The 72,089-nt window shown below is 36.3% G+C and overlaps 2 protein-coding genes across 2 annotated transcripts; both read left to right on the top strand.

The window, feature by feature from the left end:
• Positions 1-19,561: 19,561 nt before the first annotated feature.
• On the top strand, positions 19,562-20,089 carry LOC145813242 (uncharacterized). The gene has a single exon (XM_082908526.1). It carries the CDS (start codon positions 19,562-19,564, stop codon positions 20,087-20,089), a length of 528 nt encoding a protein of 175 aa, XP_082764652.1.
• Positions 20,090-26,504: 6,415 nt separating this feature from the next.
• LOC114268418 (flavin-containing monooxygenase FMO GS-OX-like 9) lies at positions 26,505-33,121 on the top strand. The gene is made up of 7 exons (XM_028209593.2): positions 26,505-27,124; positions 27,429-27,499; positions 28,444-28,602; positions 29,360-29,442; positions 30,285-30,420; positions 31,716-31,889; positions 32,625-33,121. Exons 1-7 carry the CDS (start codon positions 26,569-26,571, stop codon positions 32,820-32,822), a joined length of 1,377 nt encoding a protein of 458 aa, XP_028065394.2. The 5' UTR covers positions 26,505-26,568; the 3' UTR covers positions 32,823-33,121.
• The last annotated feature ends 38,968 nt before the right edge of the window (positions 33,122-72,089 follow it).

The following is a 72,089-nucleotide window of genomic DNA, read 5'->3' as shown; positions in this document are numbered from 1 at the left end:
TAAAGTTTTAATGATTTATATAATCGTTCCAATTGAATTACATGAATTGAAATAAAAAAATTTAAAAATTAAATAGATGAAATTAATAGTTTAGAGTAACAAAAAAAGAAAATAAAAAAAATAAGGTAATAAAAGCGACATTAAGCCTTTTTTTTTTTTAATATTTAAAATTGCCCACTTTTTGATATTTGTACTTTTGTTATAATTACTCTCTGCCTCAAGTTGTTTTAGCTAAAAAAAATAAACACATCTCTTTGTGATTTGAATAACAATAATTCTAGTTACCATAAAAATTAATCAAAATTCTATCTAAAAAATGATGTATACATAAAGTTAAGGTATTACCAATCATATTAAGAATCAACCTTATTCATATATTTGAATTCTGAGTAAAATTTAATTTTTTTTGGGGTATGCACCAAGTTAGTTTTCACTCCAAATACTTTAATCATAGTGATTAAAAGATTAAAGTGAGTTAGTGTTTTTTTTCTTTTTTTCTTCGTCTTTATCAAATGCACTGCTTAAGAATTCTATATTTTAGAAGCTTCTAGCATTAGTAAATTAATATTACAATTGTAATTCCTTATGAAGTTGGACTGGGCTGCTTCAATAGGCCCAGTCTGTATGCAAGGTACTGGATTGAGCTAAAAAACATGCTAGATGTCTTCTAGCCCAACCCACATGCTAAAGACAAGACCACAAAAAAAAAAACTCTAAAACTGTATTTGGTTCATGGATTTAGAATGTGATTTGGAAATAAGAAGAAAAAAGGTGTGTCAAATGTAATTATATTTCATTCACACTTCACTTTTTTTTTTTTTTTTTTCAAATCTCTCTCCAAATTCATGAAAAGTGAAACTAAGAAAAAGAGAAACAACAATAATAGCATAAAAGTGGTGAAAAGTAAAATAAAGTTAATTTTCTTTTACAACCTGTAGTAGCATTATAACTAACTCTAATTTCTTACCAAAAAAAAAAAAAAAAAACAGTATGAAAATATTTGAATGTGTCTACATAAAGAGTTATCTATAACTAACATTTTAAATTTCTCCATCCTTTTAATGTGATCCGATCATATAATTACCGATATCTGATATATTATTATTATTATTATTTTTGTGTGCGTGCGCATGAATGACTTTCGTGATGACTCTTACAAAATAAACAAATTGGATAATCTAGATGGGCTCGGAGTGGACTCCATCAAAGGGCATAGTGGGCACCCCTAATCCAGTATTGGCAAAAAATTGAGTACTGCTATTAGTTTCTTATTAATTATTTTAGACCCCCATTTTTTTTGGACCCCTACTTATAAATTGTAAAACCTTTAAAAAAAAATTCTTCCCCCAAATAATACCAAAATTATCCTTGTAAAAACATTCCACCCATTCAAATACACACCCTTATATCCCAAAAAGCCTCTCTCTCAAAACCCTAACAAAATCCACGACGATAGAACCTTTCAAAACCAGTGGAAAAAAAATTGTGTGATTAAGAAATTTTTTCTTTACTTCATTACTAGGTTTGTCAATCTGTTTGGATTTTTTTATTTATTTTTTCTCTATTACCTCTTTTCACACAAACCACAATCCATTTTCATGCTTCTCTAGTTGATATTTTGTTATTCATCCATGGCCTGACTATATTTGTATGTTCTTTGTGTGAGCAAAACTGGGTAGGATTTCATCTTCCGATCGACCGGCTGGTCTACACCCAAGAGCAGTTCGACCTCCTTTGTTTGCTTGCTTCTGCTGTTGTTTCGGTTATTTGTTCTTGAACAAATAAGAAATGTTCAGTTACCTGTTCTTGAACAAATAAACATGTTTGGGCCTGTGTTCCCGAATTTTGGTCATATGTTCGAGAGTTTAGTCTCGAAAAAATAACGAAATTTTTTTTTAATTTTTTTTCAAGAAACTTACTCTTACAAAGCTAATCTGCTCTGAGTACCATCAAAGCTATGAATATCTTTTAAACTTTTATTGTTGTACTCCTCTTGTCTCATGGAGTTATGGTTGCCAAAAAAACTTCCACTTATTGTTATTGTCGGAGAAGTGTATGTAATCAAATAGTTGTTACCGTTGTTGCCAGAATATTACTGCCAAAAGGGTTTTCAAGGGTTTGAGGGTGGGTAGGTTTTAAAGGTGCGATTATGAGAAGATGGATCGTTGGTGATGGAGGTGGAAGTTCTCATAAATACTAACTCATAATGAAGTGGGTATCTAGGCTTAATTGTGAGATGATATGTCCTAAAATTATTGATGTTGATTTTAGTAATTTCACTTAAGGTTATTATTATAATAAAAAAAGCTAAAAAATTGAGTGTCCAAAATAATTGATGGGGTGCTAATAACTACCTTAAAAAAATTAAGGATTAAAAATTAATACCAATAAATAAAATAAAAAAAAAGAAAAGAAAAAAAAAAGAAAAAAGGATATTAGTAAATGATATGATATGAACAATTAATGCCAGTAAGAATATATATATATATATATATATATATATATTGTTAGACTTATTTATTTTGATGATTTATTTAATTATGTTTTATTTTATTTGAAAGAGAAAAATAGAATTCAAAATTTATTTTGATGATTTATTTGAAAGAGAAAAATAGAATCAAAATTTATTTTGTCCCATTATTTCTCACCTAAACCTTTATCCTAAATGTTGTTAGAATGTATTTAACATTTGATTAAATCAGGAGTTCAAACAGCTCAAAACAGAGGTTCGAACAGCCTAGCACAGCAGTAGGCTAAAAGGTTCAAGTGGAAAATATTCAAATTAGTAATGATGGAAGTACAACGACTATAAACGGCTATAAAGGTTCAAAAGGTTCAAGTGGAAGATATTCAAATTTGTAATGATGGAGTGGAAGATATTCAAATTGGTAATGATAGAAGTATAGCAGCTATAAACGACTATAAATTCAAATGACTACAACGGTTATAAACGGTTATAAATTCAAATGAATACAACCGCTATAAACGGCTATAATTTTTATTATATATACCAAAGCCTCTAATGTAAACAAATTACAAAAACCTAAAAATATTCTTTGATCTATAATCACTCACATCTATTCTCAGAAATTATACACTAAGCCTTATAGCTTTAAGCCCATCTTTTCCGTGTGAGATTTATAGAGAAATCAAAGTTTCATTTTATATATCTATCTTTGAGAGATATTTATTGTAACCTTTCTTTGAAAGCAAAAATATCATTTCATCTTGTAAAAGTGTTGCAAACACTGTATTCTTGAAATCTTAACAGTGATTGTGAATAACCTAAGATTTGCAAGGGTTTGGCCTTGTGAAGTCTATGTAAAATCTGTGGAGGATTGCTCCATTTGTAAAGAGGTTGCTAGCACCCCTGTGAAGCTAGAAGATAGTGGAAAATCTCAAGTGAAGTTTGAGGGGTGGACATAGGCCGAGTTGAAGTCGAACCACTATAAATTTGTTTGCCTTTCTCTCCTTTATCTCTTTATTTTATTTTAAATTGCCATAGCTATATTTCACATTTTTACTGTGCTAAAATCATTAACTGACATAGTTGTTAAGACACTTGTTTTAATTATTTTTATTTCATTAATTATATTTATCTATTGTGCTAGTCATAATTTTTATTAGGGTATTATTAATTTTAATTGTAAAAATCTAATTCACCCCTCCTCTTAGGTTGTCTTTTAGGTAACATATATATATATATATATATATATATATATATATATATATGTGTGTGTGTGTGTGTGTGATTTATTTGTTTATCAATAATTTCTCCATTTGGAAAATTAGCATCTTTGTAAGCTTTCATAGTCTACTTGTGCATGATGATTTCAATTTGATGATGCATAAAACACACTTGCCATATCATTTTTTGATCTTCCATCAACATCCTCTGTGTCATTCCCTTTCAAATCATATTTTTATCACACAAATAAAAGATTCATATACATTTATGATTCTTTTATTTTTTTAAATATAGATGTGACTAAAAAATATAGCTACTAATATTCGATTATTTCAATTTTTTTATGAATATTTTACTTAATGAATTTTAAAAAATGAACTGTTCGAATTACTAAAGTCGACTTTAAAATGGACTCATTAAATCCAAACTATTCTCACAAATTAGATGGCCAACTTGAAAAAATTCGAATCCTTTATCTAATACTTGTACATTATGATAGAAGTTTTGTACAAAAGAGTGTAATACGATATTTTAGTACTTGTAAATAGAATCACCCTTACTAATGTATTAGTATTAGTTAGTTGGGAGTAAATTTATGAAATTAAGTAAAAAATAATCACTATGCAAAATGTGGTTTTGTTATTTTTGTAAAGTGAGCAAACTATCACCTTGAATCTCATTGAATTGGATTAGCAATTCCAACTTTTCTCATGAAAAAGCTAATCTCATCATAATGTTTGGGGGGTGGGGGGTGGGGGTGGGAGTGGGAGGACGAGACTAATTAATTAAATTAAAAAATTGATAAGATTTTCTCAATCCATTCTCATAATCTTGAGATAATCCAAACATAGAACAAGATACACAATTTAAAGACTAACCATCCTAATAATACTAATCCTATCTACTTTAGTCTGTCTAAACAAATATTTAATCCCATATTATTTTTGTCAATTAAACATGATTTACGTGAGATGCACCAATTTTTTAAGGGGAAATTACAAAAAAGATCCCAAGATTTCGCGTATTTTTCAAATTAAACCCCACAGTTTCAATTTTGACAATTAAACCTTGGAATTTCTTCCGTGTTTCAATGTGAACCCTCTGTCTATATCCGTTTGATAACTAACGGAATTTGGGCAAAATTCTCAGATTCAAGCATACATGTTCAAACACTTGTATTTCCTTGGTCGTAACTCCGTTTCGTCTCATTTTTGCGTCATTGGATTCACCTCGTTGCCTAGTTTTCATTCCATCTCTCATACATCTTGTTTCACATCTTTTTGTGTGCCGTTGGAACTCCGAAAGTTAGAAAAAAATAAGATTTTTCTCTCTTAGGAAAATTTTCAGATTTAAACACACATGTTCAAGCACTTATATCTCCTTCGTCGTAACTCTGTTTTGCCTCATTTTTGCGTCTTTGGATTCACCTCATGGCTTAGTTTTCGTTCCACCCCTCATAATTCCACCTCTTTTTGCATACTTTTTGGAGCTCTGAAAGTTGGCCAAAAATAAGATTTTTTTTTCCCTTTCTTTCTTCGTCTATCTTATATCTCCGTACTTCTTCCTTCCTCCTTCCTTTCCACAATTATTCTCTCTTTTCCTCTTCCTTCATGGCCCTTCCCCTACTCTAATGTTTCTTTCCGTTCTTGTAAGTCATATACATTCATACTCGACGACACTGCCACCGTCGGAGGTTCGGTGGCCACCACGAGCTCTGTGGAAGGGCCATGAAGGAAAAAGAAAAAAAGAGAATAATTGTGGAAATAAAGTAGAAAGGAAGAAGCATGGAGATATAAAATAGAGGATGAAAAAAAAAGAAAAAGAAAAAGAAGAAGAAAATTTTTATTTTTTGCCAACTTTTGGAGCTTTGACGGCATACAAAAAGAGGTGGAATAAGGCACATGAGGGGTGAAATGAAAACTAGGCCATGAGGTGAATCCAACAAAGTAAAAATGAGGCAAAACGAAGTTACGATGGGGGAGATACAAGTGCTTGAATATGTGGGTTTGAATATGAAAATTTTGCCCAAAGAAAGAAAAATCTTATTTTTTTACCAACTTTCGGAGCTTCAACAGTATGCAAAAAGAGGTGGAACAAGGCTTATGAGGGGTGGAATGAAAACTAGGCCATGAGGTGAATCCAAGACGTAAAAATGAGGCCAAACGGAGTTACAACGAAGGAGATACAAGTGCTTAAACATGTGTGTTTAAATCTGAAAATTTTCTTTTGAGAGAAAAATCTTATTTTTTTCCAACTTTCGGAGTTCCAATGGCATACAAAAAGAGGTGGAACAAGGCCTATGATGGATGAAATGAAAATTAGGCAATAAGGTGAATCCAACGACGCAAAAATGAGTCGAAATGGAGTTACGACGAAGGAGATACAAGTGTTTGAACATGTGTGCTTGAATCTGATAATTTTGCCCAGATTCCATTAGTTCAATCAAACAGATATAGACGGAGGGTTCACATTGAAATACGGAAGAAACTCCAGGGTTTAATTTGTCAAAATTGAAACTAAGGGGTTTAATTTGAAAAACACGCGAAACCCTGGGATTTTTTTTTGTAATTTCCCCAATTTTTAATTTAGTCCTATTACGTATGAAACTAACCAAACATGGCTCAAGTGGTAGGCGAACCCCATGACCTGATCTTTATGGTCAATATAAAACTCAATTATTTTATATGAATGATGTTTTTATCGATTATGTGTTTATAAAATTATTAAGAGTAAATTATAAAATTTATTTAAAATATAAATTGCCCTTTATAGTTTGAAAAATTATAAATACTCCATTTTAAAAAAATTTATTTAATAGAATTAATTTAAAAAGTGAAATTTTTAACTACTCTCCTATGCAGTAATAAATTATATAAATTATTAATTGAAATATATTTATGACATTATTATATACTGTTAATTGACTTAATGATTTATTAATAAAAATATAACTGTTCTGGTTTAGACTCGACTCATTTAATACTCATACATACGGGGTTCTGTACTTTTAACTGTTGTTCATATCCTTTATTATCTTGTTAGTAGTTGAGTTAGGTTATTGGTTATGTTTAAAATAGGTTGGGAGTTAGTTTTTCAAAGAGTTGATGTCCAATTTTCTTCTTGTTCACTCGAGCAGTGTTTTGGCTCCTAAAGCGGTTTTTGAGATCTCCTAGCCTTTTTGTAGCTCTGTAAAACTTCTGGAAGTAAGGTGATCTTCGCTCGAGCAATCTTTTTCGCACTCGAGCAGTTTTCTATAGGTCTACAAAACTTCTAGGAAGGGGTCATTGTGCGCTCGAGCAGTGTTCTCGGTCGCTTGAGCGGTGTCACTTATTGTGTCTTACGCTGGAGCGGTGTTTTGGTCGCTTGAGCGGTCTGTACGTATATCAGTTCAGAAAAAGGGATTTTTGAATCACTTTTTCATTCCTCTCTCTCTCTCTAAAACATGCAAAAACCATAATTTCTTCACTTTCTTTTTCTAATTCTTGCTTAAAACCTCAAATACTTCATCATCCATTGATTTCTCCACTATTGCTCTTTAGAGAAAAATGTAGAGGTCATCGTAAGCTTCAATCTAATCGGAGAGAATCTCGTTTTCAACTCCACCAAAGTTTTACTCTTGCTCTCTTCCTCTTCTACTCTTAAAGTTGGGATTTCTTCAACCTCTCGTATGTTTTTTAACTTAGTTAGTTGCTCTTTGAAAAGTATTTGGTGATTTGGAATTTTGGGTTAAACCTAGGATTTGGTGTTGAAAAGTAAAATGGTTTTTCAAATAAATGATTAAGAATGGTTTTAAATGTGTATATATTGATGGATTATGTTGAAATATGGGAGGATCTTTATTTAAAAGTGATTTTTGGAAATAAAGGAAGTTTTATTTGAAATTTATTGATGTTTGTTTTATGAAAAGAAAATGAAAGATGTTGGAGTTTGAAAGATATGGACAAATGTATCTGTTGATGATGAGAGTGGAGTTTGATATGTATTATCGCTCCTATTTTGAAATTTATGAGATTTATTTGTTATTGAAAAATTATCTATTAAGTAGAAATATATGTTTTGACCTATCGGTGGAGGATAGTCTTGATTGTTATAGAAATGGCATGAGGATTAGGTTGGATTGAAACTACTTTCTCATATAGTGTGCATCGAGCATTATTTTATACTTAAACATTGAAAATCTATTGTTTTCGAGAAAAAAAGAGTGTATACCTTGATGAATCTGGTTAGAGGGTGTGGCTGTGGTTTATATTATTGGTATGTGTGTCATGGGTAAAAGTCTAGAAACCTGCGCGGTTAGGTGCCGATCCTTCCAGTTAGAATCGGTAAAATGGTTTTGGTAGTGCTTGTATAGCTTACTAACAAACATGTATCTAGAGATTCTTAGTATCACTACAACAAAAAAGACATTTGGTGACAGACTGATTTTATCTCCAAACATCAAATTTTCGTCACTAAAGTGATCTGTGACGAAAAAATTTTGTCACCACATTTGTCGTCTATACGTTGTCGTTGAAAGTACCTGGTGACGAAAAACAGTTTTGTCGCTTATTTTTCATTTTTGGCGACGAAATTTTTCGTCTCCAAATGTTACATTTTTCGTCCTCTATAACATCAATTTCATTACTAAAATTAGATAATATTTTATTTTAATTGTTTTTGGCGATGAAATATTTCGTCACCAAATAGATATTAGTGACGAAAGTTTTCCTCACCAATGATATAGTTTAAGGTGAAAAAAAATTTCGTCACTAAAATGAGCAGAAAAGAAAATTCTTCAACGACAAAAAACATTTTGTCACCAAATATTTCAATTTAGCGACGAAATATTGAGCAAATGTAACGAAATTATTTGTTTGGTACTATATCATTAGTGACAAAATTACTCGTCATGTTTTTTGAAAACTAATAGCGACATTTTTTGTTTCGTCGCTAATAATAATTAAATTTTTTTAAATGGGGGTACTATTTTCAAATTAAAATTTTTCTTTTCACTAAAAATTCCCTGTGCATTTCAATAACCTGTTCAATAAAATATATATTACAGATCAATAAAAAAATCTATTCATTTTTATAAACATCACAATCAAATTTCAGCACTATCCACAAAAATACAATATCAACTGCATGCATCCCCAAACATGTCTCCTAATATCCACAAAAATACAATATCAACCGCATGCAGATTACCAAACATATCTCCTAATATCTACAAAAAACATGTCTACTCATATCAACAAAAATATAATATCAAGCGCGGATTACCAAACATGTCATGTAATACCAACAAAAATATAAAATTTACAATGCAACCAAAATACATGTAAGGTAATATGAACAAAAACACAAAATGAGCTAGATTCTACTCTCCAAATTACCAAACATGTCCATATCAAATCTCGAATCTGCAAAAAAAAAAAAAGAAAAAAAAAAAAAGAATGCAAGTTAGACAATTGTTATCTTATCAATTAAATATACAATTTAACATTCATTTTTTGACTTAGTTTTCAAATCAGGATTCCCATGCTAGTTTCGTAAGTTTCCACAACTTACATTGGTCCCTCTCGAGGTGTTTGAGGTGTTCCCCGAGCCTTCCTGTGCCTGTTACACGATTTTGGCCTCCGATGGCCTACTTACAAGTTTAAGTGTTGGAAAAATTCATTTTTGGACTTAGTTTTCAAACCGAGAGTCCCGTGCTAGTTTCGTAAGTTTACGAAGTTATACTGGCTACTTCTGAGGTGATTGAGGTGTTCCCTGGGCCTTCTCATGGTTGTTTAATGATTTTGGCCCCCGATGGCCTATTTTCAAGCTTAAGAGTTGGAAAATGTGTATTTTTTGACTTAGTTTTCATACCGGGAGTCCATGCTAGTTCCGTAAGTTTTCATAACTTACATTGGTCCCTCTTGAGGTGTTTTAGGTGTTCCCAGGGCTGTCTCGTGGGTGTTAGACGATTTTGGCCTCCAATGGCCTATTTTCAAGCTTAAGTATGAAAAAGTGCATTTTTGGACTAAGTTTTCAAACCGGGAGTCCCGTGCTAGTTCTGTAAGTTTCCATAACTTATATTGGTCCCTCCTGAGGTGTTTGAGGTGTTCCTCGGGTCGTCTCATGGATGTTACACAATTTTGGCCTCCGATGGCCTATTTTCAACCTTATATATGAAAAAGTACATTTTTGGACTTACTTTTCAAACCGGGTGTCCCGTGCTAGTTCCATAAGTTTTTACAACTTACATTGGTTCCTCCAGAGGTGTTTGAGGTGTTTCCCGGGCCGTCTCGTGGCTGTTACACGATTTTGGCCTCTAATGGCCAATTTTCAAGCTTACGTGTGAAAAAGTATATTTTTGGACTTAGTTTTCAAACCGGAAGTCCCGTGCTAGTTCCGTAAGTTTTCACAACTTACATTGGTCCCTCCCGATGTGTTTAAGGTGTTTCTTGGGCCATCTCGTGGCTATTACACGATTTTGGCCTCCGATGGCCTATTTTCAAGCTTACGTGTGAAAAAGTGCATTTTTAGATTTAGTTTTGAAACCGAGAGCCCCGTACTAGTTCCGTAAGTTTCCACAACTTAAATTGGTCCTTCTCGAGGTGTTTAAGGTGTTCGCCGGCCGCCTCGTGGTTGTTACACGATTTTGGTCTCCAATGGCCTATTTTCAAGCTTACGTGTGAAAAAGTGTATTTTTGGACTTAGTTTTCAAACTGGGAGTCCCGTGCTAGTTCTGTAAGTTTTCACAATTTATATTGGTCCCTCCCGAGGTGTTTGAGGTGTTCCCCGGGCCGTCTCATGGTTATTACACAATTTTGGCCCCCTGATGGCCTATTTTCAAACTTAAGTGTGAAAAAGGGCATTTTTAGACTTAGCTTTGAAACCGGGAGTGACGTGTTAGTTCTGTAAGTTTTCACAACTTACATTGGTTCCTCTTTAGGTGTTTGGGTTGTTCCCCAGGCTGTCTCATGGCTGTTACACGATTTTGGCTTCCGATGGCCTATTTTCAATCTTAAGAGATGGAAAATGTGCATTTTTTGACTTAGTTTTCACACCGGGAGTCCAGTGCTGGTTCCGTAAGTTTCCACAACTTAAATTAGTCCATCTCAAGGTGTTTAAGGTGTTTCCCGGGCCGTCTCGTGGCTGTTACACGATTTTGGCCTCCGATGGCCTATTTTTAAGCTTAAGTATGAAAAAGTGCATTTTTGGACTTAGTTTTCAAACCAAGAGTCCTGTGCTAGTTCTGTAAGTTTCCACAACTTACATTGGTCCCTCTCGAGGTGTTTAAGGTGTTTCCCGGGCCGTCTCATAGCTGTTACACGATTTTGGCCTCCGATGACTTATTTTCAAGCTTACGTGTAAAAAAGTACATTTTTGAACTTAGTTTTCAAACCGGAAGTCCTGTGCTAGTTTCGTAAGTTTCCAAAACTTACATTAGTCCCTCCCAAGGTGTTTGAGGTGTTCCCCGGGACGTCTTATAGCTGTTACACAATTTAGGACTCCGATGGCCTACTTTCAAGCTTAAGTGTGAAAAAAGTATATTTTTAGATTTAGTTTTTAAACCGGGAGTCCCGTGCTAGTTCCGTAAGTTTCCACAACTTACATTGGTCCCTCTCGAGGTGTTTGAGGTGTTCCTCAGGCCTTCTTGTGACTGTTACACGTTTTTGGCCTCCGATGGCCTATTTTCAAGCTTAAGTGTGAGAAAAGTGCATTTTTTGACTTAGTTTTCAAACCGGGAGTCCCATGCTAGCTCTGTAAGTTTCCCACAACTTATATTGGTCCCTCTTGAGGTGTTTGAGATGTTCCCCGGGCTGTCTCGTGGCTATTACACGATTTTGACCTCCGATGGCTTATTTTCAAGTTTACGTGTGAAAAGTGTATTTTTGGACTTAGTTTTCAAACCGGGAGTCCTGTGCTAGTTCTGTAAGTTTTCACAACTTACATTGATCCCTCCCAAGGTGTTTGAGGTGTTCATTGGGCCGTCTCGTGGCTGTTACATGATTTTGGCCTCCGATGGCCTATTTTCAAGCTTTAGTGTTAAAAAGGGCATTTTTGGGCTTAGCTTTCGAACCGGGAGTCCCGTGCTAGTTCCGTAAGTTTTCAAAACTTACATTGGTCCGTCTCGAGATGTTTGAGGTGTTCCCCAGGCCGTCTCATGCCTGCTATGCGATTTTGGCCTCCGGTGGCCTATTTTCAAGCTTATGTATGGAAAAGTGCATTTTTGGACTTAGTTTTCAAACCGGAAGTCTCGTGCTAGTTCCGTAAGTTTTCAAAACTTACATTAGTCCCTCCCGAGGTGTTTGAGGTATTCCCCCGGCCGTCTCGTGGATGTTCCACAATTTTAGACTCCGATAGCCTATTTTCAAGCTTAAATGTGAAAAAAGTGCGTTTTTAGACTTAATTTTCAAACCGGAAGTCCCGTACTAGTTCTGTAAGTTTTCACAACTTACATTGGTCCCTCCTGAGGTGTTTGAGGTGTTCCCCAGGCCTTCTAGTGACTGTTATACGATTTTGGCTCCCGATGGCCTATTTTCAAGCTTAAGTGTGAAAAAAGTGCATTGTTTGACTTAGTTTTCAAACCGGGAGTCCCGTGCTAGTTCCGTAAGTTTTCACAAATTATATTAGTCCGTCCCGAGGTGTTAGAGGTATTTCCCAGGCCTTCTCATGACTGTTACACGATTTTGGCCCCCAATGGCCTATTTTCAAGCTTAAGTGTGAAAAAAGTGCATTTTTTGACTTAGTTTTCAAACCGAGAGTCCCGTGCTAGTTTTATATGTTTTCACAATTTACATTGGTCCCTCCTGAGCTGTTTGAGATGTTCCCCGGGCCGTCTCGTGACTGTTACACGATTTTGACCTCCGATGACCTATTTTCAAGCTTACGTGTGAAAAAATGTATTTTTGGACTTAGTTTTCAAACCGGGAGTCTCGTGTTAGTTCTGTAAGTTTTCACAAATTACATTGGTCCCTCTCAAGGTGTTTGAGGTGTTCCTCGGACCTTATCGTGACTATTACACTATTTTGGCCCCAATGGCCTATTTTCAAGCTTAAGTGTGGAAAAAGTGCCTTTTTCGACTTAGTTTTCAAACTGGAAGTCTCGTGCTACCAATTGATCTCTTTCAAGCATTTAAATTGATACTCGCATCACTAATTGAGCTCATAGTTAAAGCTAAGCAGAGTTTACAAGAAAAACATTTGTTTCAAAAGCTAAGAGAGACGGCATGCTGAATAAAAAGAAAAGTGTTGTACATACCTGCACGGCTCTTTGTCTCCTCCTGAACTTTATCAATAACCTAGAAAACCGATGAATAACAACGCATTAGGTCAATTCAAACATTCAATATGCAGCCTTTCTTCTCTTTAGGTAAAAGAAAAGAACTTCAGTGAACTCCTAGTTGAATCATAGTCATTCGCCAAGGGCCACTTAGCTGAACAATACGGCATACCAACCAATCCTTGAAACATAACTACCGAAGCCATAACATTTCTCACAAACAAAGGAATAATAAGAGAAGACTCAAAAACTGAGAATGGATCAGGAGATGTGCTCAAACTTGCTTTGGCAGGTTCAATGAGCTTCAAGGTCAACTTGACCTGTTCCACCTGTAGAAAATGACTACTTATATGGATGGTTATGAAGTGCCCGTGAGTTTTCACACCATTTTAAGACTCTTGTTGGTTGAGGCATTTGTAGGAAACAATGTCATATGAGAGTACATGATTGAACCAGATTTTAGCCGCTGTTAAAAATATTATCTACAAAAAGTAAAAGTAAAAGTAAAAGTAAAATACAAGTCAATTTTAAAGTGACCTAAAAAAAATCATAACCGTCTCTTCTTTTGACGGGGAGGGGCATCATCACTCTAGAGATTTAAAATTAAATAAAACAGAAAATGCCATTGCAAGAGATGCTAACATAACTCAATGAGCTTCTCACAAGCGAAAAATGCCCTAAACTTCAACTAGCTGATTTTATTTTGTTGTCCATCAACCAAACAAGTTACAGAAAGAATACATGCACACGTAACAAAAATAAATTGATTTGTACTTAGCAATAATAACATGAGCTTGGGGATGTGCCAAAAACTCTCCATGCGCTGCCTCTATTGGTATGGGCTTGGGGAGAACCTTTTTTTTTTTTTTTTTTTTTATCAGCAAAGAAAAATTTCATTAACAGCATGAAATTAAAGGTACACGAAGATGACATGCATCGAGAGAGATTCGGAAAGTACACAATACCCCTACTACTGCTACTCGCATCCATACAACCAACCCCTTGGCCTCACAATTTTATTTTATTATTTTTTTTTTTTTGTAAAACAAAAAAACAAAAAAAGTTAAGAAGGACTTAACTAGAAAATAGAATACAAGAATCCCCACAAAATTAGCCCATAAAAATCCAAAACCAAATCCAATGGTGCTTCACTCCCAACGCCACCTACTATTTTTAAACAAAATCTTTCCCACCCACTTGCTATTTTTTAAAACTAAAGCTTTACACCTGTGTTGCTTCAACTCCCAATGCCCAACACCTGACAGCACCCAACGCCCTACACCCACCTGCTGCACGCCCAAGACCTACCTAGCTGCTGCACGCTCCTTTGCACCACACCTCACCTATGCTGCTGAACCGACCGGGAAACTCCATAGCCACCCAAGACTCCGAGTACTCAATGCATCCAAACACACCTGCTGCACGCCCAACACCCACCTACCTGCTGCACGCTCCTTTGCACCACACCTCACCTATGCTGCTGAACCGACCGAGAAACTCCATAGCCACCCAAGACTCCGAGCACTCAATGCATCCAAACACACCCCAGGCCGATCAACCCAAACAACCCAAACACTCTTATGGTCGAAACACTGCCATCTCCACTTCTCCACTCCTATGGCCGAACAACCCAACCACTGAAAACACACCACACATCTGGACGGCGTTCACCCCTCAAACTCCCATACGCATGGAAGTGCTCAAATGCTTCCCCCCGACCAAAACACCGAAACACCTCCATAGATCTGAACCGAGAACACCCCTCAAACTTCCATTCGCAAAGAAGCGCCCGAATGAGCAACCTAACCAGATCTGGATCATCCTCTTTGCCGACCCAAAGAACAACCAAAACGATCAGCAAAACACCCCAAAAAACCAAACAAAAACTACGGCAGCCCCGCACATCACCGGTGGGAAGATAATGGGGGAATCAAGTTTATTAAAACGGAAAACTAACAGCCAGAGACGAAAAAGATCTGGGCCAGCCGACCTCCATAGCCAAAGGCGGCGGCCGGCCGGCCCCAAAGTGAGGCCTGGGAAGGAGGTTTTAGAGAGAGAGAGAGAGAGTTTGGATTTTAGAGAGTTGGGGAGAACCTATTGTGGCGAGAACCTATTAGGAAACTATACAAACTATACATCAAAATTATATTTGAGAGTCTCAAATGTAAATCGCCAGCATTACTCATAAATTTTTTCATAATTTTGTAATTATTTAAAAAAAAATTCTGCCGACATGAAATTTTCCCAATATTATATAAGCCAAAACTTGTTTATAAAGACAAAAATTGAGCAAAAAGATCTAGATCGTGCACACCATGGGCTTGCCCTGAGATCTGTACTAGAGGAAGTTTGACAAGGACACGTGAGATCTGAACAAAGCATGCGCTTTAATTTCTGATGAGATCAATGCAAAAGATTCCTTTTAATGTATAGCAAACTTTATAGTTCAATCACATTTTGCCAAAACGCAAAATAACAAATATGTATCCACTTCAATCACATGATGAAAATTGACATTTTGTATTTAGCAAGTCACATATTTAAAAAAAAAAAAAAAAAACTCTAAAAAATGTATAAAATTTAAAACTTGCCGATCAAATTTATTATGGATGTGAAGTACATGACACACATATACATATTAAATCTACACCACACATTTGAATTCCAATGATTTTGTTAGTATTTATTTTAAATAAATAAAATTATTATTATTATTATTATTATTATTATTTTGGCCATTCTCTCTTTCCAATCTTTTGTTAGCAGTGTTGTTGCCAACCTCCATTCCTAACATATCACTTTTAATTTTTATCCTTCAATTAAAAAAAAGAATAGAGAATTGCATATTTGTCGTACAAATTAAAAAAAAAAATTACACTGTATATGAGAATCTTTTGGGTGTAAGCTTGATATAAAGAGTCCGGCTGGAGACCCCCAGCAGGAATGCACCCCCAGCACCCCCACCTCCACGTGGGGGGCTGGCAATGGATAAAAACAAAAAAAAAAAAAAAAAAAAGAAAAACTGTTTTTTTTTAACCAATCAGGCATGACCCCCAGCACCCCACTGGGGTCTCATGCATTTCCGTGATATAAATGAAAGATTTGTACTAAATATAGGAAAGAGCATACACTAACTAAATACAAAAAAAGACTTGCAATCTATGAAAATGAGAATTTTTTTTTTTTTTTTCCAATGCCGAACTAAATTCAGTATTGTTAAAAAAAGAAAAAACAAGAGAAGAGAGAGAAAATAAATAGTAATTTGAGGGCCTTACTGAAGAGAGAGAGAGAGAGAGAGAGAGTTGGACTTTGGTGTTCCAACAAAAAACAAGAAAGCAATGACTCTTTTAATTTAAGGAAATTTTTTTAAAAAATGGTGTGTAAGAAATATAATTGTAAAATGATAAAGGTATAAGTTTTATTTGCACAATCTAATGCATGATTCACTTGTATAATTATTACTTTGTAATTATTTTTCATACTCTCCAATTTTTTTGATATTCCCCTTTAATTCAAACCAATAAACACGTTGTAAAATAGAATTCAGATAATCTGTATTTAAATTATAAAGTTAGTTCTAAAATAATATTTTTATTGGTCAACATAAGATATTTATCTTAAATAATCTTAATAGGATAGCATGCTTTCTATGGCAAAATTATTTAAAATCTACTGACCCAAATTTGGGTTTAGAAAACTATCAGGACAAGAAAAGTGCTGTGTGGTTCGGATAAAGTTGAGGTCTCGTTTGGCAACGGGGTAATTTAGTCAAAAAGTCAAAAAGTTATTAAAAAAGTTAAAAAGCCAATAATCTATACAAAAAAGTCAAAGATTCTCTTTTCTCTCTACTTTTTGCACATCTTTTCGTAAAAAGTCAAAAAGTCATCCCAAACATACTAGTTTTTTTTAACTCATATTTTAATCAAATAGCCAAAAAATTATTAAATTAGCCTGTTCCCAAACGAGGTCTAAGAATAAATATAAATCATACATTGATATTTATGGTAAATTTATGCATTGAAAAATTGAACTCCTTTAAATATGAGGGTATAAGAAAACTTACAACTGAGTTGTTGAAATTATTCGGTTAGAAGTAGTTGTGTTGAAGACAAGTGGTCTTTAGAGAACACTCAATTAAGTGTGAGGTTTTAAGTTTTAATCTGTATATTCGAGTTTCCACATTATTATCGGCATGTGTTTTAATCTAAATACCAACCAGCTAATATTCAACCTTATGGAAAAATAAATAAATAAATAAATAAAAAATCTAGTAGTCCTGTGTTTGCCAAACAATCCCTTCATGAGCATCAATCATGAATGTAGCCTCGCGACACAACAAGCAGTCACTGCCTGCTTTGCAGCATTTCACTCTCTCAATTTCAGCCTTTTCCTTTTCTAACAATGCTACATATTTTTTTTTTTAAAAAAAAAATGATTAAACTACAAACATACTCTTTGAGATTTGTTTAGAATATAAATTAATTATTGCGGTTCTAAAAATTACATCCTACCTTCTGAGATTTATAATTTCATGAAAAATGATTTTTTTATTAATAAATTATCAAATTAATTAATGATTTTTTAATGATGTTAAAAATTTATTTCCATTAACAATTCAAGTAATTTTATTATTGTATAAGAGAGTAATCAGAAATTTTATTTTTCAGTTAATTATGTTAAATAAAAAATTCTGATAATGGGGTATTTGTAATTTTCCAAATCACAGGGGGTAATTTGTATTTTAAACAAATATTCAGGAGGTGCATTTGTAATTTACCCTAAAAAATATTCAAAAATTAAAATATGTTAATTAGATTTATTTTGAAGTATGATGTATAATATACCAAATTTAAATAAGAAAAGTTGTTGATAAGTTTATTTGTAAGGGACTGTATGGTATTAGGCGTAAGGATTGTTTTGTTTTAATTGTACGGACATGATTAATGAAATTATTTGTTGATAAGAATTAATTATTATTATTCATTTTTTGCCCATTGAACCGTCAAAAAAAGTCACTGGAGGTGGCTGGCGGTGATGGTGATATATAGATAGGTATGTAAATTAGATAGATAGATAAGTGATTTGTGAATATATTAATGAACAAATAGCTTAAATGTGGATCGATAGATGACCATGGATAAATAGGTGGACATATGGATGGAATAATGGATAGAAAGACAGATAGACAGGAGTAATAGTTTTTTATATTGTTATTATTCTTATGGCCAAAAAAAATTAAAGTTTGAAACTGTTACTCTAAAAGTTTCAAATTAGATTTCTAACCCGAGTGTCCATCCCATCCAAAAAAAAAGAAAAAAAAAGAAAAAAAAAAACTGACTGTCCACTTAAAAATATACAATATATACATTTAAAATTCATAGCAATTACATTGTAAATATATATGTACTTGCCCCTCCCTCCCCCGATTACGTACCATTTCTGTTTCTTTAATTCTCATGCTACTGGAAACCTGAAATCCCAGAAGCAAGTTAGGCTGTGTTTGCTTTGGGAGATAGAGGGAGGATTAGGATTGAAATGGAGGTGAAACTCATTAATGTTGTGTTTATTTTAGAAAATAGAGAAGGGATTCATAATCCCCTCCGGCTTAGAATACGCCTGGGAGAGGGGATTATGATGGAGGCTTAGGACTTGGATTATGATGGAACTCAATTGTTGGAAAGGATTCGGACAAATGGTGCAATTGATTCTGAATGTCAAAGGCTGGTTCAGCAAGTGAATGATGGAATTGTGTGTCGCTATTGGTTGGAAGGTGATCTACTCCACGATAAAGGAGATAGATTTTATGTCCCTAGTGTTGGAGGGCTAAGATTGGAGTTGCTTAGAGAAACTCATGATCCACAATGGACGGGTCACCTCGAACAACAACGCATGATGGCTTTACTGTCTCGTTCCTATTTTGGCCAAAGATGGAGGAAGATGTAGAAGCCTGTGTCAAAACTTGCTTAGTGTGCCAACTAGACAAGACAAAGAGAAAAAAAGCGGCTAGATTGTTGCAACAGTTGCCTATTCCAACGAAGCCATGGGTGTTTGTTTCCATGGACTTTATATCCGGGTTGCCATAGGTGAACAGTATGCGCTCTATTATGGTTGTTGTTGATCGTTTCTCTAAACATGCTGTGTTTATCCCTGCTTCTCATGCTTGTCCCCCTGATGTTGCGGCAGACCTATTTTATAAATATGTGGTGAAATTTGCCCGAGGATATTATTAGTGACAAGGATACCAGATTTATGGGGCAGTTTTGGACTGTGCTATTTAACTTGATGGGATCTAAATTAAAGTTTTCTATAACAAATCATCCTCAAACAGATGGACAGACCGAGAGAATGAATGCTTTGCTGGAAGAATACCTTCGACATTATGTGACTGCAAGTCAGAGGAACTAGATTGATCTGTTGGATAGTGCACAATTTTGTTATAATTTGCATCGATCATCTACCACAAGCATGAGTCCGTTTGAACCAACCAAACAGCCCCTCACTCCGCATGAAGTGGCACGGACTGGCTCAGGGGGTAGATGCCCAATAGCATATCGGTTTGCAAGATCTAAACAAGACATGCTAGATGAAGCATAAGATAGTTTGGCTAAGGAAAATAAGCGGATGAAAACGTATGCTGACAAAGGACGAAGGCCATTGGACTTCAAAGTGGGGGACAAGGTGTTGCTGAAACTTACTCCACAAATTTGGAAAAAGATAAATAGTAAAACAGCGCACCGAGGCCTTATTCCAAAGTATGATGGACCCTTTGAAATTGTGAAACGTGTGGAAAATGTTGCTTACAGGCTGAAGTTGCCTGGTCAGTTGAAGATACACCCAACAATCCATGTTAGTTTCCTGAAACCTTACCATGAGGATCAGGTTAATCTAGCACGAACGCAAGCTCGATGCGCTCCTCCAGTGATCAGAAAACAGTTTGACAAAGAAGTAGAACGAATTCTGGATCACAAGACAGAGGGGCAAAGCAAGAAAAATCGAAGAACTCATTACTTGGTTAAGTGGAAGGGTTCTCCTGAAGCGGATACGACTCTATGGCAGTTTGAGAAACAAATTATAGACTACTTAGAGGCCTTACCGACGAGGACGTCGGCTTCTCTTGGTGGGAGTGGTTTGTTAGCACCTTCTACGTGAAGGCTGCATGGTTAGCATTGGCAATACCTTGCGCCAATGTCTAACCAAGGCCATGGCATGATGGTGGCTTGCCAAGACAATAAGGTGAAAAGTTGACAAAGTGCTGAGGCAACAGCACACAACCCTTGGCCAAAGTATGGGCAGCAGTTGCACAGATGCAAGGCATTAATATGACTTGAATGTAGGCTGCAACATACTTTGGAGTTGAAGGCAATCAGTATGGAAGACTTGGTCTAGTGGCCAAGACAACCAAATTCGTGGCTGACTTGATGAGGCAAACAACATGGCGATTATCAACAATTATACATGTCTGTAGGCAGCAGTTACTTATGTTGGGAAAAGACAAGACAAGGCTGGAAATCAGGAACCAATGTTGGAAGAAAGAAGCAGTTATTAGCAGTTAGTCTTAGATTTATTCCTAAGTCCCTAAGCAATTGGGAGTGTCAATTGCCATGCTACTTGGCATGCTTTCCTTGTAATGTTGGTTGTATTCTTATAATTGATTGTAAGCCTATATAAGGCATAGCCATGAAACTCGAAATTCAACTAAGTATTGTAAGAGTGCTGCAATTGATTCTGAGCCTCCATCATAATCCCCTTTCCTAGGCGTATCTTAATTCGGAAGGAATTATGAATCCTTTTTTTATTTTTTTATTTTTATATGTTGGGCATTTTTTTTTAACATTAATATTTAATTTTTTGTATTTTTTGTAAGTAAAAATTATTGTTTTATTTGTTTTATTTTTTATTTTTTACATGTTGGGTATTTTTTTTAACATTAATATTTAATATTTTTGTATTTTTGTATTTTTTTATTTTTTTATATAAAAATAATTTAACAATTCCTACACCAACAACTATCATCAAAATAAATAAAATTTTACTTAATCTACTCATTAACAATCTCCTCGCTATAAATTTCCTTTATGCTACCTCTGAAAACAAACTACCCTTACTTTAGGGGACAAACTCATCAAATCAAGCCCTGACCACCAGTCAAAACTCAAAGGCATTCATAAGAAACTTTTGAACTTTGAAAAACCATGCTATAGCTCTTAATTTCTAATGTAATGATTAACCATACGTAAATTTTTATGCAGAAATCAATGTTCTTAATGACCTTTTTGACTGAAAAAAATGTTTAACTAACCCACATGGGGCATAAACACCACTAATCAAAATCCACTTTGTGTCTCAATCAAAATATATCCAAATAAAATGCAAGTTCATGTAAAAAAAAAGTAAATAAATAAATAAAAAATACTTCTAGAAAAAATGACAAAAAGAACCTTAAAATTTGAGTCATATAATAAAATAAATTTTTAATTTTATTAATTAAATTTTAATGTTTTAATTTGTTTGTAATGTAAATTATCTGTCTCTATTAAATAAAATTGACAGAAAAAATATTTTAGTTATTAAATTCTCTAGAAAAGAGTATTTTAGACATTTTTATCCACCTACATTGTTTCAGCAGTGCTACATCCACAGTTTTTTCCCCCACAATCTCCACAAATGAGGTAGCAAGATATAATGCAAGTTCTATACCAATTAGAGCGTGGGTCAGCTTTTGAAAATGCAAGTTCCATAACTAATTAGAGTGTAGGTCAATTTTTAAAATTTTGCTTGTCACCTCACTAGTGGGGATTGTGGGAGAAGAAATTGTGTCGGTAAAACATTATCCACATTGTTTAATGATCAAAATATTATTTTTCCGTCAATTTTATTTAATCGAAATAGGCGGATGGTTTAGATTAAAAATAAATAAAAAAAATTAGTGCTTAAATTCATAAAATTAAAAATTCAGGATTTATTTTGCTATAAGGCTCAAATCTTAAGTTTTTTTTCGCCCCCAAACTTCTAATATTTTATTTTTAATTAATTAATTAAATGATTAATCGGATCCGTGAGTTTGGATTATATATAATTGTGATGTACTCATGAAGGCATGGTTGAGAATAATTTTGGTTACAGCAACCATCAATTTAGTTTGTCTTGCAAGATTTCCATAATTTGATGAATCAATTATTGATTATTTAAAAGTAAAGAAATTTCCCTCGTACTTGTACTCTTTAAGTTACAAATTAAACATGAACCAAATTGTGATGAGAGCCCATTTTTATTTTATTTTTCTTTATTTTTTAATCCTGTTTTCAATCACTTGTTGTGGTGAGGAAGCAATGTTGATCAAAGTGAAAAGACTAATGATAATAAATAAAAAATTGAATTGGAATGAATGAATGAAGATGCATGATCAACTGTTCAATATGATTATTTATGTTCCCTTGGCTTGAAGATGGGGCAAAATGTGTATCCACAGTAGGGACCCAAAAAAGACTAGGCTGCTGAAACTTTTATTATTTTTCTCTCTTTTTTTTTTTACTAACTTTTAACTTTTCGAAAATCGATATAAACAGGCAGAAGTTAAAAATACTCACTGCTTAACTTTTAGATTCCTAACTTAAAAAGCAAGTTATTTAATTTATTTTAATTTTATAAACTAATAGAAATTGCATCACATACTGTCCATATATTCCTAACTTTAAAAAAAAAAAAAAAAAAGTTACAAATAATTTCACTAAACTGCACCAAATAAGGCTACCATACTTTATCTGCAAAATCCCATCCCTTTCTCCTGATGTACTTTAATTTGCACAATTTTTATTTTTAATTTTAATTTTTCATATTTTAAGAATAACTCTTTTTATTTTGTATTTTTATTTTAGTGTTTTTGAGGTTATTGCCATGTTTTTATCTTTGTTGGTGTCTTGCCATCTTCCTTTTTTTGGTTTTTGGCTGAGATGGATTTATTTTGCTTGTTTTGCATGTGACAACCTAGTTGAGATAGGTTTTTGCGTACCTATGATGTAGATACTCATTTAAAGGTATTTATTCATGTTGTCAAATCTATTTTTAGCTAAACTTTTCTTTGATCATATCAATAAAAAATTTCTTTTCTCCATCCTAAAAAAAACTTTCTAAACAAACTCCAAAGACCTATTTAGCAAATAAAAAAAAAATAATTTAATTATTTGGTCAACAAAACCTATTTAGCTTTTTGATAACTTGGAGCCCCTCCCTAAAGAAGAAAACAGAAAACAAAAGATGCAGGGTCCTTTAATTATTCATAAATTGTCATGGGGCGAAAGTCTATGTATACCATATAATTAAATGAACCACAATTTGGTGGGGGCTAATGTTAGAATTGAACTGTAGAATTTTAATGGCAGCATTTACATGATAACAAAAATGGACCACAAATTGCTAAAATACAAAGTTGGTACTTTTGCATAGTGAAAGTTTGAGTGGTCCAAAGCTATTTGCTGAAATGACCTCTTTAGTTTGGTATAGTGAGGTTGCTGGCTTATTATATATATATATATATATATATATTTTTTTTTTCTGAATTTGTTTAGATTACCAAAGACCGCTAAAATCTGGATATGGGGATGTTGCTGCGCAGCCGGCACAGCAGAGTCTGCTGTGCGGTAATTTGAGCTCATTTCGGAATCCATTTTGATAATTCGAACCATTCACATTTTAGAATACGTCAAGTAGAACATGCCAGCAAAAAATTAAGTTAATCGGATATCGTTTACCTATTCATCCACTCACATTTGTATTCATTTTAACTAAGCTAAAATACATTTGTATTTATTTTCGTAGATACAAATGTGAGTGGATAAATGAGTAAACGATATCCGATTAACTTGATTTTTTGCAGGCATATTTTACTTGACGTATTCTCAAATGTGAACGGTTTAAATTATCAAAATAGATCCCGAAATGGGCTCAAATTGCCGCACAACAGACGCTGCTGCGCGGGCTGCGCAGCAACGTCCCCATATCCCTAAAATCTATTTAAAAATAAGAGTAAATTGTAAATACACTCTGAAATTTGTTTAAAATACAAATTATTCTCTATAGTTTGAAAAATTATAAATACCTCCATTTCATAATTTTTTATTTAATAGAATTAATTGAAAAAATAAAAAAATTTAACTGTTCATCTATACAATAATAAAATTATCTGAAATATTAATTGAAACAAAATTTTAACATTATTAAAAACTGTTAATTAACTTGATGATTTATTAATAAAATGATCTATTTATTATGAAATTAAAAATCTTAAGAGGCATAATGTAATTTCTAAAACCACAAGGATAATTTGTAATTTAAGCAAATCTCAGGAAGTGTATTTGTAATTTACCCTAAAAATAATGACGAAAAATTTAATTGAATCCTTTATAATTTCTTACACATTCTTTTTTATTTTTTTAATACTATAACTTTTATTTAAAATTTATTATTTTATAGTCAAAACAAATTTATTTGTTATAGTTTTTATTTATTTGTTTTACCCCAAATCATCTAATATTCTTAACCGTCACAAGCAAAACAAATTTTGTTAATCAATTAATCAAATCATGCAAGATCATAATTTTGTCAAACCAAAATTACAATATAATAAAAAATGAAATAGGTATCCATGTTATAATTTTAATAGCCAACTGAAGAAAGACCATTACCAAGCTAAGATGAAATTCTTGACATTTAATTTTTATTTTTTTAATTAGTTTTTAATGTATGTGCTTCTTTATAGTGCATATATAGTAAGTGGAACCCTCCTCTATTTAGAACTCGAGGACCTAAGTTGCCTACCTTGAGTTCTACTCCTTATATGACTTTCTTGATTTTCTTGGTATTAGGTAAGACCATATTTTTTGTGGTTTTGCCTACTTTTTTTCTCTAAAATTTTGAAAAATCTTTACATTTTTTTGGCAAAAATTAAAATTAGAAAAATGTATTTTCATTTACATTTTTTAGTTTTTTTAAATGACAATAAAAAAAATAAAAACAGCAAAACAAAAATATTACCGATTAACAAATGGTCATAACATTAAATTATTAGGATGGTACTGATTCATATCCTACTTTATCTCTTTTTTGTTTTTGTTTTTTTTTTTTGTTTTTTTGTTTTAGGAAAAAATTCAGATCTTAATCAGCCAAGTTTCTTGATCGATCAGACATCCATAATATTTAAGGTCCTACCTCATGCACGTCAAGCCCTGAAGACCACAGAGACAGCTCACTGGTTGGCCCACTCTCATATGGGTAGTGAATATTTATATTTCAGAAAAATCAAATAAGTAAAAAAAAAACTGTTTATAAATTTATTTATAAAAGTGACGTGCTGTCAAAATTCAACTGCTGTATGGTAAAAACTCATTATTGAAATGAATCTCAATCAGATTTTTTTTTTTCTCCCTTTCTAATATTGTTGTATATTATTTGATGTTCTCATAATTTTTTTTAATGGGAATATTTTCGTAATATTATACTAACAATTTTTTCTTATAGAGAATGACGTACTTACCATTGTGGCTAATAATTTTTAAAAAATGATTTATAAATAGAATTTATATAAATAAAATTTAAAATGGTGTGACAAAGATACTTTTGTAATATTTTTTGATTAAAATGGCTGTTTTTCCTTAAAAGGAAAAGACCTTATAAAGTCACATTATTCTATATAAAATTTTTATACGAAAATTCTATTTGTGTAGCATTTTTTATAATTGTAAAAGAGGAAAAATGATATTCTTATATAATTTTTTTTTATACAAAATTCATGATAAGAATAATGAAACAGATACATTTATGAGAACAATGGTGAGCGTTCTCGTTAGAAACGAAAGGACCACAATAAATAAAATTATGTATAAAATTTCTATATGTATGTCATTATTCTTGTAAAACTGAGACATCATTTTCTACATTTTTTTATATAAATATTTTGTTTGTGAAATTTTTCTATTTACTTCTGAATTCTTGTAATTGCAATTTTTTCCCATTTCATATGTATTCTATTTGAATCTGAAAATTATAATAGTTATTTGAAGCAATTGAATTTGAAAGAATTAAAGCAATTTAAAATTGTTATCAGGCTTTGAGAATATTTTGAAAAATAGTTTAAAACATGACAATCTACACAATTCAAAATCCAAAGAGGAGAGATCCCATTGAGAAGTTATTTGCTGGTTCTAGAATACGGTTACGTGGTGTCCAAGTGTATTGTGATTGATGAAAAGAGTAGGATCCACGATTTTGTTTGGAGATTAAAAAGAGACATAATAGTTTGTAATTGATTAGAAACATGGCGACATTTATTGATGTGATACCCTTATACTTTGTATTGGTTTCCATCAATAAATGTTTCTTTTTTATTGATCCAAAAAAAAAAAAAAAAATAGGAATATGGCCACATGATATCCTTAGATTATGAATAATTTTTTGATCCCAACACATGATTTTAACTTATCATGTGTGTCCCCATGCCAGCATACAAATTTTGTCCACCACAATCACTACCCTTTATTTTTTTGGACCATTTTAACTATAAAAACCCATAACGCCCCCCCTAACACACTCATGTCATCACATTCAACATTTCACACACCAAAGATCAAACCACCATGGTTTCTGAGAGAAAACAATGCTCCAAGGATGTTTGTGTGGTCGGTGCTGGCCCATCCGGTCTAGTCGCCGCTAGGGAGCTAAGGAAAGAAGGTCACAATGTGGTGGTTTTTGAACAAAACCATGATGTTGGAGGCCAATGGCTCTATGAACCTAATGTTGAGGGTGAAGATGCCCTAGGGAAGTGCACTACCCTAAAGGTCAATAGTAGTGTTTATGCCTCCCTAAGGCTCACGTCGCCGAGGGAGATCATGGGTTTCACCGATTTTCCATTCGTGGCGAAGAAAGGTAGGGACACGAGGAGGTTTCCCGGTCACAGCGAGCTTCTTTTGTACTTAAAGGACTTTTGTGGACGGTTTGAATTGAGAGAGATGATAAGGTTCAATACTAGGGTTGAGTACGCGGGCATGTTGGATTATGCCGTGTTTGGCAATGATTTGAGATGGGTCGTTAAGAGTAAAGAGAAAAAATCTGAGAAGGTGGTGGAAGAGGTTTTTGATGCTGTGGTTGTTGCCATAGGTCATTATTCTCATCCTAGGTTGCCTCTCATTAGAGGTATGTGAATTTTCTCTCTCTCTCTCTCTCTCTCTCTCTCTCTCTCTCTCTCTCTCTCTCTCATGGTCAAAAAAGGTTAATTCAAGTCATGTCAATGCAAAAAGAACTTATGAAGACTTCGATCACGCTCATGTCATGTCATATCAAGAAATAGTTTAGGAGGGTCAAATTTGACATTGAACATGATTGTTATGTTATGTTGTTAAACATACAGAAAAGCTTAGATCATCTTTTTTCCTTTTATTAGTCTCACATCTTCACTATGTGTTGTGTGCTAATGTTTTTGTTTTGTTTGTTGTTTAAGGAATGGATACATGGAGGAGAAAGCAGATGCATAGTCACATTTACAGAGTTCCTGAGCCATTTCGCAATGAGGTAACTCAAAAACACTTCCTTGTAATTAATATAATCATTTATTTATCTATTTATTTGATTTTATTATCAATGCTTTTTTATAAGCTGAAAAAGGCATAAAATGGCAAAGCAAGATCTCAAAACTCAAAACAGAAATTGAAGTCAATCTTTATAAGAGCTTCGTAACAAGCTTTCAAAAGATGCTTCTACCGTTTATTTTAAGAGTAATGCTACGTATCATGAAGTAAATATCATGAAAAACTTCATGAAACTAATCCAATGGTGAATGCATAACATACAATAAAACACTACAAACACTATAATCTAATCAATGGTGGAGAATCTTCATGAAGACTTTTCATGACATTATTTTCATGATACCTAGCATTATTGTTATTTTAATAAAGGGGCAATCCAAGTGCACGAGATCATGTTTCTAAGAAATCTATCTTTTTTATATCATTATCTATTTTATGTTCTTACATACATTAATTTTGGTGACATGATAATACGTGGCAAATTTTAAATAGATAAAAAATCTATCCCACTCTTTTATATCATTACCTATTCTATATTCTTAGAGCCATTGATTTTGGTGACATGATAATATGTGATAGATATTACGCAGAGAATGAGACAAAAAGTGGGACAGATGATTTGTGAGCCTAATCAAGATGATTTTGTCATTTTTTAATTTAAGAAAAATGCTTTTGTCATTTTTTAATGTAAAAAGTAAAAGTAATTTTATTATAAAGAGAAGTTGGTAGTAGTGGGGGCTCATGAAAAGTTGCTAAATTAGTGACATGTTAAGAAGGTAGGTAGGTATGGATTGTCACTTTTCAATGACAAGAATTCACAGCAATGACAATTAGAGAGAAGTCACTCTTTCATGAAGTTGCTTGCAAACAATTTCAAATATGGAAATATCTTACAATGTTTCTTTCATGAATCAATGATCTAAATAGGTAGTTGTGGTTGTTGGAAATTCACTAAGTGGACAAGACATTTCGATGGAGCTTGTGGATGTGGCAAAGGAGATTTATCTTAGTTCCAAATCTCTTGATGTTTCTGAAGGCTTATCTAAAGTCATTTCCAAGCATGACAACTTGCACCTTTGTCCACAGGTACCCCTACTATCAAGTTTAGGGCGCATTTGGTATTAATTTCATTTTTTTCTATCGATAATAATTAAATTGATATGCAAAATTTGTTTGTAAAACTGTTTTAGGAAATACTTTTTAATTGTTTTATTAATTTCCAAAAATTGTATGTTTTCACAAAAAAATAAAACTGGTATAAATAAAGGGTGTTTTTTAATTTTTTATGTTTTATTTTTAGTTTTCAAACTCAAAATGAAAATTTCAAAAGGAGTAGATTGTCTCAAGACTCCGGTCCATCTTTGTGGATTGAACTGTCCACGGTCCACTATATATAGATCCTATTTTGATGATATGATTTGTTAATTTTGTAGGTCCCTATGCATATAATTCATGAAAAAAAATTAAATTGATTTATTAGTTGAAACATATAATTTTTCATATTTTCCTTAAAAAAAAGGATGGTATGTGTAAAAAAAAAAAAAAAGCTGCCCATTTGTTTTAAGACAAATATAATGAATAATATAGTTACGATAAATCAATTAATTTTATTTTTTTCCGTGTATGATTTACACACAAAACATACAATATGAACATATTAGATCATTAGAGTAGGACCCATGGTGGGCCTCATGAACTTTACTGACATTCAACAAATTTCTCCCATTTTGAAAACCATACCAAACTGGATCCTCAACCAACTTGACAAAGTTTGAAAGAAAATTGGTGAATTATTAGCCTATAGTTTAAATTTACAAACTATTATTAAATGTGATAATTGCAGGTAGAGTCACTACAAGAAGATGGAAGGGTATTATTTGTAGATGGCTCTTGGGTCACTGCAGACACCATCATATACTGTACAGGGTAGGACCTCTTGCTCCCTAAATGAAAAACGAATTCATATGCTAGTTTATTGGAGTGACCATGGCATATTGAATTTCCCAAATCAATTCACATGGTCATGAAAAAAGTACTTTCTCAAATCAATTATTGACCTAGGCCAATCAAATTCTATATTTGATATCCACCCAAACCTAATATGGTGATAACTTATAAGCGCTATTTCATTGACAATATTAGGTAAACAATGATATGTGTTTAGAAAATTGTTTAAAACTCACCTCAAGATGTTCAAAAAAATTGTACATACTGTACGTGCAGTAAAGTATGATTTTTTTTCTTTCTTTCTTTTCTCCAAGTATCTTAACATGTGCCCTTTAACAAGACCCTTCAAATATATAGTGCAAATTTTAATTAAGTGTGGTGTGATGTTGATTATATTCAGAATGAATCTAATTTATAAATTTGAAAGCCGAATATATATTTTTTTTATAAATACATATATAGTATTATTGATTGAGATATTTGTTAGTATCATGGTCACAACAATTTTTGATCAAAGGATCAAAGTCCCAAGTTATATGATCAAATGACCATTAATGCTTGGCTAGTGAATCACATTGACCTATATACCACCAATTGGTTCCACCCATAAGTTTACAATGCCAAAAGGGTGGCTTGATTGGATGATCATGACAACTGAACAAGTTAGATGATCTTTATAGTGGACCCTTTGTTCTCATAATCATTAGTACAAACCTTGTATCTGTACACCCTTCTTAAAGAAAAATAAATGTAATAATATATGGAGACAATAATTGTAATACACCCAGGTGGGACTATTGTGTGTGTGTGTATGTGTGTAGGTATTCATATTCATTCCCGTTTCTTGACACCAAAGGAATAGTGGCTGTGGATGATGATAGAGTGGGACCTCTTTATGAGCACACCTTCCCTCCATTACTTGCTCCCTCTCTCTCCTTTGTAGGCATTCCTAGAAAGGTAAATTCTCTCATTTTTCTTTCTATAATGGCAAAGGATTTCGTTGTCAATGCCATAGATCATGAAAATATATTTTGAACGTTATTTTAAAAAGTGAGTGTATGACACAAATTAAAGGGTCGGATTTTTTTTTATGTTAAGATCTAAACATGAGAGAATTTGAGAGGTTTATAGGGTCTATCATTAGTCCCGTTTTGATGATTTGAACCTTTCATTTTGTAGGGCTTTCAATGTATAATATCTATCAAAAAAATTAGTTTGATCCAATTATTGTAACCTTTTCATTTTATTGTATTTGTCTCCAAAAAAATGGACGACAAATATATATTTGAAATAGACTATTTATTTTTTTAGGGACAAATGCTATAAAATGAAAATATTACAATTATCGAATTGACATAAATTTTTTCATGGAAATTGTACATTTACAAAATAAACGGTTCGAATTATCGAAACGAGACTTGTGGTGGTCCTATAGGTCTCTCAAGTTCTCTCATAGATCTCAATATAAGAGAAGCTCAATTCTAAATTTAAAATTTGTAGAATGTGGGTGATATTCACAATGAATGTAATTCATTGATTCAGTTTTTTAAGTAATTTTTCCTGTAAATTTTTTGAGTTTGTAATACTGTTATTTTTTGTCTCCAAATTTGTCTTGCTTTTTGTCCCAAAACAATGACACCTATTGAAATATTTAAAATTTAGAGACATAATTCAACTATAATAAATATTTTGGAACATGGGAACAAAAAATCCTATGCCATGTGGATGAGACTGGATTGTGTTGTTTGAGTTTGTGGAGCCCACCATAGCCCCTACTATGATAATTTGATTCGTTCATTTTGTTGATCCATTTGTATAGATCATCTATGCAAAAAAATCAGATTGATTTGATAATCTTAATCATATGATTTCATTATGATTGTTTTTGAAATAATGGATGGTCTTGTTTCAAAATTATACTGGTCATCTATTTTTTGAAAACAAATGTAATTAAATCATCTAGTTACGATTATTGCATTAATCTGATCTTTTTCCCATAAATAACATACATAAAAGACTTACAAAATAAACGAATCAAATTATCAAAATAAAACTTACGGTGAGTTTTAAAGATTTGAACAACACTATCCAGTCTCGATTTGGACCACAGAGAATCCTTCTTCATCCACGGTCACATATTAATTGAAAAACTCAGTGTTACAAAGCTTTTAATTTTTAATTTTTAATTTTTAATTTTGAATTAATTATTATTATTAATTTTGTTTTTGACATTTTGCGTTGATTATGTGTAGCTCATAGGCTTCCCTTTCTTTGAGTCACAAGCAAAATGGATAGCTCAATTACTAAGTGGGAAAAGAGCGTTGCCATCAAGGGATGCGATGATGCAATCCATCAAGGAGTTCTATTACTCAAGGGATATTGCTGGCATTCCAAAGCACAATACCCATGATCTTGCTAATTTTGAGGTAACCCAAAAAAAAAAAAAAAAGTTTTTTTTATTTATTTTTATTTTTTATAAAAGATATGCATTATGATAATTACAACTACTTGATCTAAACACATTTATTTTAAAAAAAAAATTAAAAGGATTGTAATTAAAATTATACTTGCCGTGTATTTTTTTGAAAGATATATGTGATAAAATTATGTGACTACAATTATTGTATTAATCTGATTTTTGTGTGTGTGTGTGCGCGCGCGCGAATGATCTACACTGAGAGATAAAAGAATAATCAAATCATCAAAATATGACCTATAATAGGTCCAGAGGCCTAAACTAGGTCAGTCTAATTTACATATATGGTGAACTGAAAACAAGCCCATCTCGTTAACTATTAATCAGGTAAAACACATGCATTAGAAATGTTAATTTGTTTGCATTTATTGGGGTAACTAAGTCAACTATCATGTGGCAAAATATATATATATATATATATATATATTTTCTTTCCACATTTTGCAAGCTAAGAAGAGCATATGCATCTTGTATTGACCCCTAAGATGATTTTTGGGAAAAGTCTAGGAAACCAAAAAAGTTATTAATGGTGTATATTTAAATTTTGTATTATGAGATCAAATCTTGAGTGAATCTTGATCATTGATTTCAAATTTTGAGTAATTTTATGAAATTTTTTTTCTCGGTATGTAGTGGTTATGTAATTTTTGAAATCTTATTTGAATTTTTTTTTTTTTTCTTGCAGTATTGTGATGAGTATGGAGATCATGTTGGGTTCCCTCACTTGGAAGAATGGAGGAAAGAGCTATGCCTATCAGCATTAAAAAATGCAGATGCAAACTTGGAAACATACCGCGATTCATATGATGATCTTGAGGCGCTTCAAGTGGCTCACCAAAGCCCTCATTTCACTCAACTTGGAACTCAAGCTTTCCCTATGTGAATCCCATCAATTGTTTTGGACTTACTTGATTTTTACAAAATATTAGTTTTTATTTTTGAAAAGCACTTGGGCGCAAAAAAATAAAAATATTATTTATTTATTGATTTTCCAATTAATGTTGCAAAGTACACAGATCATAAAGGAAATATTAGCATGAGGGAAGTATTTTCTATTGCTTTTGGAAGGAAAGTTCAAAAGCATCAAAGAAAGCGTATGCAAAATGTTTTTTACCTTTGCTTTTTGAAAGTATGAAAAGTACTTCCAAAATGATAATGGAATGGAATGGTTACCTTTGCACATTCTCAGCTGCCCAAGCATGATCTCTCCATAGTAGTTAAAGTGTTTTAGACTTTAAATTAAAGTTTCAAGACATTCTTGCCTTTATAATTTGACCCCATTTGTTTAATGGAATATGTTGAAGAGAAATTTCACAAATGATGAATCCTTTTCTTTTTCTTTTTTCCTTTTTGCTTTATTTACATGCATTGTCACATTTTTTGCATTAGGAAAACAATTTGATTATTCCAAACAAGGATCGAGATTTTTAAGAGAGGAGTTTCGAATGCGTGATGTATCGTTGTAGCCTAAGTATGATTCGCGAATTGATTAGGTGGGATTGGATGTCCTGGGATTTAGAATTTTGATTATGATTTCTAATCTTGGGGAGGACAACTAGTAATTAACCAACTAAAGATTTACAAGCATATTACTTATTCTTTTCACGTAGAATAATTCCATATAAGCTAGATTAAAGGGTAACGTAGAATTGTTTACGATAATGCAGTTTGGTCGGCAGGAGATGGGTGGGACTAATCTAATCACTCCATGGGTCGATTGTCCTTCGTCTTCTTGATCACACTTGTAACAAGTCCAGTAGGAAGGTTCCAAAATAAGGGTGATTCCTTCCTACGGACCCTCCGACGATCAAATTAGACGAGGATGTGGTCAAAATAACAATTTAGAGAAAAGGTCGAGAGTACAGAGAGTGAGAGTGAATTACTTACTCCAAATGTTTCTCAGAAGCATCCTTATTGTTAGAATAATATATTATTATTTGGGTTATTATTTTATAATTATTCTATGCCTTAGGGCTCCCTTGTAATTATTGATTTTCATTAATATAAACAGGGAAAGATATCCTAATTATTTCCTAATCTGGGTATTCTCTAAAAATAACATGGTATCAGAGCCACAACTCTAAACCTTAAATCCACACACCACACAGCCACCACAAAACTTCCAACCTAAACCAGGTTTGATTGCACCTGCCGAAGGCAGCCCTAAGTCGTCGCAGGTGTCTCAGTCGACCCTGTGGTTCCTACCAATTGGTCTTCTGGCCCGAGTCAACTCCTTTAATCACTTTCGCAAGTGCCCAGACTTGTGTAGGCCTTGCTGACAGGACTTCTTGCCTGACTTGCCTTGTCAACCACTGTGGCTGGGTCGTCTTGGCTTGCCGATAGCCCCAAGCCATTCTGGCTTCCTTCATATCCTTCTATTGTGTCATCTTCGGGATTCTAACCTTCTGCTTTGACTACTTCTGTCGTGACTGAGATGAGTGTTTGACCTTTGTTATTTTTTCTTTTCTTTTAAAAAAAAAAATCAAAAAAAAAAAGAAGGTAGCGTTTGGTAGAGTTTTGTAAATGTGATTTGAGAGTATGAGTTGTATTTTGAGTTTGTGTGTTGTGCAATTATGATTTGAGTGTAGAAAATTTATTTGGTTATGGTTTTTAAATAGAGTGTTGAAATGTGTTTTGAAGATGTATTTTGAATTAAGTTTTGAAAATTTGATGTGACATGCGAAATAAAAAAATTTGTTTGGTGATGTATTTTGGAAATAGTTTTCAAAACTTAATTCAATCAATAATTTATAATCAAACACACAACTCATATATCGATATTTGTATTTTTTATCAACAGTAATAACCAAACTATATTTAAAATATTAAAATTAAAAATTGAATTTTTTTTAATTAATTTTTTTTTAGTAATTTTTTTTTTGAATAATTTTTTTTTCAAATTATTTTTTCATTTTAAAATAAATATATGTCAATTATTTTGTGTCAATTAAATTTTCTATCAATTCATTTTTTACGCATGTACAAACATCTTCTACAATACGTTTTATATATATTTTTAAAATTTTGTTAAAGTCAACAACTTTTGAGAATACATATTAATAAAAATTAATATAAATACACTAAGTGTAATATTTTAAAATACAAATCATAACGTAAACCTTACAAAACATTATTAATTTTTTTTCTCATTTATTACACGTTATTAATTTAGTAATTCAGTATACGGATGCAATATTATTAAAAAAATTATTAATATTATAAAAAAATAATAGATAAGAAATAAAAAGTAAAAATAAAAAATAAAAAACAACCTGAACCTTCTGAACCTCAGCTTTTCTATAAAAAAAAATAAAAACAACCTGAACCTTCTGAACCTTAACTTCAGATAGTCGAAGAGCAAGAAGTCGGACCGGGACAACCGGGAGGTTGACCGGCCGGTCATCCCATCTCACACCTCCCACTCAGTTTCCTATCAGATAGTCGAAGCTTCCATGTCTAATGTTTGATACAGAGAAGAAATATGAGGTTCACGCGAAATTTTCAAATACAATGGAGAAAGACATGGATGCTTTTCAGATCAAAAGAGAAAGAAAGACGAGGGTCACGGGAAATTTTCAGAGACAATGGAGAAGGAAGGAGAAGCTTTTCAGAGCAAAAGAGGAAGAAGACAGACACGTTGAAAGCAGAGAAATTAACTACGAGATGCCAAACGGATTTTCAAACCGTAATTTGAATTAACACGCGGAATCATATTTTGAGTGTCCTATCCGAACGTCAAGTGGGAATTCACCTGTTAAAAGTTAATTTGAAAATACAACCAAACACAGCCGAATTTTTATTTTTATTTTTTATGAGTGTTTAATTATTTCATATTCTTGGTGATCATCGTGCTTAATATTCCTCCACCATCTTTCGGATTTGTGATTGACACTAGTTTTTTGTTGAGGGTTAGGTAGTATAGTATCCATGGTTAATTAACTAGTGGCTCCACTACTTCTCACACATCTAAGAGTGAGAGTTCCATTATACTTACTACTATGACTGATAACCTCAACCCTAATCTTAAAATTACCACATCTCTATTCAATGGTTAGAACTATTTAGCGTAGTCGCGGAGTTTGACTATTTTTTTTAAGAGTAAAGGGAAGATGGGGTATGTTGATGACAGGATCCAGGCACCCAGCACTATGGATGTAACAACCCCGACCTCTGATTAACGTTAATCCATGATTAAGTATGCCTAATTAGTAATTAAGGAGAAATTCTGAATTTAAAATGCATGTGTGTGTTGCATTGTTGTGTTTATATCTGTTAGGCGTAGGAAAATATGTTCACATTTTAGTTTCGGTTTGCAAATTGAAAGCCTTATCGGCTTCCGAATCAGAAATTGACTTGATTTATATGCTAACTAGGATTTATAGAATTTTATGGTAAGTTTAATTGAAATTCGATTTGGAGCGATTAAATTAGATTAAATTAATGCCCACTAATTAACCCTATTAAGCACACTTTTGGTTTAAAGTCTTAGTGGCCTCATTACACTCCCACACACTCCTTTCTTCCATCTATATGCATCTTTGAGTTCCCTAAGCTCCAAAAACGTGAGAGAGGGTGAGAGTAGAGGAATTGGTTCAAGATTTGGAGATTAAGCTAAAATTCAAGGAGATGCTAAGAATTGTTGATAATTGAAGAAGATTTGTGGAGCCTCAACCTTAATTTTGTAGATTGAAGCCTCTAGGTAAGGGACTAGACTCTTAATTGAGTAATTAACTTAGATTCTACAAGATTATTGGTGAATTAAGTAGGAATTGCACTAGAGTTGGGGAGAAATGGACCATACCATGCATGTATGTACATTTTCTCACAAATTGAGCATGATTTCAAAGGTTTTTTCCATGCATGTGTTAACCCCACTTACATTTTGGTCATTCATCTTGTTTTCCATCAAATTACCAAGTTTGATTATGTTTTGGAGTGTTTGAATTCAAGGAAGTTCTTGCATGTTGTGTTAATGACATATTCATAAAGTTTGTGTTGGAATGTTGCACAATTGGCATACTTTTGGGCCATGTTTTCTTCTTGTGATTCTTTAAACATGTTGTTTTATGAGTCTATAAGTGTTTTCCGAAGTTTTGGGCCCAGAAAATTGAGTTTGGTGCATTTGGGTTTGAATTTGAGCTTGGTGATCAAATCTGAGATTTCTAGAAATTTGATCTACGCTCGAACGAAGAACTTTACGCTCAAGCGTGCACACTGAGTACATGCACCTCTGCTCGAGCGTTAAAGTTTATGCTCGAGCGTGAAATGCATATACCCAGAAGTTCTTGTGTTTTGCAGTCCGCTCGAGCGAGGGAATCTACGCTCGAGTGATGGTCTGAGTCTCGCACTCGTGCGGAGGTCGAGCATCCGTTGAGCATGAAAATCATGTATCCAGCACTTTTTCAAGAGTTTACAGTCCGCTCGAGTGGGGAAAGTCACGCTCGAGCAAAGCTTCATTGTCTACATGTCTGCTCGAGCGGGGAAAGACACATTCGAGCGTGGACCTTATTTTCAGCAAGTTTTAAGAAATGTTTTCCAATGCATTCTTGCATCCTCATTCCATCCTAGGCATTCTTAGGCCATGTTTAAGATTTCATAATGAGGATTAAAGGTTAGAAACACACTAAGAACCAACGAAGTAAGTTATGTATAATTAGAACGTGTGTTTCAAGTGTGTGTCTGTTGCGTGTTATGTAGGTCATGTGTCGCGTACCGTTTGACCAATCTGCTCCGTCTATCTGTCTCAAAGCCAACTGTGAGTAATAACATAGTAAAGCTATGTTCAACTCTATTTATTTTCTGTGTGATGAATTAAGATCTGTTTTCTGAAATGATATATTTTGTACAATGAATGATTGTCCAATTTCTGATATATACTCGTGACATCCTTAGCATCATGTGATATCTGTTGGCTATTACCCGGTATCGAAGGTTCCATCATGGAACTTAATATGTCTGCACTCTGTTACTTGTACCGGAGGCTCCATCATGGGGCTCAACGTATTTATTCTTTGTTACCTAGATCCGGGGGTTCCTTTATGAAACTGGTTATTCGTAACCCTCACGTGTCTGCATCTGTTCTATATCTACTCTGTAAATGCTAATGGATGTATCACGTATACTTAAGCATACCTCATGATTTCTGTATATGATCTGAACAAATTATGAATTTGATACGAAACTGAATTATAATTTATGAATCTGTACGGACTCATTCATTGAAACCCCTTTACTCAATTATTGTTCACTGAGCTTTCGTTCACAGTTTATATCATATATGTAGGTGAGCCGGCGCATGATCAGGGCCAGAGTTGACGGCCTTCATTCTGTTTTTGTCAACCAACCGTTGTGCCTCCCGAGGAGGTTCCAATCAAAGTTTAGTTACACGGTTGTTTTTGTACTTATGCTAGTCTCTGTCTGTTTTGTAAAGTCGAGTCTTGGGAATTTCACTTTTGTAAATGTTTTGTATATATTGATGTCCTTCGACCGACATGTTTGTGTATAGGCAACTTTTGAAATCTTCTGTCTCATGTATGTTATCACAGCTCATTAGACCTTGTCTATTTTGTAAAATTGTTTCCGCAGCCCTTTACTATGTGCTTATCTGTTAAGAGGCCTTTGGTAATCCACGAGTTATTGGCCAGTTACGATGCTAAACCTACAGGGGCGGGTTTGGGTCGCGACAATGGACCCGGATTATAATCAGTGGGAGATCACTAACTCCCTAATTATTGGTTGGTTGATACATTCTATGACCCCGAAGAATGGAGAGGGTTATCTATCTATGGACACTACACTGGATATTTGGGAGGCTGTGGCTATTACTTATTCCCGCAAAGGGAACTTCTCACAGGTGTTGGAGCTGCGCCACTCCATTGAGAGCTCTGTTCAGGGGGAGCAGACTGTTCTTCAGTACTTTACCTTCCTCACCAATAGTTGGAAATGCTTTGATCACCTGCAAGACTATTGTTGACGTCCCTGAACGTCCCGGGAGGATGAGTCCCGTTTTGTTCATTGGGCTCACTACAATTCAGGACTCAATGTCACGGTCCTGTATCTAATCTCGTAGAGTGCAATGCAAGACCGATGAATCATCAAAAAGTCCAAATCTGGCAAATCGTTTTTGAAAACATATTTTTTTGAAAGAAATGCCAAACATGGACTGCTTTTCCAGATACAGAGTCGCCACCTAAATATTTTATTTTGGGAAATTTAGGAAACCCTGACTCGTTGCCTAAGGCCACGTGTCCGTCATCACCAAAGTTGCCTCGGCTCGGGAACTTGGGTACGATTGGGGAAGGTCACTTCGTGAGCACCCCCGCTCGTCCGATCAAAGATCGGTCTCTACTAACCATGATATCAAGTTTTGAAAACATTATGCATTCTTATTCCGGTTATTAGCCTAGATTTACTATGTGATGCGCACAGCATACAAGTATAGGCTGGGTCGCCTGTATTGGAACGAAACATCTCATGCTTGTTTTGAAAACGGTTTGTTACTCGCAAGTAGGCTAAAATGTGGATTTTCCACCCTCAGGTGGGTTTAGAAAAAATGATGATTTGTCACTCTCAAGTGGGCTTAAAACTCACAATTGATGAATTGTTCCAATCCAAATAACCCAACCTTCACCCACAGGCATTCAGGCAAGTTATATCACATAAGCAATTAGCCTCATGGTAAGCATGCTATCATGGCAGTCACTCACACACATGCGGGGATGCTAAAGCATAAACACTTACCGAGTACTCCAAGCCAAAACAGAAACTAATTAGAAATTAATGCATGATCCTAACTATACAGAAATGTCTAATGCAACATATGCAAAAATGCAACTACAATAAGCTCGGCTATTCTAAGATGGCATATGATGATGCTACAGCTAACACATATTCAATTTGGAATTGAAATACAAATGCAGTTAGTATGATACGCCGAGCCCTAGTGCATGCAAGACAGATGAATGATGCAAACATGCAAGCATAAGTATGCTAATTTAAACATGCCCTAATCTAACCATCATAAGCTGGTAAATAAAAGGGAGAAAGACGTGGGGTTGGAAGACATACATCACACGCACGCACACTTATTACAATTGTGCCCTCGCTCGAAGGGTTCGAAAGAATAATACCGTCCGAATAAATAATTAAATATTACAAAATCCTAATTAATTAACAAATTAACTAGAAAAGCGGATAAACTAGCATGCAAGCTTATGGACCGCCTCAGCTCTGTTCCGAATGATGAAAGATGCATGCTTGAGTTGCTTGGCGCGGAAATCCATTGCGATGCCCCGATTCGCCTCTGTTTACACTTAATCCCAGAATGCTGTGCGAAGCTCCAGAAGGCTGTTGATTTCTGATTTGCTGCAACAGAGAGCAAGAAAGGGGCATGGCAAAGTATTTTCACATATGTATACATGACTACTCTTCAGAGAGTGTAGTCCTCGATCCTCATGCCACCAATCACGCATCTCGATCCATGATGGCCAAGGAGTCGAATCGCACGACTCGATGTGAAATGAATGCACATATAAACACAATAAGACCTAAACTCCATCATAGGTAATCCGGAATGTCGGCAACCGGGAATTGAGACACGTTCCGTCACTCAGAGTACGAAACGTCCCTCGTTTCCCGTGCTTGGACTAACTCCTATCCCAAACACGATGCAAATGAGATGGCATACACAATGCGACTAACATACATGCTGGCATACGCAATGCTATGAAATGGCATACACAATGCTCGATGTAACATGTCGTACATAATGCTATGGACCGAAAGGGCATACACAATGCACGATGGACTTACACCAACATGAGTGGACCTCAGCCACACTCACATCAGTGGCCATTAGATGAAAATGAGACAATCGAAACACATGCAAACATGCACGATGTAAGGGATCGATCCTAAGGCATCAAATGCCACTCTACCAAAGTATGGTAAAGGATGAAACATGGCATAAAATGACACATGATACAGCTCTTAAATGGCACAAAATATGGTCCCGAAACATACAAAAATGGCATATAATGCAAGCTAGAGGGCTCGGGTACCGAAACTAGTGAAGTGAGTTACACTAGAGGTACCCAAAGCAATGCACCAAAGGCAAAACCAACCCTAAACAGACCCTAGGCAGGTCTGAAACAGTGGGGAAATGGCCTAAAATGATGGCTCGGAATGCAATGGAATTGAGCTTATTCAATGTTCGGTAAATGAGGTATACAAGCCCGACTCTCAAACGCATTTAAAGAGATGAAAACATGGCAACATGGCATTCGTATAAGCTCTGAAATTTGATGAATAATAAGCTCAAAACATGAACACACCTCAGTATACGCATGGAATGGATCTCAAAACTCAAAGCTAAGCATGGACCTTGAACTACAAGCATACAAAACTAACATCATTCAACCTCAAGACCCAAAAACAGAGCTAGGGCAGTCCAAAATAAGCACATTATCAGTTTAAGGCATGGCCAAAATACGCTAGAATCAATGGCATATAAAGCATGCAAAGAAAGCTAGTGAACTATGAGTTATTCTACAACTATATGAAGCATATGAGGGCTCACCCAACCAGACAAAAACAGAAGTATTTCATGCCAAAATATGCCCAAATAACCACTGAAACTCAGTCAACACATGCAAGAATGATGAGCCCCTTTAGAAAGCCATGCAAGGGGTTGTTCTACACATACATGATAGACAAACAAAAGGGAAAAACCACCTCTGGAAATGAGTTATGACAGCCCTAAAACCCACCAAAAAGAGCTTGAAATTGGTCTAGGAAGCATGCAATGAAAGGTCCCTATGAAAGGCCTTGAATGGGATTGTTCTACACATGTATCATAGACATAAAATATGGTCAAAGAGGCTCCGGAAAGAGCTAAGGCAGACCTTGAAACTCACCAAATTGGGCCTAAAAAGTGACTTCACAACATGCAAGTAAAGGGCCCTTTGGAAGGCCAAAAAGGCCAACAAACAAGACAAGGAGAGAGGGGTCACCCCCCTCTGATTTTAGCTCTAAAAAATTTTAGTGGCTAAGAGGCCAAACCATGGCCGATGCAAATGCTCACATGCATAGCTCAAAACATGAGAAAATAAAGCATGAAAGGGGGTAGATGACCCCAAACAGCAAAGTGACCTTAAGAAAACATGTTTGTAAGCTCAAAAGAAAACTTTTTTCAGCTTATGTCGAAGTCCAAAAATGCTTGCAAATAAGGCTAAACTATAAAGCAAAATAATACAAAAATGGGGGAAATAGAGGCTTACCCTCAGCAACTTCTGGACCAAGAATGTGACTCCTCAAGCTCTGCAAATGACTTCCAAGATGCTTGAATGGATGGTGGAGGTGGTAGGCTATGAGGTGTAGTGTAAAATGGCCAAGAATAATGGGGTTTTGATGCTTGGAATGGAGAGTTATGGAGGAGGGTGTATGTATGCCTTAACCAAAGGATTCAACCTTTACAATGGAAACTCAGCCCCTCCTTTATAGAGGAGAGGCTCTAAAGCTTCTTAAGGAAACTAAAAGTATGGAGGATGGTCCAAATGCCTCCCAACTGGCATAGCTGGATTGCATTCAGAGAGAGCAAAAAGCAAGAAGCAGGCCGACCAGTTCAAGTGGCCGGCCGGCCACTCTCCCTGGTCCGCTGACCAGGGGTCACAAGGTTCAAGGAGAAATGTTGGCCGGCCGCCCCAGAAAGGTGGCCTCCCAGATGAGTGCAACACAGTTGTATGGTGGAAAACCAGAAAATGTGACCCAAGAGAGAGAAAAACCAGCTTTTTAGGAAGGTTCAAAAGGGTCAAGAAGAATTACTGGTCGGCCTACCCATATTGGTGGCCTCCCAAATGAGCACAACACAATGGTGGTATGAAAAACCACAAATTGTGGCTCAAAAGTGAGAAAAACCAGCTTTCTGTCAGAAAAACCGGCTTTAGGAGAGAGGAAAAGAAAAAACTGGTTTCCAAGGGAAAAAGGTGGCCTCCCACCATACTACCACCTCCCTAACAATGAAAATAGGGTCCCCACCAAAAAAAGACCAAGACGGATGCGAAACAAAGGTTCGGGGGCCAAAACGCGCAGTCCAGGGCCCCAAAAACAGGCTGTTAGGCACCGGTAGTGGCTTATGACCACAAAAGTGGTCTCCTGGGCCACAGTGTCCCTCTAAAGGGAGAAAATAAGGTGTGTGCCAAAAACCAGAGCAAACGGAGATAGTTAAGCAGTCCCGAACCGAGGCACACGGCCGACGGCTCCGAAAACCGGAAACTGGGCTCCAAACGAGAAAAATGGCCTACGACCACGAAACATAGCCTATGGCCATTGAGAGATGGTCTACGAGACCTCTCCTTCCCTTCGGGAAGAGAAAACAGAGAAAACAGGACGTGGTTCGCAAACCGAGGTAAAACACAAAAGAGCCCTGAAGTCCGGACGCAAGGCTCGCAGCCGAGACTCTGAAACCTCAGAACGAGCACAATATGCATCATCACCGAGTGCTTAATTGGTGACGTCTGAGTGTTAAGGTCAGTCAAAAATGGGGTGTCTACAGTTGCCCCTCTTTGACAGAACTCGGAAGTCATAATTGACGGGAGTAAATGTCAAAGCCTAGAGATGACCCATTTTTAACAAGGCCGAAGACTTAGACAAACAGGCAAGATAACAAAGATGTGCCCACAGGCATGCCCGCAGGCAGGGGGCAAGATGCAAAATGATATGCGCAAAGCCAGACGTAACTCATGATCATGCAAAGAAAGCTGTAACGAAGCATAACATGCAACAGTTTTAAGCAAGCATACACAAATCTAACTACATTACATGCAGAAAGGGTGTAAGAGGATTACTGCAATTCTCACTACGAATACAGTGCGCATATGTGATAGATACACAAAGCGAACGTGTGATAGATACACAAAATGAGTAAGCACGTATGATAGATACACAAAGGGTGAACACAAGGTGTGATAGATGCACTTAGTGAACAAAGTGTGATGGATGCACAAAAGGTGAACACAAAGTGTGATAGATGCACTTAGTGAACAAGTATGATGGATACATTAAAGGTGAACACGAAGTGTGATAGATGCACTAAGTGAACAAGTGTGATGGATACATAAAAGGTGAACACAAAGTGTGATAGATGCACTTAGTGAACAAGTATGATAGATACACTAAAGGTGAACACAAAGTATGATAGATGCACTTAGTGAACAAGTGTGATGGATACACAAAAGGTGAACACGATGTGTGATAGATGCACTATGTGAACAGGTGTGATGGATACACTAAAGGTGAACACAAAGTGTGATAGATGCCCTTAGTGAACAAGTGTGATAGATACACTAAAGGTAAACACGAAGTGTGATAGATGCACTAAGTGAATAGGTGTGATAGATACACAAAAGGTGAACGCAAGGTGTGATAGATGCACTATGTGAACAGGTGTGATGAATACACAAAAGGTAAACACGAAGTGTGATAGATGCACTATGTGAACAGGTGTGATGGATACACTAAAGGTGAACACAAAGTGTGATAGATGTACTTAGTGAACAAGTGTAATAGATACACTAAAGGTGAACACGAAGTGTGATAGATGCACTAAGTGAACAGGTGTGATAGATACACAAAAGGTGAACACAAAAGTATGATAAATGCACTATGTGAACAGGTGTGATGGATACACAAAAGGTGAACACAAAGTGTGATAGATGCACTTAGTGAACAAGTGTGATAGATACACTAAAGGTGAACACGAAGTGTGATAGATGCACTAAGTGAATGGTGTGATAGATACACAAAAGGTGGACACAAAGTGTAATAGATGCACTATGTGAACAAAGTATGATAGATACACTAAAGGTGGACACAAAGTGTGATAGATGTACTAAGTGAACAGGTCTGACAGATACACAAAAGGTAAACACAAAGTGTGATAGATGCACTAAGTGAACAGGTGTGATAGATACACAAAAGGTGGACACAAAGTGTGATAGATGCACTATGTGAACAGAGTATGATAGATACACTAAGGTGAATACGAAGTGTGATAGATGCACTAAGTGAACAAGTGTGATGGATACACAAAAGGTAAACACAAAGTGTGATAGATGCACTAAGTGAACAAGTGTGATAGATACACAAAAGATGGACACAAAGTGTGGTAGATGCACTATGTGAACAGAGTATGATAGATACACTAAAGGTGAACACGAAGTGTGATAGATGCACTAAGTGAACAAGTGTGATGGATATACAAAAGATAATGAAGTGTGATGGATACGCTAAGGTAAATGAAGTGAATATGTGTGTGATAGATACACAAAATAAGGATGTGTATGATAGATACAGAAAATGAGAATGTGTGTGATAGATACAAAAAATGAAAGAAGTGTGATTTGATACACTAAGTGAAGAGAGTGTGATTGATACACCAAATAAAGGAAGTGTGATTGATACACTAAGCGAATGAAGAAAGTGTGATAGACACACTAAGGGTGAATGAGGTGTGATTGATACACTAAATAAATGAAGTGTGATTGATACACTAAATAAATAATCTCAAACAGAACTTCTTTGAATGAATCGTACATACAATATCATGCATGAATGAGAAAGAAACTTGATAGGTACAATGCAATACAATGCATGATGTTTAAGGAACACAATAAACAAGCGTAGCGGCGCTTTAGAAAGCACCTCATGGGGTGAGCAGCGATGAACCGCTCTACTCTGACGGAGATCTCCCTTCGTGCTCTTCGAACACTTACCTTCAACTCACAGTGCAAAGGCTCTGAAATACTGACAAGGGTTCTTCACGTAGAACACTTTGGATGCTGCCTTTCTTCTTGATCATATTCACAACTTCCCCTATTCTCCAACGGGGTGACAGACTAGGTTAGTTCGGTATCCAGAATTGAGATGCATACACGCTATCTCAACCTATGGGGCTTCCATACAGATTTCAAGCCGAGGACACGCCTCTGGGTATTTAAACCAGACTTTAGTCTCGGAAATCCCGAACCTTTGCGTTCTAGGCAACAGCCATTCGAACTTTAGTTTCCACCGTCGCAGTTGGTCTCCTAGGAACTCATTGCGAACACAGCCAAGATGTCTCTGGCAGGGAATGGTACTTAGGGAGAGCACTTCTGATCGCCATTCTGGCATGAAGTAGACTTGATCTTGAGCTTAAGGTAGAGGCACACTCATACTTTGAAGCATTGGCAAGACCTGAAGAAGTACACACGGAATGCAATCTCGGAACTTACTGAAGTTAAAACAAACTCAGATGCTCGACATTTCCTCTTTTCTCTTGCTTTGCAGTTTGGAACCCATATAGCTTCAGATAGGTCCTGGTTTTACTGTTCTGACATGACCTAGGTTGAACCCTGCGGCTTTATAAAAGAACCAATCTTGTTTTGCACAGATGTGGAGAATGGCACGGCACTCTAAGCGTAAAACGATTTTATTTTTGAAATTGAGAGATGAGTTTTTGACTGGAGTATTGAGCCTACGACTGAACATAGCGCACTACGACTCAACAATGGAAAACAAAAGGTAAACAACCTAAACACATCGAGTAACACTCGAAACGACTCAAAACAAGAATCAAGATAAAACAAAAAGACACGACGCTCAGACGTGCTCAGGGAGCCTGTTTTTCTGGGTATTGTTTCCCACCCTTTCTCATTTGTGATTCTCATCTCACTCGGCCCTCAGGCTCTCCTTTTTTTTGTCTGAAAAAGCCCTTTTCCTCACTTTTCTCTCAGCGCACATCTCTCTATTCTTTAATCTCTCATTTTTTATCCCTTCCCTGGGTGGTGATGGATAAACAAGAAGTTGCGGGCTCTTGCCCCTAGCATTCTGCTAGATTCTCTTTCTTGTTCACAACAGTGAGTTTCTCCCACAGAGGGGTTGCAATGCGACCAGACGCGCAGCAGATCTGTAATTGACATCGGTTGACGATGCTCTGCTGGGGAGTTTGGACGTGATCAGATCTGTCCGGATGAGGGAATGGAATACCTTGATCCATTCCAGTTCATGCTTCGCACTTGGCTTGATACCTCGTTGTTTGGAGGACGAAAGAGCTTTCAACTCCTTTGTTGACAGTTTCAGCTGTGCCCTTTCTGGTAGGTGGAGTGCTCTTCTTGACAAGTATGTTGACAATGGGAAAAAGGCAGAATACCTGACCCAACTGTGCCCCTAGTTCAACATTTTGACCATTTTTTGTTTTGATTTTCTACTAAAACAATTTTGACCAACATGAGAGTTAGATTAACATACTTGTTCAATTTTTGATTTAAAATCATGCAAGTCAGGTTATGAGCACTGAAAAGTTTTCTTTTTTGGGTCCAAGAAATGGTCCAGTTTTGAAAAATGAAATAATTTTCAAGAAAATTAGTCAACCTCAGTAAAAATTCTCAAAAACTATTTTTGCAAACGGCCACTACTAGACGAGCACGAAACCTACTCTCGAGATGCACAACCTCAGATCCAAAACAATAGAAAACTGCCCCTTGTCTGAAAGGCACTGCATGGCAACAGAAAGTTGCCCCTTGTTTGAACAGCACCGCGGCGCATTGAATGGCAACGGAAAGTTGCCCCTTGTTTGAATGGCACCGTAGCACATTGTAGTCAGTCCTCAGAGTGACGAACAAGACCAAATTCTCGGATACAGAGAAGGCGAAGATGATCAAAACCATTACATGGGCACAATCGGATTTGAAGTGTTTTACGACTGGCCTTCAGAATGAAGTTGCCTACGTATCCCAAACATGGGAATCAAGCCTTGCGTAGTTCAGGTTAAGGTACACTCGAGTATTAACCTCTCCTTTTGCACTCTAACTTTTGCCAAGGCCGTCCTTCCTGGTTTTCAACCTTGCGAGCTCTGTTTTTCTTCTTTTCAATTCTTTTTGTTCTTTTCTTTTCTTTTACTTTGTTGTTTTTTTTTTTTTTCCTTTTCTTGCTCTAACTTTTGTCTGGGTCACCCTTCCGGGTTTTCAACCCAGCGAGCCTCTCAAGGGTAAAAGTGTAGCTTTGTCCACGTTGATTGGCTTGAGATCTCGAAGCCATCTGAATCTAGGAGAATGGCTGTTGTTCGCTGATGATGTAGAAGTCCATCCAATGGAGGGTGAATTTGCCCGTACTGTTGTGGAAAGGAACTTGGTTGTCCTTCAGCAATACTTTCTTCTTTCCTCCTTTCTGGGATTTGGCATTCTTGCCGATCTTCGTCTTTGACACTTCAAGCACCTCTGACATTTTGCCCCTAGTTCGAGGGGTGCTCCTGATCTAGCTTCACAAGCTTCTTGATCTGACTTTTCTTGCCCCTAGTTCGCGGGCTGCTTCAAATCTGGCCACGCAAGCCTCACATCATGATTGGCCTTGGAACATTCTGAATCCAAGTTCAAGGTTTTGAAATTAAGAGGGGTTGAGTCTCGAGGCTGAGAGCGATCCTAAGCTGCACAATCTCAAGACCGATTCCACACAGGTCTTCGCAGGACCGCGCAAAACATTTTTTGAAATCTTTTAAGAAAGCGACTAGTCGCTCGCGCTGAAGACAATGTAGAACCAATCTGGATCAAGCTAGGACCCTTCTCAGTACTCACATTAACAAGCATGATCTCATTCATTAAGGGCTTAGCATGCCTCTCTTTCTCTCCTCAAATTTTTGCAAAACCCGAGGAATTCCTTCCCCTTTGTTTTCACCGCAGTGTTAGAAAAAGTTTTGAAAAGCTTAGGTCAATACAATGATTTCAAGGCACAGAAGAGCAGGCAAAAAGTACTGCCGTTTCATTCAAAAAAAATTTGGCACAACTGGCGCAAGGCAGAAGTAAACACAAGCGTGTGAAAATCGCTGCTGTTTCATTCAGATCTATTGGCACAACTAGCTTCCTGGGTAGAAACAGACTCAAAAGAAAACAAAAAGACAAACACAAAACAAGCAAGTGATGTCCGAGGTAACACCCCCGAAATCACCCGACTCTAACAAAACAGGACTAACTCGATACAACAAGACAGACCCTTAATCAAAAAGACTGACTCAAAACAAAGAGACAAACTCAAAGCAAAACCACAGAACTGACTCAACACCCAAGTCAGAAGCTACAAAAACCATCATTTGCAAATGCTCAAAACAGTGCGTGCCACATGCCACATTTGGAGTAAACTGAGTGCCACCCACAGGTGGTTCATCCCCTGACCACATATTCGCACTATCCCCCAAGTTCACTGATCCAGTGGCGATAGACCTTGCTGAGCTGGTGCAGTGATGACCTTGTTATCAAACAGATCCTGTACATCATGGCGCAGACGAAAGCAACTGTCAGTGTCATGACCGGTTTGTTGATGGTAGGCGCAGTACTTAGTCTGGTCATGCTTTGGAGGGAGAGGATCAGGTAGAGGTCGTTCTTCTAACGGTTTTAGATATCCTTTCCAGAGTAAGGCCTCTAAAGCTTTTGACAAAGGCATATAAAGTGAGGTAAAAACCCTCTTGACTCGAGGCGGATATTTGGTTTTTTGTGAGCTACTTCCAAACGCACCGATGAACGGGGTAGCTATTTTTGATGCGATGGTGGTAACCATGCCTACTTCAGAAGATCTTGCAGCTGCATCACCACTGGTGGTCGCATTTGAACTGCGGGAAAACGCCTTCCTAGGCTGCTCTTTCTCCTGGTCAAGAAGGCCCTGCTTCATAGCGTCCTCGATCTGTACTCCCATCTCATGTAAGTCTGAAAAGGTGGGGAAGGGGAGAACGATCATTTTCTGCATAAGCTTGGGCTGGAGATTGCGCACAATCATCCGAATCTGATCTTTGTCAGTGGGCCTAGTGGTCATCATTGAGGCCTTGGCCCTTCACCGGGTTACGAAGTCAGAAAAACTCTCCTTAGGCTCCTGCCTAGTCATCTTGAGATCACGGGTTGTGACCTCGATCTGTGTACCAGTTTTGCGTCAAAAGCCACACCCAATTCTTCTCAACATCGTCTTCCAGTTTTGCGTACCAGATGGCCGCCACACCCAATAGGGTCCGACTGAATAAAGAAAGCTTCTGTAGTCTGGTGAGGCCCATCGGCCTTAATATGTCTGAAAACAGCCGTAAGTGCACCATGGGATTCCCGGACCCGTCAAAGCGGTCAATATGTGGCATTTTAAAGCGGTCTGGCAGCGTCACGGCCGCATCAGTATACCCATCCTCAATGTCTGGGATGGACTTGACGCCCTGAGATTTCTTGAACAGCTTTTCAAACTTGCTCACCTTCAATGCTGTGGGGTCCACCTCGGACTCAAAGGGAGAATCCGGTAGGTTGGTGGGTGTTTTGGATAATTGGGGTAAGATTGGGGGTGGAGCCGATCCTGTCAGAATGTCCGTATCTCCCTGGACATTTGGTGCCTCCTCGGGTGCTGGAACTCCTGGTGAGGGAGGGGCTTGGTGCGAAGCAGATGCTCCGATTTGCTGTTGTAGCTTGGTGATTAGCTCAGCCTGCTGGGCCATGATCGCAGCCTGCTGTTTAGCAAATTCCGTCTGGCGGGCAGCGTCTTGCTGCATGAGTTTCATACTTTCTTGGAGTTGACGCATCATTTCCTCCATCCTTGCCATGTTCTGCTGTTCCGGCTAACTGACTGGTATATCTATCTCTGTGATAAAAACTGAGGCCTCAGCCTGACTGTTCACTGGTGGGGTGGATAAGGGCCACTGATCTAGTAACTGCTGAACTGGTGATCTGTGCCTAACTGGCCCCTTTTACCCTGCCTCTGGCAAAGGAACACTGATTGCCCTTGAATTGAATCTCTGACCCAACAAAGTCTATCAACACAAGTCCAATGAATCCGGGGGATCTCAGAGTCTTTTGAAGCTATGGTTCCAAGACTACCCCTAGCAAAAGAGAAAACATGTAGCATCTCATCCTGATTTCACCAAAACAGATATGAGCAGCCGAATAACTATGCTCTCTACTGAATTCTGTCCAAGATTCTGCCTGTAAACTGATACCCCTAGGTCAAACTGATTCCCCACATACTGATGCCCCTAGGCCTGATACCCAGACTTGCAAACTGATATACACAACCCTGCAGAGACACACTCTGACAGCACATAGCAGGCAAATGAGAGCCAAAACACCCCTATGTTGGGGTAGGGTTTTCCTGTCCTATTTTGTCAGGAACTAGGGTTTCACTACACACACAGCGGTTTCAAACAACCTATGATCGGGTAAGCAACCTGTCCAAGCTTTGGAATGGTCACTATGGATTCCGAATATGCACTAGGTCGAATGGTCAAAAGGGTGCCCCAGTAAAACCAGGGTTTGTGTTCCCGTCGTGGCAGAGCTCGCAACCGGTCAGCCTTATGGCACGCTTCTCGAAGCGAGCCTCCGGCAAACCATTTAGGAATAGCATACGGCAAACATGGTGTCCTAGGCGCACCAATGCAAATGCAATGCAAAAAAACACACAAGTGTAGTCAAAACCAGATATCATGAGTTCGAGTCAAGTTCTCTAAGTCTCCAGCGGAGTCGCCAGAAACTGTTGACGTCCCCGAACGTCCCGGGAGGATGAGTCCCGTTTTGTTCATGGGCTCATTACAGTTTAGGACTCAATGTCACGGTCCTATATCTAATCTCGCAGAGTGCAATGCAAGACCGATGAATCATCAAAGAGTCCAAATCCGACAAATCGTTTTTGAAAACATATTTTTTTGAAAGAAATGCCAAACATGAACTGCTTTGCCAGATACATAGTCGCCACCTAAATATTTTATTTTGGAAAATTTAGGAAACCCTGACTCGTTGCCTAAGGCCACGTGTCCGTCATTACCAAAGTTGCCTTGCCTCGGGAACTTGGGTACGATTGGGGAAGGTCACTTCATGAGCACCCTCGTTCGCCCGATCAAAGATCAGCCTCTACAAACCATGATATCAAGTTTTGAAAACATTATGCATTCTTATTCCGGTTATTAGCCTAGATTTACTACGTGATGCACAAAACATACAAGTATAGACTGGGTCGCCTATATTGGAACAAAACATCTCATGTTTGTTTTGAAAACAGTTTGCTACTCGCAAGTAGGCTAAAATGTGGATTTGCCACCCTCAGGTGGGCTTAGAAAAAATGATGAGTTATCACTCTCAAGTGGGCTTAAAACTCACAATTGATGAATTGTTCCAATCCAAATAACCCAACCTTCACCCACAGGCATTCAGACAGGTTATATCACATAAGCAATTAGCCTCATGGTAAGCATGCTATCATGGCAGTCACTCACACACATGCGGGGATGCTAAAGCATAAACACTTACGGAGTACTCCAAGCCAAAACAGAAACTAGTTAGAAATCAATGCATGATCCTAACTATACAGAAATGCCTAATGCAGCATATGGAAAAATGCAACTACAATAGGCTCGGCTATTCTAAGATGGCATATGATGATGCTACATCTAACGCGTATTCAATTTGGAATTGAAATACAAATGCAGTTAGTATGATACGCCGAGCCCTAGTGCATGCAAGATAGATGAATGATGCAAACATGTAAGCATAAGTATGCTAATTGAAACATGCCCTAATCTAACTATCATAAGCTGGTAAATAAAAGGGAGAAAGACGTAGGGTTGGAAGACATACAACACACGCACGCACACTTATTACAATTAAGCCCTCGCTCGGAGGGTCCGAAAGAATAATACAGTCCGAATAAATAATTAAATATTACAAAACCCTAATTAATTAACAAATTAACTAGGAAAGCGGATAAACTAGCATGCAAGCTTATGGACCACCTCAGCTCTGTTCCGAATGATAAAAGATGCATGCTTGAGTTGCTTGGCACGGAAATCCATTGCGATGCCCCGATTTGCCTCTGTTTACACTTAATCCCGGAATGCTGTGCGAAGCTCCAGAAGGCTGTTGATTTCTGATTTGCTGCAACAAAGAGCAAGAAAGGGGCATGGCAAAATATTTTCACATATGTATGCATGACTACTCTTAGGGAGTGTAGTCCTTGATCCTCGTGCCATCAATCTCGCATCTCGATGCATGATGGCCGAGGAGTCGAATCGCACGACTCGATATGAAATGAATGCACATATAAACACAACAAGACCTAAACTCCATCATGGGTAATCCGGAGTGTCGGCGACCGGGAATTGAGACACGTTCCGTCACTCGGAGTACGAAACGTCCCTCGTTTCCCGTGCTTGGACTAACTCCTATCCCAAACACGATGCAAATGAGATGGCATACACAATGCGACTAACATACAACCTAGCATATGCAATGCTATGAAATGGCATACACAATGCTCGATGTAACATGACATACACAATGCTATGGACCGAAATGGCATACACAATGCACGATGGACTTACACCAACATGGGTGGACCTCAGCCACACTCACATCAGTGGCCATTAGATGAAAATGAGACAATCGAAACACAAGCAAACATGCACGATGCAAGGGATCGATCCTAAGGCATCAAATGCCACTCTACCAAAGCATGGTAAAGGATGAAACATGGCATAAAATGACACATGATACAGCTCTGAAATGGCACAAAATATGGTCTCGAAACATGCAAATATGGTATACAATGCAAGCTAAGGAGCCCGGGTACCAAAACTAGTGAAGTGCATTACACTAGAGGTACCCAAAGCAATGCACCAAAGGCAAAACCAACCCCAAACAGACCCTAGGCAGGTCTGAAATAGTGGAAAAATGGCCTAAAATGATGGCTCGGAATGCAACGGAATGGAGCTCATTCAATGGTCGGTAAATGAGGTATACAAGCCCGACTCTCAAATGCATTTAAAGAGATGAAAACATGGCAACATGGCATTCATATAAGCTCTGAAATTTGATGAATAATAGGCTCAAAATATGAACACACCTCAGTATACGCATGGAATGGATCTCAAAACTCAAAGCTAAGCATGGACCTTGAACTACAAACATGCAAAACTAACATCATTCAACCTCAAGACCCAAAAAAAGAGCTAGGGCAGTCCAAAATAAGCACATTATCAGTTTAAGACATGGCCAAAATACGCTAGAATCAATGGCCTATAAAGCTTGCAAAGAAAGCTAGTGAACCATGAGTTGTTCTACAACTATATGAAGCATATGTGGGCTCACCCAACCAGCCAAAAACAAAAGTATTTCATGTCAAAATATGCCCAAATAACCACCGAAACTCAGTCAACACATGCAAGAATGATGAGCCCCTTTGGAAAGCCATGCAAGGGGTTGTTCTACACATACATGATAGACAAACAAAAGGGAAAAACCACCTCCAGAAATGAGTTATGAAAGCCCTAAAACCCACCAAAAAGAGCCTGAAATTGGTCTAGGAAGCATGCAATGAAAGGTCCCTTTGAAAGGCCTTGAATGGGATTGTTCTACACATGCATCATAGACATAAAATATGGTCAAAGAGGCTCCGGAAAGAGCTAAGGAAAACCTTGAAACTCACTAAATTGGGCCTAAAAAGTGACTTCACAACATGCAAGTAAGGGGCCCTTTGGAAGGCCAAAAAGGCCAACAAACAAGACAAGGAGAGAGGGGGTCACCCCCCTCTGATTTTAGCTCTCAAAAATACATCCAAGCCACTGAAAATCCACTGGATTTCAGTGTCTATGAGGCCAAACCATGGCCGATGCAAATGCTCACATGCATAGCTCAAAACATGAGGAAATAAAGCATGAAAGGGGGTAGATGACCCCAAACAACAAAGTGACCTTAAGAAAATATGTTTGTAAGCTCAAAAGAAAACTTTTTTTAGCTTATGTCGAAGTCCAAAAATGCTTGCAAATAAGGCTAAACTATGGAGCAAAATAATGCAAAAATGGAGGAAATAGAGGCTTACCCTTGTAGAGCCGACCCTCAGCAACTTCTGGACCAAGAATGTGACTCCTCAAGCTCTGAAAATGACCTCCAAGATGCTTGAATGGATGGTGGAGGTGGTAGGCTATGAGGTGTAGTGTAAAATGGCCAACAATAATGGGGTTTTGATGCTTGGAATGGAGAGTTATGGAGGAGGGTGTATGTATGCCTTAACCAAAGGATTCAACCCTTGCAATGGAAGCTCAGCCCCTCCTTTATAGAGGAGAGGCTCTAAAGCTTCTTAAGGAAGCTAAAAGTATCCTTCATACACGTGTATGGAGGATGGTCCAAATGCCTCCCAGCTGGCACAGCTGGATTGCATTTACAGAGAGCAAAAAGCAAGAAGCAGGCTGACCAGTTCAAGTGGCCGGCCGGCCACTCCCCCTGGTCGGCCGACCAGGGGTCACAAGGTTCAAGGAGAAATGCTGGTCGGCCACCCCAGAAAGGTGGCCTCCTAGATGAGTGCAACACAGCTCTATGGTGGAAAACCAGAAAATGTAACCCAAGAGAGAGAAAAACTAGCTTTTTAGGAAGGTTCAAAAGGGTCAAGAAGAATTACTGGTCGGCCTACCCATATTGGTGGCCTTCTAGATGAGTACAACACAATGGTGGTATGAAAAACCAGAAATTGTGGCTCAAAAGTGAAAAAAACCAGCTTTCTGTCAGAAAAATCAGCTTTAGGAGAGAGAAAAAGAGAAAACTGGTTTCCAAGGGGAACAGATGGCCTCCCACCATACTACCACCTCCCTAACAATGAAAATAGGGTCCCCACCAAAAAAAGACCAAGACTGATGCAAAACAAAGGTTCGGGGGCCAAAACGCGCAGTCTGGGGCCCCGAAAACAGGCTGTTAGGCACCGGAAGTGGCGTATGACCACGAAGGTGGTCTCCCGGGCCACAGTGCCCCTCTAAAGGGAGGAAGCAAGGTGTGTGCCAAAAATCGGAGAAAACGGAGGTAGTTAAGCGGTCCCGAACAGAGGCACATGGCCGACGGCTCCGAAAATCGGAAACTGGGCTCCAAACAGAAAAAATGGCCTACGACCACGAAACTTAGCCTACGGCCACTGAGAGATGGTCTACGAGACCTCTCCCTCCCTTCGGGAAGAGAAAACAGAGAAAATAGGACCTGGTTCGCAAACCGAGGCAAAGCGCAAAAGAGCCCCGAAGTCCGGAGACAAGGCTCGCAACCGAGACTCTGAAACCTCAGAACGAGCACAATATGCATCATTACCGAGCGCTCAATTGGTGACGTCTGAGTCTTAAGATCAGTCAAAAATGGGGTGTCTACAACTATAAACCTGTTTGCATTCCTGATTCTGTCGGGTACAAGAAGTTCATTGCACAAAAAATGGTCTTCAAGTTCCTGGCCGGTCTCAATGTGGAGTATGATCCGGTTCAGAATCGGGTTTTGGGTATGGACACTCTTCCTTCACTTCAAGAGGCATTCACCTATGTACAGAATGAGGAGAGTCATCAGTCTGCTATGATGTCACATGTATCTACTGATCGCTTCGCCTTATTGTCTACCCTTAGAGATGGCCTTAACCTGACTCTCATTCCTCCGTCTACGGCCAAGGAATTTGTATTCTGTGATTTTTGTAAGAAACCATGACATACTCGTGAGACATGTTAGAAGATTCATGGGACTCCATCCGGGGATCGAGGTGATTAATCTGGTTTTAGAGGAGGTCGGTTAAGCCAGTCTATAGGATGGGGTTCTTATCCACGGGCTTATCAGTCTAGTACCGTTGATACACTTGATTCTACTTTCGCTTCTGTTGGCCAACCTTCTGATGGTCTTTCTAGCATGACTACTCCTGAGCTTGATGATGTTCTGCGTCACTTGCTGGACCGCCGGTCTTCTACTGCTCTCAGTACATTTTCCTCATCGTCTGTCCGCTCAAGTAACTTAGCCTCTTCTCCTTGTGTTTTCATATCTTATAAGTCTTTGCCTTAGATTATTGATTCTGATGCCTCAGATCATATGTCTGGCTCCCCTGACCTTCTCTCTGCCTATAAGCCATCTTCAGGTTAGGACAAAGTTAGGATTGCAGATGGTACTATTTCTGATTCTTGTGATTCCTATGTTCCCAATTTTTCTGTTAACTATTATCCTTGAGTCGTATTACACAGGATTTGAATTGTAGTGTGACGTTTTTTCCTAATCATTGTCTTTTTCAGGACCTTGTCACAAGGAGGACAATTGGCAATGGTAGTACAAAAAATGGTTTCTACTTCCTGGATCAACCGAACAAGCTTGCTTATTCTTCAACCACGAGTCCTACTACCCAAGATGATTTATGGCTGTGGCATTGGCGTCTTGGGCATCCTTCTTTTTATTTACTTAAGCATTTATTTCCATTTAGTTTTGCAAACAATAATGTATCTAAGTTTCTTTGTGAGTCTTGTCAACTTGAAAAACAATACAAAGCTTCTTTTGCTCTCAATTTTAATAAAAATTTAGTTCCTTTTTTTATGAATACATTCTGATGTTTAGGGTCTATCTTGTGTTATGTCTGTGAAAGGTCATCGATGGTTTGTTACATTTATTGATGATTTTTCTCATACTACTTGGGTGTATCTCATGAAAGACAATAGTGAGGTTTTCTTTGTGTTCCGTAATTTTCATAAGATGATTTGTACTTAGTTTGGGGCCATTGTAAAAATCTTCCATTCTGATAATGGGGGGGGGGGAATACATAGATTCTAGGTTAGGGCACTACTTTTCTACTCATGGCATTATCCATTAGACCTCTTGCACCAATACCCCTCAACAAAATGGGGTAGCGGAATACAAGAATCGTCATCTTCTTGACATGGCTCGGTGCATGTGTTTTTCTATAAGGGTGCCTCAGCCCTACTGGGGCGATGCTATTCTCACCGTTGCCCATCTTATTAATCATCTTCCTATCCAAGTTTTGCAAAAACAAGCGCCCCTTCAAGTCCTTCAAGGTTGTTTTCTATTTCTCCAAAAATATTTGACTATGTATGTTTTGTCTACAATCACTCTCCTACTTGTGGTAAGTTGGATCCTCGCTTCCTCAAATGTGTTTTCCTTGGGTATTCTCATACTCAAAAGTGGTATAAATGTTACCACCCTCCTTCTCGTAAGTGGTTTGTGTCCATAGATGTCACATTTTTTGAGTCTCAATCCTATTTCTTATCCTTTCTGGTGTCCCAGTCCTCCCTTCAGGGGGAGCCTTGGTATAAAGTGATTCTTGTGATTCCTATAGTGGAACCAGTTGTTCTTGCACCACCACCTCCTATTGGGACTACAGAACCCAATGTCACCAAGGATAGGGAAGGGCAAGTTTATGCTAGGGACAAAGACAAACATAAAGTTAATTGGATATAAGGGACCACTTCTGCTCCTCCACTGCCATCTCTTACTTCTGATGAGAATCTAGGTAACTTTGAATCTCTTGAGTTCATTGATCTTGATGTTCCTATTACCAAGACAAAGGGTGTGAGATCTTGTACTCAACATCCTATCTCAAATTTTGTGTCTTACTCTCATTTATCGTCCTCCTATAGAGCGTTTGTGTCAAATATTTCCTCTATTAGCATTTCTAACCATTTTCAGGATGCTTTTGCTACCTCTGAATGGAAACTTGCCATTATTGAGGAAATGAAAACACTTAGGAAGAATGACACTTAAGAATTGACTGAGTTACCTAAGGGGGCAAACGACCTGTGGGATGCAAATGGGTATATACTGTGAAACACAAAGCGGATGGGTCTATTGAGCGTTAAAAAGGCTAGACTTGTGACAAAAAGGTTCACTCAGACATATGGTGTTGACTATCAGGAGACCTTTGCACCAGTGGCTAAGATGAATTCGGTCAGAGTATTTCTCTCTCTAGTAGCTAATCTAGATTGGTCACTTCATCAGTTTAATGTAAGTAATGCATTTTTCCATGGTCACCTCGAAGAAGAGGTATATATGGACATTTCTCCTGGTTTTAAGGATCATCAGACCGAAGGCAAAATATGTAGGCTTCAGAAGTCATTATATGGTCTCAAACAGTCTCCAAGAGCCTGGTTTGAGAGATTCACTCAGGCTATGCTTAAATATGGCTTCAAACAGAGTCAGGCAGATCACACATTGTTTGTGAAACATTCCTCACATGGTAAGACTACATCACTCATTGTTTATATAGATGACATAGTTCTTACAGGCGATAATAGTGAGGAAATACCTTTGTTAAAAAAATATTTGACCAGTGAGTTTGAAATCAAAGACTTGGGGAGCTTGAAGTATTTTCTAGGAATTGAAGTTGCTCGCTTCAAGGATGTGATATTTATCTCACAGTGGAAGTATGTGCTTGACTTGTTGAAAGAAACTGGGATGCTTGGCTGCAAGACCTGTGACATTCCACTGGAACCCAATTAGAAACTGGGGAAATAATGAAGAAGGAGCATCTGTTGATAGGGGGAGCTATCAGCGATTAGTGGGCAAGCTCATTTACCTATCTCACTCCCGTCCTGATATTGAGGTTGTTGTCAGTGTCGTTAACCAGTTTATGCATGCTTCTCATCAGATTCACTTCGAGGCTGTCATGAGAATTTTGAGGTACTTGAAGTTTGCTCCTGGTAAGGATCTTTATTTTTCAAAGTATGATCATCTTCGTGTGGAAGCCTATACAAATGCTGACTGGGTTGGATTAGTAACTGATAGGTGATCGACTTTAGGGTATTGCACCTTTGTTGGAGGCAACCTAATTACTTGGAGGAGTAAGAAACAGAATGTGGCTGCCAGGTCAAGTGCAGAAGCTTAGTTTAGAGCTATGGCACAAAGGGTGTGAGAGCTCTTATGGATCAAGTTATTGTTGACTGATTTAGGTATTGATCAGACGGAGTCCATGCGGTTATACTATGATAATAAGGCTGCTATCAACATTACTCACAATCCAGTTTAACATGACAAGACTAAGCATGTTAAGATTGATCGCCACTTCTTTAAGGAGAAACTCACTAGTGGCATAATATGTACTCTCTTTGTGTAGTCTGGTGAACAACTTGCTGACATCCTCACTAAGGGAGTTTGGAGTAAGCCATTTCATAACATTTTAGGCAAGCTGAGCATGAGAGATATCTTCGCACCAGCTTGAGGGGGAGTGTTAGAATAATATGTTAGTATTTGGGTTATTATTTTGTAATTATTCTATGCCTTAGGGCTCCCTTGTAATTATTGATCTCCATTAATATAAATAGGGAATGATATCCTAATCATTCCCTAATTTGGGTATTCTCTAAAAGTAACACTTATATCTCTTGTTAATCATTTCCTTGTTCATTCATGTTGTCTCATTGGCCAAAAGTCTATAGTCTATAGTCTATCTATCGTTAGTCATGTTGGTTTCACCATGCCCCGAAGCGACAGGTTTTGTAGCATTTAATGCCATGACAGCCTTATTTAATGCTTCATGTATAGGTTTAATAACTCTACAAGATCTTTGTCTGCTACGTGGCTGACTCCTTACTTGACACATATCTGAATGCCACTAGGCCTGGACCAGTGCAGGTTCCCTATTGGGCCTGCCGTTGGCTTCACCTGCTGGGTTTTAACCAAGTGACTGTTTGGGTAACCCAAAACAACCGTAGGTTGGGCCCTCCTGGGCCATGCCCATCAATTTATATCATGTGCTAGTTTTGTACTACCAAACGTGGAATTATTTATCCCAGGCTAGTGTAGTTCAATCCCACCCCTAAATTCATGAATTAAACACATCCTCGGATTTTTTTATTTAGTTTTGTTAATATTATTCACTATTTACTTTTATCTTTTTAGACAATACTTTTTTAGGAGTTTAAACCTGATAATCACGCAACATTCCTTATCATATAATCTGAACAAATTACAAAGATCAACAAGAGTCAAATATGAGTTGAGCAAGTGGCAAGTAAACCTACAAACCAACCAAGATACCGGGATATTGTTGCGCCTTATAGCATAACAACTTGTCAAATATGAGTTGAGGAAGTGACAAGTAAACCTACAAACCAACCAAGATATGGGGATGTTGTTGTGCCTTATAGCACAACCACCCTGCTATAAGGCTCATTGGGAGCTTTATCTAGGCATATTTTGCTGATTCGAATCGTTACATTATAGGGTTTGTCGAACATATTATCTATGAAAAAAAATCAAATTAATTGGATATCAGTAATTCCATGATCAAGTCCTTATTTTTCTTAAAAAAATTATCAAAATATGTTAACTATTTTTTAAAAAACAAATGTGATCTAGTTATGGGGATATAGATGTTCAATTAATTTGATTTTTTGCATAAATGATCTATTTGACGAATCTTATAATATGAATATTCGAATCATCAAAATATATCCTGAAAAACCTCTCAATAAGCCTCACAGTAGCATCACCAATTCCCGACCAACCAAGCTAACCCTCAGGGTGCTTCAAGTCATTTATCATACTCATTTTCATCAAAAAACTCAATCTAAGTCACTTTTTACGGGAAATTCTATTTTCGCACACTTAATTATCTCAATACATATTTTTTCTTAGTATACACACTTATTAATTTGATTATTAATTATTTTTCTCAATCTACACTCTAAAAGTTATAATTATATTATTCACTCGTAATCATTGTGCACACACCATTCAACCCTTCTTTTCATATCTTTTTTTTTTTGTTTTGTTTTGTTTTGTTTTTTTTATGTTTTTGGGTTTGGAGATTTCAGCATTGGTTTTTCAAAATTATATATTTTTGAAACTTAACTTCTGAATGAAAGTGATTAGTTCAAAAAAAAAAAAAAATCGGTAATTGATGTTCGAATATAATGAAATAATTCAACACTGGTTGTCTGACTGAAAACAATAAAAGGAAAAAAAAAAGTTAGTTTTTATCACTAATAGAATACAAGTTTAGAGATTAAAACAATATGAGAGTTATTATAAGAATATTGATTTACAAGTAATAGAGGATTATAGAGTATGTAGCAAGTAAAGTGACAATAATAAAAAAATTAAGGTTTAGTTTTTTTTTACTCAAAAGGTGTACATTGAGATTTTTTTTTTTTTAAAAAAAAAAAAGATGTGTACATAGAATATTTTCATATAATACTATAGGTGCTAGTGGATGTCCATCATGGTCATTTTAGTCTAAGGTATAATTGTTATTAAAATAATATTTCATTAAGTATATGCACTGAGATAATTAGGTGCGTAAAAATAGAATTTCTCACTTTTTAAACCCCTCCCAAAAAAAAGAAAAAAAAACGGAAAATGTAAAAAAAATATGCGAAATGAATAAACCTTTTAAAATATTAACTTGTTTGTAAGCTTATTTCAAGCCAATAAGCTAGCTTATAGATTGAGCTTAGTGAGCAAGGATCCTCTAGAGTGAATTTTCTCTAAAGTTTCCTAGAGTGCTACATTGTGTGGTTGAGATTTACTGACAATCTCAACCACACAATGTAGCACTCTAGGAAACTTTAGGAAAATTTCACTCTAGAGGATCATTGGTGGAGCTAAGTAGCCAAGGCCTGAAATCTGCTAAAGTTCATCCCCCAAACCCTGATCAACTGATTTGATCTCTTCTCTATTTGATTTGTATTATCTCTGTTTTTGTTTCTGTTGGACTCTAGCCAGCTTTCTGTTTTTCTTCAATCTTGGTATACACACGATTGGCTTCAAAATATCCGCCAATCTAATTGGGATGGACTCATTGTTTCACCTTTTTATTTTTGAACTCGTACACTTTGATCATTTCCACATAAAAATCATACAAAGATTTTATTTTTATTTTTTTTTGGTGAGAAGGATAAAAATGATATAGTTTTATAATAAAAATGATTGAGACTCCTAATTGTGGGGACCATCATGACCCTTAAAATGATTTTTGAATCACTCATGTGAGAGAGAGAGAGATAGAGAAAGAAAAACAAACAAATACCCGAGTGGTACAAATCATTTTGAGGGTCATGAGCGTTCCAAAATTTGGAAGGGTCAATCATTTTTGTTTTTATAATTGATGGCCAAAAACATACAAATTTATAAGGGTAAATTACATTGACCTTCATTGATATTTGGAGAAATTTAACAAATCTTACAATTTTGACATAATTACAAACATTCCTTTTGGTAAATTTAAAGAAGTCAAAACTAATACAAATGATATGAAAACACAAAGATACGCAAGAGAAAATATATATTTTAATGTAAAAGAGATGGTAACACCACTTTTTCATTTATAGGACTAATGATTTTTTTTGGATAAAAAATGGGTCAAGTGTTATATAAATTAAAATCTTAAAAAAATCTAATATAATTATACTAACAATAATGATTCATCCCCCATTTTTCTCCCACCCCCTTTGACCCCCTCTCTCTCTCATTGGTTACATTTTCTTTTTCTTTTTCTTTTTTTTCCTGCTCCTCCAATCACCACCCGCCACGTGACAAAGGGGGGTGAGGGGGTGACCCCCAAAAAGAGGTCCCAAGCATTATTCTTATACTAAACCTATGAGTGTTACTATATTTTTTGGGGGGTAAATTATCAATTGGCCCTAATAGTTGGATTTTAATTCTCATCAAGTCCTATTGAAAATAAGTCTTAGTAAAATTATCGCTAAAAATAATTTTTTGTGATGATTTTTTTGCATGTCTTTAAAAATTGACAATTAGTGACTTTTTTGTCACGATTTTTATAAATTGTCCCTAAAACTTACAATTACTAATATTTTACTGTGACGAATTTTTTAAACTATTTGCTAAAAGTTAAAAATTAGTGACATTTTTTTAAACTATTGTTAAAACTTATAGTTAGTAATATTTTTGTGACAAAATGTTCAAACTATCACCTTTTTTAGTAGTATTTAATGAAAAACGTCATTAATTATTACAGAACCTATTAGACTATAAGTTCACCTCTTAGAATTCACACGTAAGTTTTTTTTTTTTTTTTTAAAAAAAAATTTAGGAAGATTAATGTAATTTATCAAATTTATAAATGAAGAGCTCTAAAATTTAGGGCCAACGCATACATACAAGGTGCACCTAACCCTCAGAAACAGGGGAGAGATCAGTGTAATTTACTTTTTCTTTTTAACACACCTAATTTAAATGTAATTAAAAAAATATTTGTGAATTTTTTTTATATAATATAGCTAAAGATAAAAAAAAAAAAATATGCTGAATTTTTTTAGTGAATATTTTTTTCAGATTTTTTTTTTAAAATATTTTACTTTTTAAATGTATCAATATTAGCTGCATATAAAAAAAATGACTATAAATATAAAACAGTTTACCAAAAGGCAAAAGAGTATGAAAACCTAAAACTCAAAAACAATTTTTCAGTTTGAAGACCAAAAATAATTTTTTTTTTTAATTTTTTTTTTTTACACAGGTATTCAGGGAGAAGTTGCGTGGTCTTCGAATAATGCTTCATACCATTTTTTTTATTTAATAAAATAAAACAAGTTAAGGCATAAAATAAATAAATAAACTATTATGTATTAGGAACATGGCTTTAACTATTATGTTGGACACATAGTCTAGAGGAAATTATCAAAAAAAATAAATAAATAAATAAATTTTGATTCTTATAACAAAATAAATTCATACTTTAATGGATGGTGGGTTCATTCAGGCCGGCCCTGGGCTAAGGCCAGTGAGACCTGTGCCTAGGGCCCCAAAATTTAGGCCCAAAAAAAGCTCCCAAATTCATTATCTTGTATTATATCAAAAATTCAAAATGGCCAAATTTTGTTTAATTAATTTAGGCCATTTTAAAATGCCTCAAAAGTTCTATTGGGCCCAATTGATAAAAGGCCTAGTTAAAAAATATTTATAAGGGTTAGTTGTTAGCCCAATAAAAAAGTGTAATACAAAATATATGTATATGTTTGTGGGCCTATTTTTTCTCTTTCTTTTTATGGCCCAATTATGTGTTTTTTTAGTGGTTTTTTAAATATTTTACGCAATTTTATTTGTTTATTTTATAGATACATCTAATATAAATACACTTAAAAATTATAATGTTTGTGCTTTTTTTAAAAAAAAAAACAAAAAAGAGTTGCCAAATACAAAAAAAATTAAAAAAAAAATATGAATTACAAACTTAGATAATTATTTTTGAAAATTCCAAACCAAATAGGGTGATTTTTATTTTTATTTTTATAAATATCTAAAAAGACCTAAAAAATTATTTTGCCTTGCGCCCCGAAAACTAACGGCCCGCCTGGGTTCATTAGGTGTTTTATTTCAATGATTCAATTTGTTGATAGTTTAGATCTTTTTGCGTACTGATTCAATAATTGTAGTTATACATATTTTTTTATATTTATTTTTTTTAAAATAAATAATCTATTTTCAAAATCATATATATGGTTCAATTTTAAGAAGATAAATCTAATAAAATTATGTGGTTATAATTATTAATTTTTTTGTGGATGATTTACATGAAAAGTGCAAAATTATCAACATATTGGATCATATTAAAATAATTAAATTGATTTGATAATTATAACCACATAATTAAATTATGTTTATCTTTATAAAAGTGAGTGGGACACAAGTGAAAATTGAATATTAAGAAAAAATGTGCATTTGTAATTGAACCTTTTTTTTTTCCCTGATTGAATTTAAAAAAATTCAATATATTCCTAATTTACTCTCAATAATATAGCACATTAACCGTAAATTTTTAATTTGTTACCAACAAGACCCAATTCATCTGTAATGTAAATTGTAATAAATTTTAAATTAATAGCTTTGAGCATTTCATCATTAAAAAAAAAAAATTAATACGAGGAGACCGGCAAACAAGAATGGTAGATGGCGTGAAAGCACCACACCTACAAATTATTATATTACAAATTTGATTGAAAATTCTAAGTAATTTTCTGGTTATTTTTTCTGAGGATCTTTGTTAAAGTTCAACTGTTGAAGTCAACTTCAAGACACAATGCAAATAATAATAATAATTAAAAAAAAAAAAAAATCATGCCACAATGAATTAAATTTAGGGTGTGAGTTTGGCATTAGTTTCAAAAGTCATATTTTTTTCTTTTTTTTTTTTTTTTTTTTGCCTTAAGATATATTTTATAAAATTATGTCAAAAATTTTTACTTCTCCAATCTATTTTGTGTCGACAAATCTAAAAAGTTAAAAAAAAAAATTAAAAATTAAAAAGTTCATTCAAAAACAATAAAAAAAAAAGCCAAAAAAATTCTCTTTTTTTTTTAGGGAGGGGGGGTGTTTCGTTTCTCTCAACAGGGGACCACTATACTTGTTCAATTTATCTATTTCAATATGCCATGAGGCGGCCCTTGAAAAGTTTTAGTATACTTAATAAGGATTCACAGATCTTTCAAATGTAGAGTGTGTAGGACTTTGAACCCAAATACATTACTCACAATAGAAGTAAACATGTTAGTAACAAAATCTTCTTCAAAAGATCTAAAGGATACACTACATAAGTAATAAGAATAATGTTATGATCATGAAATAAATATCATGAAAAGTTTCATGAAACTAATCCAAGTGTGATTGCATAACATACAATAAAACACTACAAACACTATAAACTAATTCAAGGGTGGAGAATCTTCATGAAGACTTTCCATGATACTTCTTTCATGATACCTAACATTATTGAAGCAATAAATTGGCTTTATTCTCAGCAACGAGTTTGATGTGATGGCATTGCCCTTTGTAACAATCAAGCCTAATGGAGACGTTCCAACATATGTCGGGGAGGCCTCCGCTGATTGTGTATAAACAAAGTATGAGTCCGAAGGCAAGGTAAGAAAGGGTTTAGCTAATTAAGCTATGAACTTTTCCGAGAACCAGTAACACGTAAATTATGTCAAAGCAAGACCTATCAATATTCAAACGGATCGGATTCAAACTTCTCCTAGAATAGTTTTTGGTGCGAAATGAAATTCAGAGGATATATATGAGTAATTCAAAGGAAAAATAGAAATATTTGATAGGATTCGATTCATTTTAGTAATGAACAAAACAAATAGGATTGATTATGTATCACAATTTCATCACTATATCGGGGTAATTATTCAGTAATCTCGGAGTATAAACATGTGACACTCCATAGTATTGTGATTTGTGGAGAAGATGGGAAAGTAGGGTATTGTGTTGAGTGATTGAGGAATATGAGGGGACATAATGAATAATAATTTGTTAGAAAGTACGAATGCATAATACTCCGTGAATATTTTATTTTTTTTTTGTAAATATATTGATATGATAGCTTGGTATCCAAAATGTATCAATGATTGTGATCCTCATTGTGTACATAATTCGTGTTAGGATCTAACAAAGAAGTAGGAAGGAAAAATTTATTAATTCCCTCGCTAAGAGGGGTGGGATCCTTGGTTGATCTTTATTTTTGTTTTATCTTCCTTCCTTAGGACCTAGGGATAGCAATGGATAATCTACCCTGTGGGTATCCATCGAGACCCAACCCAAATATATGGATTTTTCTCTTTTTTGTTTGTCCGTTGGGTAGGGTAAGTGATATTCTTTAAATCTCCACTAGGGATGGGGCGGGGATGGGTACGCACTAATTTCCCCTTTTTTTTTTTTTTTATAGGTACATCGGAAAATAATTTCTCCATATGTTTTCACTAGGGATGGCAATGGGGGTTAATGGGGTGGATATTAATTCATGTCCCCATTCCCCTATAATTATTTTTCCCCATTCCTCATTCCCCATAGATACTACCCTCCCCATCTCCTAATGGGTTTGGATTTTTCCCAACCTAACTTGAACCTTTTTTTTTTAATTTTTTTTTTAGAATTTTTTAAATTTATTTAGAAAAATTATATTCCTACAAAAAAATTCTATCTTCTTTTTTATTTTATTTTTTTAATTTTATGTATCTCCTTCGCCTCTCTATTAGTTGATATTCGATAATCTAAAGGTGAGTTGTTGCTCTCGTTTCCATCTTCTTCTCTCTTTTTTTTTTAAATTTTTATTTTCATTTATAGAATGAATTTTCTTGTTTCAATATCTCCTGCAATTGTTTTATTAGATTTCTCTCTGATTTGATGGTAACATTAGATTGAATTTTTTAATTTTCATCTTAACAAGTGATCACCTTAATTGAAATTTTGTGCATTTTTGTCTTCAATTTCTATGTTTTGGTTATGATTAATTGTGCATTTTTTTTTATAGATAGTCACATTCTTATCGCCGCTAGATTGTTGCTATTGCAAATCATCGATACTATAGTGAGAGGATGAGAGAAAGTGAGAATTAGAACTCTAATTGTAAATAGAGTAGTGAAAACATATAGAGAAATTATTTTTCGATGTACCTAAAAAAATATATATATGTATGTATGGGGGAATTAGTGGGTACACATTCTTGGTGGAGATTTAAAGAACATCACTTACCCTACCTAACGGACAAGAAAAAAGGAGAAAATCGATGTATTTAGGTTGTATAGCGATCCCGGGTTTATCCTTGTTGTACAGTGATCCGGACATGTGTCCGTGGATGTTGGTAGTTGTTTATTATTTTGTTTACATCCTTTTCACTTCGTAATTCAGTTATAGAATGTGTTGGGCAGGTTTGTTACAGGTTGGTTGAGTTTAGAAACCAAAACTAGTTGCCCAGGTTTTGGCCTGTACGCTCGAGCGGGGGTTTTGGCGCTCGAGCGGAGATTACACCCATTCAGTATTTTCCTGTGCAACGTTGTACGCTCGAGCGTGGGATTGGCCGCTCGAGCGGGGTTGTCTGAGTGCCGCTCGAGCGTAGAGTTGGAAGCTCGAGCGGAGGCCTGGTTCTGTATAAATGCTGGGAGAGTGCATCCGGCGCTCGAGCGGGGTGTTTTACGCTCGAGCGGGCGACTGGGTTTAAGTCCCGAAATTGTGACTTTTCAAATCACTTTTTACATTCTCTTCTCTCTCTTACTTTTCCAAAATCACCATTGTTGAGCCTCTCACTCTAGACTCTACCTTCTCTCTAGGTTTTGATCTAGTAGGAGTGATTTGCTCACCTTTGACCTTTACAAAAAAGTTGTTGATCGTCGAGGGCTTCATTTTAATCTGAAAATCTCGGGTTTTGGAGCACGTTGGGTTTTGTCGTCTTCTTCTTTGGGGCTCCGAATTTGAGGTAGGGATATCCTACTCCTCTCTATGGATTTTGTCTTTAAATTTTGGTATTTTGAGATGTTGGGGTTAGTTTGGTAATTTTGTGAAAGTTTGGGGCTTTTGTGTAATTTTACAAAAGTTGGGGTTTTATTCATAATAAATCTGGATGCATGTTTGGCATAGAAAAATTGAATGAATGTTAAACCATTGATGAAAATGGGACCTAAGGGTTGAAATGGTAATTATGGAAAATGGCCTAATTACATTGTTGAATTAAATTGGGATAATTAATTGGGAGAAATGAGGAAATGAAATGTTGATTGAATATCCATTTGTGCATTTATTTTCTGTTTAGAAATAACTGCTTTGGGCTATCGGAGGAGGATAGTCGTGATTGTTGTAGACAATGCATGATGATTAGGCAAACTGAAACTAATCAATGAAATGTGTCATGGAACTTGACAGTTGATAGAATACATTAACTGTATGTATCGGGTGATTGTATATAGAACCATTGTGTTTGTATACGTTATGTGTAGAGGAGGAGAAAGGGGATGTACTCCGCGGTTTAGGGGAAGATAGGGGATGTACCTCTAAACCGGATAGTGATGGGAGAAGATAGGGGATGAACTCCGTAGATACAGCTCATATGCTTGTCTAAAGAAGTGAAGATAGAGCTTATATGCTTATCTTTGTGATGTGTGGATATAGCTTTAATGCTTATCTGTGGATATTGTTGTTATACATATCTTTTGAGGATGTAGATATAGCTTTTATGCTTATCTGAATGTGAGATATAGTTTTTATACATATCTGTGGAAATGATGATAGAGCTAGCATGCTTATCTGTTGAAAAAGGGAAAATGAAAGGTAACTTAGACTCATAAGTCGTTTGACATAAATATATGATTTATGTGATTGTATCAGTGTTGACCATCTATCAATTGCTAATATTTTAGTCATTGTTCATGGTTGGTTTAGTGTATTTCTACTGGGTTGTGGCTCACCCTATATGGGAATATCATTTTCAGGTGCAGGAAGCATGCCACCTCCAAGGACATAGCTTGGGATGCTAGAGGCGGACATGTTTTGTTGTTTTACTTTTGATGTATTACATGTAACTTCAAGCCAAGGGCTTTATGTGTAAACGAGTTAGTACTCTTTTGTTGTAACCAAGTGTTAACTTGGAAAGCTGTAAGCCCGTAGGGCATTTTGTTATGATGTTAACATGTAATACTTATGTAATGGAACTCTAATGAATAAAGAAATGTGGTTAGTTTATATGTAAATGCATGTCTTATCTGATGGGTTTAATGTTGTTATTTTGAGGGCGTTACAACTTGGTATCAGAGCGTACCGGGTTCGAATACTTTGGGTACGTGGGAAGTGATTAGTATCACAATGGGTTTGTCTCGCTTGATAGAGACTTAGATGTAGTATCATATGCTATGTGCTTAAATGCTAACATGCTTATGTGACTATGTGGGTATGGGATTTAGTTTCTAGGATGTTGATTGGATCCTTGAGTTTTTGGGAGTCTTGTTGGAAAAGCACTTGATCAATGCTATTTCTAACCGGAACTCTAGTAACGCCTTGGGACTATCATTATCCGGGAATGAAATTCGTAAGTGCTTATGTGTTTATGTGCTTATGTGGAGTGAATTACAGTTGTCCATGTATTAGGACGTGAGTGTTTAGTTTCGGCACATTTGTGAATGTGCTAACGTTCTGTGTTGCCTTTATTAGGATGTCAGGACGAGGAAGAGGAGCTAGGTGTGGTAGACCTGCGAGGCAGGAAGTACCGTTACCGGGTGAGATTCCGGCAGTGCAGGAGGGAGTTGGGCAGGCCAATGTGGCTAAGCCAGTAGGTCAGCAGGCTATGGGTGCCTTGGCCAGAGAGATAGCAGGAGCTTTGGGTATTCTTAGAGCTGGGAATCAGGCCGCTGAAGCAGGGCCTTCTTTCTTGAAGAGGGAGTTCTTCCGGTCTAATCCGGATGAGGTTATCGGGGATCCGAAGGAGCCACTGAAGGCTGATGAGTGGCTAGAGCAAATGAGTAAGACGTTCGAGATACTTGGCATCGAGGACGGAGCACTGAAAGTGACCTTGGCATCCTTCCAGCTGAAGGGAGATGCGGGTCAATGGTGGAAGTACGAGAAGGCTCATGTTGGTGGTACTTGGGAGGCATTTGTGAATGCTTTTCAGGAGAGGTTTTTGTCTGCAGCAGCTAGGGAGAAGCTGAGGGATCAGTTCAGCCGGCTTAATCAACAGGGCTTGTCAGTGGCCGAGTTTGAGGCTACTTTTACCAGTCTGTCCAGGTTTGCACCTGAACTGGTGACGTCTGAGGAACGCCGTTGCTATGAGTTTGAGCGGAAGTTGAGGCGGGGCCTCAAGTTGAGGGTTGGTGGGTCTTACATCCGAGAGTATAGACACCTGGTAGATGCTGCAGCTCATATGGAGCTTATGATGCAGGAGGAGGATGAGAGACAGAGAGGCTCCAAGAGGAGCCAGGATAGTCAAAGTGATGGCAGGAGGCAGAGGGGTTCTAACCCTCAGCAGTCGCAGGGTGGTGTTGCTAGATCGACCTTCCCAGTGCCGAGTGTAGGCTCCGGGAGAGGTGGTCAGGGGGAATTCACTTGTTACAAGTGTGGCCAGCTGGGTCACAAGGTTTCAGTTTGCCCGCAAAAGGGTGGGGGTCAGAAAGCTGCTTCTTCTTCAGCTAGACCGCAGAGTCAGAGTTTGGGCAGGGGGCAGCCCTTGACTTGTTATTAGTGTGGACAGCCTGGGCACCTGAAGAGGTTTTTCCCGCAGTTGAGTGCCACTTCGGGAGCGTCTGGTTCTAGGCAGACGCAGGGTTTTCAGCCAGCTCAGTCTGTGCAGGCCTCGAGGGCCAATCCGGGAGCTTCGTCATCCCAGTCTGTGCAACAGTCTTTTGCTCCGAGAGGTGAGCAGGTAGACTAGGAGCCTACGGGGCGCGTGTATGCTGTTACCGCGCAGGATTTAGTGCCAGCTCCATCAGTAGTGAGAGGTACTTTTTTGTTTTGCAACTCAGTTGCTAATGTGTTGATAGACACGGGTGCATCTCATTCTTTTGTATCTGCTGCATTTGCATCGGTTTTGGAATTGGAGTTAGCACAATTAGCATCTCCTATTTGTGTGGTATCGCCTTTGGGTGGTGAGTTGATCCTGAAGCAGG

The sequence above is a fragment of the Camellia sinensis genome, chromosome 15 (assembly GCF_055761805.1).
Source record: "Camellia sinensis isolate YWXY chromosome 15, ASM5576180v1, whole genome shotgun sequence".
Taxonomy (NCBI): Eukaryota; Viridiplantae; Streptophyta; class Magnoliopsida; order Ericales; family Theaceae; genus Camellia; species Camellia sinensis.
The sequence above is the reverse complement of the archived record's forward strand: the minus strand, read 5'-3'. Positions and strand labels throughout refer to the sequence as shown.

Coding starts and splice junctions, on each gene's coding strand:
- LOC114268418 (XM_028209593.2), top strand. CDS start 26,569: ATGGTTTCTGAGAGAAAACAATGCTCCAAGGATGTTTGTGTGGTCGGT. Junction 28,603..29,359: donor ACTTGCACCTTTGTCCACAG/GTACCCCTACTA, acceptor TGATAATTGCAG/GTAGAGTCACTACAAGAAGA. Junction 31,890..32,624: donor ATGATCTTGCTAATTTTGAG/GTAACCCAAAAA, acceptor TTTTTCTTGCAG/TATTGTGATGAGTATGGAGA.
- LOC145813242 (XM_082908526.1), top strand. CDS start 19,562: ATGAAAACGTATGCTGACAAAGGACGAAGGCCATTGGACTTCAAAGTG.